The sequence below is a fragment of the Mustela erminea genome, chromosome 5 (genome assembly GCF_009829155.1).
Source record: "Mustela erminea isolate mMusErm1 chromosome 5, mMusErm1.Pri, whole genome shotgun sequence".
Lineage (NCBI taxonomy): Eukaryota > Metazoa > Chordata > Mammalia > Carnivora > Mustelidae > Mustela > Mustela erminea.
Window position 1 is genome coordinate 147,571,994 of NC_045618.1, and position 72,089 is coordinate 147,644,082.

Genomic DNA, 72,089 nt, shown 5'->3' on the forward strand with positions numbered 1-72,089 from the left:
ATTGAAATCTGCAAGGTGAGGCGATTCTTGAGGGCATCCAAGTGAAAACTGATAGGAGCCCAGTCCAGGGTGGCAGCAGTGAAGGGGTGAGAAATGGTTGGATTCTGAGTGCGTCTTGAACTTGTCACCGGCAAGACTTGCTGACTAATTGGCCATGAGTGAGAGAAAGAGACAGTTAAGGGGAGCACCCAGCTATCAGCCCCAGAGTTTGAGGTCTCCATCCTTCATCCTGTGAGAAGGCCAGTTCCACCCCAGTCCTCGTATCTCTTGTGGATTCCTGGAGGGTTTGTTCACTGTGTCTCATTATCTCTGGCTTTTCTGTTTCTCCTTTTGTCCATGTTATGGTCCTTTCTGTCTGTCTATCCTCTCTAGCATGCTCGTCCCCACCCTGCACCTTGTATTAACAGTTCTCTGATGCGTCACTATCATTCATGTATTTCTATCTGGCTTAATTTTTGCAACATAATTTGCTCACTTTTTATTTTGCTTCATTCAGGTAGGAGAATAAATGCAGCCCTTATGTTGAGGTTTCTGGAAATAGTGTCCTTGAGAAGTACAAATAGGAAGGATACTTCTACCCCATTTTCTCCATTCCAAACTACCCCCTCCAGACACAACCATGATGAAATGGTCATGTGAGACAGTGCAGAGGGTTTACAGTACTTCAGTGTAAATAGCTTATAATTGAGACACGAGTATTCACTGCCTCTTGCTTCCCAGAGACCCTCTGCTTCTTAGTGACCATCTATGTCTCCTCATCATGGTCTGCCTAGAATTGGGTTCTCTCTCTCAGGACCATGTTGATTGCCTTAATTTATGGTGCAGCCTCCCCTTCATTCTGAAGCTCAAAATCTGCACTTTTATCCACCAGAGAATGTCAGAGTCTTCTTCTTTTAGGCCATATCCTAGAGGGAGCTTGTCCTGGCACACTCAGAGGTATTCTGAAAATTTCCTGAACAATGAACACATCCTCTGACAGAAATTTACTGACTTTTCCTGAGAAATACATCTGTTACTCTAGCTTATCTATTTTGCAAAGCTCCTAGTTCATGCACATATATAGATTGTCAGAATTCCCACAATTTCTGGGAAGGACCCTCTGTTGTTGCAAACTTGACTGCTGTTTTGTTCTATCCAGAGGTTCTCTACAGTGTGTCCCTGCAAACTGGTGTTTTGCTTGATAAACAGGTCTCCACGGGAGCTGCTCCAGTGTTTAATGGAGAGGAAGGAGACCTGAACACCTCATTGGAACACAAGATAAGATGTGACTGATTAACGTGAGACAGGAAGAGTACTGTGGGAGTGCAGAGATTCCTGTTGGAGGTGAGATTTCAGTTATTAAAGATGTTTCTTTCTTTTTTAAGTAAAAACTACCAAGATACAATGTGTTTGAAACAATTAATATAATATAAGCCTTAAAAAAGAATCACTGGTTTTAATGATTAGCACCTGTCCTAAGAATGGACATAGCAGGATTTTATTTTTTTAAGAAATAATGAATACTGTTTTTCTGAAAATAAACAAATTAATTTAATTAAAATAAAATAAAATAAAATAAAAAGATAAAAAAGAAGTTGTTTGGGGGTCTAATTGTTTCCAGTGTCTGATATTACAATAAATTCGCTTCTCCCCCTAGATATATAGCTGAGGAACTCAGAAAATGTATTATTTATATGCTTTTTACAACAACTATGAACCTGAAGAAGATTCAGAGGAATAATTTTGCATCATATGCGAGTTTCTCTGCCCTGTTCAGTCTACTTTACATAGGTGTTTTTGAAAGCTCATTGTCAATCATGGAAATATAGATAAAACATAATTAAAATTAGGAAGTTCCTGTGAAGATGCTAGAAGGACATGTGCAATATGTTTATGTCATAAGTTTAAGGCATTTTTGGAAAAGCCTGATGCCCAAAACTATACTAGGGGCTAACCATGGAGCAGAAATCCAGGGTATCTTTTGTAACAATGGATTAAAGAATCAGCATATAATTCAAATCTCTGTCCACTAAGGGAGTTGGTGAGTAATTTTATGTGGCAATGGTATCAGCCTGTGGACACAATCTTATGTCTGATGTGGGATCTGTGTCTCTGTGGCAATGAGAGATTCTGGTCAGGGAGACAGGAAAAGGTCTGTTGGGACATACCTTCTTCTCCCAAAGTTACTTTCAAAGGAATCTCTCCCTTCTCCCAGTCCCTTTGGTTCTTCCTGTCACCTTTGGGAATGCTGCCACTATGTCCACCCATGATGGGGGTTACCTGACATCTGGAAATGCAGTAAAATTGATTTTACATCAAGGTACTGGAGGAAGTCTGGCTGTCACTTCCCACAGATCTTCTGCAGTCTCTCACCTCCTTGGTGTCACCAGGTGATATCAAAGCCTTTAGTTAAATGTTCTGTTGTAGCATGGTGCAAGGTAGAGACAAATTAGTTACAACTTTGATTCAGTACTTGGAAGGAAACTCAGAAATAAAGTCAGAGTATTTCCTTCCTATGGGTCATCATCAGCAACAAAGTCCTGGGGAACCTGGGAGGTGGGACATTGCAAGAAACCAGTCTTTAGGGGCCCATAGAACACAGGTAGATGGACTTAATCCCATGTCCACCCTTCATGGCATGTGCATATGTTTTATTTCTTGTATGTCCACTTTCCCACGTTGTGAAGTCATTCCTGAAGCAAAGCCTCCATTCCTTCCTGCAGATGAAAGTCTTCTTGATTTGTCTTTCTATCCTGGGTGATACCACCTTTATATCCAATGGCTGAGGTTCACATCTGACAGTTGTCAAGATGGGAAAATGGTTCACCGTTTGGTACGGAGTCCAATACCACATGATCATCATATCCACAGTCTCCTGGAAAGCCTGAGAAAACAGCATCTTTAAATTTACACAATATCTCAGAGATGCATGGACTCTGTTGTCCACAGATACTCCCACTGGCACTGATGGTTAGTGGTAAAAGGACTCAAGAGCACATGCCTAATCTCCCTGTGACATGGGACCTGGTGAGGCCACACATTTAGGAATATTTCCTCCAATTCTAGCCTCTGCATTTGGCTGTGGGACATTTAAAAAGGATTCATGCTTCATATCCCTCCTAAACTAACAAATCTGCCTGTCCACTGTGAGTTTTTGATGGATTCTTTGACTTTATTTTAAAAAATAAAAATTTAAAAAGTTTTTTAAACATTTAAAAAATGTTTTATTGTTTTCAGTATTCCAAGTCGTCTGACTTTTAATTAGTAAATTCAACCTAATGGGAGAGCAGTAAATAAATAAAAATAAAAAAATAAAAAAATAAATGCTACCCTTCAACCTCTTTGAAGGATTTACAGGGGCTATTGTTTTTAAAAGATTTTTTAAAAATTTATTGAGGGAGAGATCACAAGTAGGCACGGACGCAGGCAGAGAGGGTGAAGCAGGCTCCCTGCTGAGCAGAGAGCCCGATGTGGGGCTCGATCCCAGAACCCTAAGATCATGACCTGAGGCTTTAACCCACTGAGCCACCCAGGCTCCCCTGCAGGGACATTTTTTTTTTTTTTAAGATGATAGTTTTTTGTTTTCCTTTTTTTTTTTTTATATTAACGTGTAAAGTATTAATTTCTCAGGGGTACAGGTCTCTGAATCATCAGTCTTACACAATTCACAGGACTCACCACAGCACATACCCTCCCCAATGTCCATAACCCAACCATCCTCTCCCTCCCCCCACACCCCTCAGCAGCCCTCACTTTGTTTCCCGAGATTAAGAGTCTCTTATGGTGTGTCTCCTTTCCTCCAGGGACTTTGGACAACAAACGCAACAGGGAAATTCAATTCCAATTCAAGTTCAGGTTGCAGCTCTGATCTATCTGTTTTGGTTTTCTCAGCTCAATCCCTTTGACCTTGCTGGATGAGTACAGGACTTCTGCTCTGTCTCCACATCCTGCAGTTTCCATCCCTGAGTGGATTTTGTGCATCAGGAAGACTGCAAACTGGCCATGCCATCCAAAATGCACCTGTGTTCACTGCATGGACACATGGAGTGGTGCTAGCAATGTTCCTGCAATTCTTGTCTTTGGGGAGCCCCCTCACTACTTACTCATAGCCCCGGGCTCACTGCCAGGAGGTGCATTCCTCTCTGAGTTGCCTAGTGAGTGAGGTTATGTACGTGGACAACATATGTCAGCCATTACTGCAAAATAATACAATAATTGCATAATATTTAATGGGGTTGCACATTGGAAGAGCAATTGAATCATAAGACAACTGGATCAGAGCAAATAGAGAAATAAATTAGGATATTCTGAAATAAAACACTGGGTTTCAAGTTTGGGCTTTAGCATATACAGAAGAAGGAATTTATCACCCCCTCATTGCTACAAGAAAATGTGGGACAGAGTAGTTAGGATGGCAGAGGAAAAGGGGTCTTAGGTTGGATTTCTGGAACACAGCTAGGTAGTCATCAAGTCATTCTGAGCAGCCAAGAAGTCAATCAGAGGTCTGAGAGAACAAAACCCACAAGTCTTCAAATAGAAAATCGACCTCCTTTTGTTATGTAGCAGGTGCAGAGAGTTGTCTTGGGACAGATAAAGCTGTGGGGGAGACATCAGGGATGGAACCTGCATCTGGAAGCTACGACGGTGTATTGTAGCAGCAGAGCACAAAATCTGAACTTTTAGAAGTGTGCTACTGTGGGGATGTGGCTGGCATAAAGGTGCTGAAGTGGCAAACTGGGGCAGAATTCCAGGGTCTGAGATCTGCTGAGGCACAAGAAGGATGTGTGGCAACATTGTGATGCACAGATGCTAGGCGAAGAGCCTGGAACCCGGTTGAACAGTGAGTCTAAGTGCAGGCTTTCTGGTCTGATTTGCCATAAAGAGTGAACCACAATCTGGTCATGTGATCTCTTTCCTGAGACCTGTGGGCAAATGAAAAAAGGTATTAGACTCTTCCCTGGAGGAATAGCATGGGTCCACACCATAGGAGTCCCTACTTTTGAAGATTTGAAACTCAATCATGTGCCTGGGGTGCAACAGCTCAGACACAAGTAGGGTGAACATGGATTTCAGATGGAAACATTGGAGAGAAAGGGGTTGATTGCCCTTCTGTGAGGGCTCACTGAAGAGTGGGGTGTATGTGAAACTTCAACCCCTGCCTAGAGAGCAGATGGCATATTCACCCTACCCATCAGTGCCATCAGGAAACAAAACAGTGGCACCTGGTGGAGGGCACAACTGCTTACACCAAGCCCTGTCACCTGCTTCCAAAATGTGTCTTTCCTGAGGACAAAACCCCTGAGAATAATCATAGCAAGCACCTCCCCCAGAAGATCCACAGAACAATTCCATCTCACCAAGTGTAATGATCATAAAATGTGGCACACTTTCCGTTCCCATGGAAGTAGGCTTAGCTTTCTTTCTTTTGATTATTAAGTTTTTTATTTTTATTTTTGATTTATTTTCTGAATTCATCTTTCTTTGCTTTTTATATGCTTGCTCCTTACACTTTTTTAGGTTTGATTTTTATAAATACACATAATTATTTTTTCTATATTTACTTTTTTCATTTATATATATTTTGTTTATTTGTGATCTATGTTCTATTTAAGAAGCATTCATTATGACAAATCCTTAATTTATATGTCTTAATTTTCCCCTCTTCTTATTTTATTTTTCAGAAAAAAATGAAAGGATGAACAGACACTTCTCCAGTGAAGACATACAAATGGCTATCAGACACATGAAAAAAATGTTCATCATCACTAGCCATCAAAGAGATTCAAATTAAAACCACATTGAGATAACACCTTACACAAGTTAGAATGGTCAAAACTAGCAAGACAGGAAACAACATGTGTTGGAGAGGATGAGGAGAAAGGGGAACCCTCTTCCACTGTTGATGGGAATGCAAGTTGGTGCAGCCTCTTTGGAGAACAGTGTGGAGGTTCCTCAAGAAATTAAAAATAGAATTTCCCTATGACCCTGTAATTGCACTACTGGGTATTTACCCCAAAGATACAGATGTAGTGAAAAAAAGAACCATCTGTACCCCAGTGTTCATAGAAACAATGGCCACAGTCACCAAACTGTGGAAAGAGCCAAGATGCCTTTCAATGGACAAATGGATAAAGAAGATATAGTCCATAATATACAATGGAATATTATGCCTCCATCATAAAGGATAAATATCCAACTTATGCATCAACATGGATGGGACTGGAGGAGATTATGCTGAGTGAAATAAGTCAAGCAGAGAGAGTCAATTATCATATGGTTTCACTTACTGGTGGAGCATGAGGAATAACATTGAGGATGTTGAGAGAAGGAGAGGAGAAGAGAATTGGGGAAAATCTTAGGAGGAGATGAATCCTGAGAAACTGTGGACTCTGAGAAACAAACTGAGGGTTTTGGAATGGGTGGGGAGTAGGGGGTTAGGTGAGCCTGATGGTGGGTATTCTGGAGGGCACGTATTTCATGGAGCACTGGGTGTGGTGCATAAATGATAATTGGAACACTGAAAAAATAAAATAAAATTTGAAAAAAAGAAAATATTGAAAAGAAATGAAAGGATGGAAAAATTCACCCTAGAAGAATGAATAAGATTTAGATTTTATTCCCAGGTTTTTAATCAATACAAATATAAATATGATGTCTGACCTGAATTTAAAGCAATGATTTTAAGTATACTAGCTGGATTGAAAAAGGACAGAAGACACTAAGACTTTCTTACTGCATTGATATATGAACTAAAATACAATCAGGCCCAAAATAAACAAAGAAGACAAAGACACAATCCCAAGTGGTGACAATAAAAATAAGGATGGATGGAGAGGAGCCAATCGGCGGTATTCAAGATAAAATTAAAGAAAATAATGACTGAGAAGATGATGGAATCCAAGATAATGGACTGCAAAGGTAGACTTAGGGAACTCAGGGTCTTATTAAAACATAATAATATTTGTATCATAAGAGTCTCTGGTGATGAACAGAGAAAAAGAGGGGGATTAGGTTTATTCTGTAAGATAGTAGCTGAAAAGTTCTGTAATATGCCGAAGGACACAGACATCAAAATCCAGGATTACAGGGAACTCTTCATAAATTCAACAAATGCTGGTGATCTCTAAAGCATATCATAGTCAAACTCATAAAATACAACACAGAGAAGGAAAGAATCCTGAAAGGAACTAGGGAACAAAAAAGCGTAACCTTTAAGGCTTTCAGTACAGCACAACTCTGTTATGTGATGATCAGAATCAAATCCCACAGAGTCATCACATCCACATCTTCTGGAAAGTTTGAAAAATCGTCACCCTTAAGTGAAAGTTCCAGAAATTCTAGGAAACCCTGACTCCCTTGTACCAAGGTCCTCCTTGTGCGTGTCCACTGCATCCTTTCACAGAGCCCTGGGATAGTCAACTGGTTAGTCCTGTCTGTGGGAGGGAACATGTGACAAGCCCACTCTGAATCTCACTGAAGGAACTTATCAGGTACTTTTCACAACAAAAGCAGCAGAGAAACTACAGAGCATCAGTGCTTGGGTTCCTGTGTCACTAATGTCTTCATCTGTTCCAGCTGCTGTAACAAGGTACAAAGACTGAGTGACTTTAAACAACACACACTTACTTCCCACATTCTCTTCTGTAGTCTTGGAAGTTGCATGTCAAAGTGTAGACATATCTGGAGACTGGAGAGCCTACACATCTTAGAGTGTCCTTTCCTGTCACCTCACGTGGGGCCAGGAGGCAAGGATCTTTCCCAGTCCTGGTGTGTAAAGGCCCTAATACCATCATGAGATTGCTGTCTCCTGACCTAAGTGCTTCCCTGAGAGCCCTCCTCCTCCTCCTCCTTATCCCATTACATTGTCGTTAGGATTCCCTGTGATGGTAGAGGTCACACACATTGAGCTGACAGCAACAACTAAAGGATCAGTTAGTTATTCCCTGCACGCGGAAGGCCCCTCCAATCCAGCATCTCAACCTGAGGATTCTCATGGATATAGTAGAAGCTTCTGGTCTCTGTGTGCACACAGGGAACACAAGACCTTCAGAACCACCTGGTGACCTTGGGGAGTGGACACCTCCCCCTGCAGACACTGGGTAGAAAAAAGTCTACTTCTATCATTATCTTTTTACTGTGGTGCTTCTATGGATTGTTCTAATTTTCCAAGGATTCATACTATTTTCTACTTAGAATGGTTAGTTTCCTCTTTTCTTCTTTCAGTTTCACACATGTTTAGTGGAATTAGTGCCTTCTAGGTCCTTGACGTTCATTCCTCTCTCTTTTCTTTCTGCCTCACAGATGAACCTAATCCCTCCTTTTCTCTTTGCCTGCTACATTTTTCCATTATGTCCCCTACTACAGAGAGTAATTGCAGTTAATCAAACAATCCTTTTCTTTGTACTTGGTCACTAAAGGTCATGCATTATTTGACCAGACATATTTCTCCTTTTTTCTGACTTATCTACAAGACTTATGGTCAATGTGTAACCGACTCCATCTTCTTTGTTGGTTGTTACCTACTTTCTAATAAATATGAGACTGAGGAGTTGCTCAGGGTGACAGTCATTTCGACTGTTGCCTGGTGGTACCATTCTCTTGCAGCTGACTTGCTTGTGGCTCATTCTTCTCCTATGCACCATCAGGAAGCTGCAATAAACTATCCTTTTAATGATGGGCAACATTTCAAAGATAACATAGAGCACAGTGTGTCCATTTTTAAGCTGATTATTGGGCTTGGGATCGTTCCCAGGTTTTTTTTTTTTTTTTCATTTATTTTCAGCATAACAGTATCATTATTTTTTCACCACACCCAGTGCTCCATGCAATCCGTGCCCTCTATAATACCCACCACCCGGTACCCCAACCTCCCACCCCCCGCCACTTCAAACCCCTCAGATTGTTTTTCAGAGTCCATAGTCTCTCGTGATTCACCTCCTCTTCCAATTTACCCCAACCCCCTTCTCTCTAACTCCCCTTGTCCTCCATGCTATTTGTTATGCTCCACAAATAAGTGAAACCATATGATAATTGACTCTCTCTGCTTGGCTTATTTCTCTCAGCATAATCTCTTCCATCCCGTCCATGTTGCTACAAAAGTTGGGTATTCGTCCTTTCTGATGGAGGCATAATACTCCATAGTGTATAGGTTTTTGTATTATGATAAAGTCATGCCTCAGATTGGAGCTGCAAGAGCTAAGAAAATAAATAGGACAACTGTAGATCACCAAATTTAAATAAGTCTATCCAATAATTGTGGTCATGAGACAACTAATGAACTTAAACTCTGGGGAGAGACAAGTGCTTAGGGGGGATCGTGAACCACCATCTTAGCGTATTGTGGACACAGACTGCTGATGGCAAATAAACTGTCACAAGATTTAGCTAGACTATGTAATGGGTTTCTTGACATTGAGTGTGCTATAGTGAGATATATTGTGAAGTTCTCAAGGACCACATCACTAAACCAATCCTGTCCTCATGTATGCTTTTTTGTGTGAGATGGGGACAAATCCTGAAACAGCTCCCAGTGGTTGTGGCAGAATTGGAGGAAGATGACTCAGAGCAGGAATGCATGGAGACCCATGACCCCTGTGTCCACCACAGAAATAAAGACTTTATCTGTAGAGGAAAACCCTCAGAAGCGGCATACTGGGGTCACAGGTGGAACCTTGTAGGGTCCTGGAGAGGAACGGATGTCACCACTGGTTCTCAGTTGAGGACCAAACATGTTTTTTACCTGCAATGAAAGCCCTAGTCTTCAGGGGAGGGTAGGAAAACAAAGCTGAGGGCACCCAGGGACACGTGGAGCTGTGGGAGGGAACCAAGGGGAAGAACAGAAATGACTGTGTACCCGGAGACAGGCAGGAATACACGGACTTGGATCTCTAGCAGAGGAGCAGGGCATGTTCAAGCCTTTCCCAGACCTGGATTCCTAGTGAACACCGGAAGCTAAGGTGGGGTCATCAAGTCAGAGCATCCTTGTGGTCCCACCCCTTCCCCCACATTAACGATTGTCACCTGGAAAGAGCAGAAGTAGATTCTATATGGGAGAGCTCAAAGGGATCACAGTGCCAGTCAGGGAACAGAAACGGGATTTCTGGAGGGATCTGGACTCTCGCTTGGCCACAGCAGAGACACATTTCACCGCTACTACCCTGACAACGCCAGCTTGGCAATGGAGCCAGGAAGAGAGTCACACCCAATACAGCAAAGGCCTTTCAAAGAGAGGACATGATCATCTACAGGTGGAAACAAAACCATAAAACATAATAACAATCTAATACCAAGTGCCCTATGTAACTTCAGCATTTATGAAACCCCAGCACAAACTGGGAGCTCCACACTGCTGGGGAGCCTCTTTGTACTACTCCTTCCTCCATCCTTTCATGGTTCAAGTCCTGCATGTACAAGTTTGGGGAGAGCAGCTACGTGTACAAATCCTGTTGAAATTTGTCAATGCTGGTTATTCCATTGCATCTGGTAAGTCAGAGCTGCTCCACTGCTCCACTGACTCACGTATCATGAATGGACTTCACCCCTCTGAAGCAGCTTCACCACCAGGTGCGTTCATGTGTAGAGTAGCTAGTAGGATGGCAGGGCTGTTACATTTGTCATTGCTGCAATCAGTGTCACCTCCCTGTAGTTTTCTGGGTGAACCCTTGTCTCTGAGTGCCACATTTACACATTAACACCTTCTCTGGTTCTGCAATGACACTTCACACCTCTGTAACTGGGGTGGGTCACACCCTTTAACCTGTGTACTCATGACTGCACTGAGTGATTTAAACCACTCCTCTGTGAAAGCCCTTATCACTGTGTCTTCATGAACAGAAACATGGTTACAGCATCTTGTCTCCTGGCTCCCTGTAGGTTGTTAGTGTATATTTAATAATAAACTACCACATGATGAGTGGATTGGAGACCGTGAAATGTTGGAATTTCCAATTATGATGACACATCTAGACGCTGTGCTAGGTCCTGGAAGACTGGGCTTACCTGCTGTGGGACTACAGAGGGGAGGAGACCATCTTGACCTCCAGGTCCACAGGGGAGTCTCATACTCTCTAGGTGTTCTCTGGGACCTTAATCTGCACAGACAGAGGTGAGTGTCCACTCTGACTCCAGGGTGTGTGTGAACCTGCATGGAGAGCAGCTGACATCACGGCTCACAGAGAAGGAAATGTAACAGGCATGCTTATGTTTATGTCGGTGTGGGTGGTTTTCTAGGGGTGCTCATCCCCAGGAACCAAACAACACGTATGTGTGGCTAATGGGAGTCTGTGATTTTTGTGCACATTGCCACAATGTCTGGTTTGAGCCTAGGACATATTCCATGGTTAGTGCAGGAACCCATTAAAAAAAGGATTCCACACTAATAAAACGAGTAAATTTCAACAGGTAGTTGATGGTTTCCAGTAACGAACATGGCCAGTGGAATCTACCCTCTCAGTCTGAGGGAGAATCACAGTACAACACCACTCTGTAAGGAGATGCTCAGACTCAAATCCCATAGACTTATCATGTCCACATCTTCTGGAAAGTGTGGAAAAATCACATCCTTCAATGAAGTTTCACACTCTCTTCAAAACTGTGATTCCCCTGTGTAAAGGTTCTTCTTCCGTGTGTGCACTGTGTCTTTTTCACAGAGTCCTAGGATAGTCAACTGGTTAGTTCTACATTCAGGAGGGAATATGTGAGAAATCTACCCTTGTCCCTATTGGAGGACCTTATCATGTACTTTTCAGAACAAACACAGCAGAGAGACTCTAGAGCATCCGTGCTTAGGTTTACGTGTCATTTTTGTCTTTGTTCCAGCTGCTATAACAATGTACATGAACTGGTTGGTTTTAAACAACAGAGACTGATTTTCTACAGTTCTGGATTCTGGGAAGTCTCACGTCAGGGACAGACAGATTTGGTGTCTGGAGAGCACCCACATCCTAAGCTGTCCTTTCAGGGTCACCTCACATGGGTTCAGAATGCAGGGAGGATTCCCAGTACCGGTGTATAAGGACATCAATCTCATAATGAGTCTGCACCCTCCTGATCTAAGGTCTCACCTAGTTTCCCCATCATATTGGCATCTAGGTTTCTACCTAGAGATAGTAAGGTCAAACACAATGAGCTGATGTCAGCAATTGAAGGATCAATTAGCTATTTCCTGCATGTGGAAGGTCCCTTCCATCCTGTAGGTCTACTTAAAGATTCTCATGGATCCAGCAGAATCTGGTGTTTACATGCACATAGTGAACACATAATCTTCAGAACCATATGGTGACCTTATGGAGTGGACAGCTTCCACCTGGGACACTGGATAAGACCTCTGTCCACTTCTACTTTGATTGTATAACTTGGGCTGCTTCCCTATGAAATTCTTCTCATTTTCCAAGGATTTGGCCCATTGTCTACTTAGAACAGCAATCTCTCTAGTTTATTCTCCTAGTTTTCATCCTCTTTTAGTGGAGTCAGTCATCACGAAGTATCCTTGGATTATTGCTTGCAAGTTCCTTGACCTTCATTCCTCACTCTTCTCCTCCCACCTCACATATGGGAAATCCAACAAAAACCCCTGAGTTCTCCCTCCTTTGATGAAGGTGGGAGATTGGCTCTACAGAAGGGCCTCCAATGAGCATGACCCCATCCCTGCCACTGACCCACATCACACACAGTGAAACAGTGTCCTTCCCTGACTCATGAAGAATTTATGGCTTGCTGATAGACCTTCTGTGTTTTCAGAAGACATAATGGTGAAGGTGGTGAAGGTTTTATGTTCTCGTGCCTGTGTCGTCTGTGTGTGTCTCTTTGTGGTCTTTAGACTCCACATCCACACCATGTCCTGGTGGGTTTCTCTCTGCTTTGCCAGTGTGTCAATAATATTGATGCTGTGAGAATGATTCTAGGCAATGACACACAGGGCTCTTACTTCCCTTCTTTGGATTGTTGATGCCTCTGTAGCCTCATGTCCTGCATGCACTTTAGGCTGTTACTAGCAAGCTTGAATGTTTAGCTGGGTGCTTCCTTGATGCATAGTGATTGTACCTGGGAATCCTGAAAATAGTCAGATGATGTGCATGGAGATGTTTGAAAATCATTGATATTTAGGGGGACAGGAACAAGCAAGTACAAGTGACACAGACTTTTTTCTTGTTAATACAGTTGTTCTCCAACTTTTATTTATTTTTTTTAATTCATTTTTTATTTTCAGCATAACAATATTCATTATTTTTGCACCCCACCCAGGCTCCATGCAATCCATGCCCTTATAATACCCACCACTTGGTACCATGACCTCCCACCCCCTGTCCCTTCAAAACCCTCAGATTGTTTTTCAGAGTCCATAGTCTCTCATGGTTCACCTCCTCTTCCAATTTACCTCAACTCCCTTCTCCTATCTCCCCATGTCCTCCATGCTATTTGTTATGCTCCACAAATAAGTGAAACCATATGATAATTGACTCTCTCTGCTTGACTTATTTCACTCAGCATCATCTCTTCCAGTCCCATCTATGTTGCTACAAAAGTTGGGTATTTGTCCTTTCTGATGGAGGCATGATACTCCATAGTGAATATGGACCACATCTTCCTTATCCATTTGTCCGTTGAAGGGCATCTTGACTCTTTCCATAGTTTGGCGACCATGGCCATTGCTGCTATGAACTCGGGTACAGATGGTTCTTCTTTTCACGACATCTGTATCTTTGGGGTAAATACCCAAGAGTGCAATTGCAGGGTCATAGGGAAGTTCTATTTTTAATTTCTTGAGGAATCTCCACACTGTTCTCCAAAGAGGCTGCACCAACTTGCATTCCCACCAACAGTGGAAGAGGATTCCCCTTTCTCCACATCCTCTCCAACACATGTTGCTTCCTGTTTTGTTAATTGTTGCCATTCTAACTGATGTAAGGTGATATCTCAATGTGGTTTTAATTTGAATCCCCCTGATGGCTAGTGATAATGAACATTTTTTCAAGTGTCTGATAGCCATTTGTATGTCTTTATTGGAGAAGTGTCTGTTCATATCTTCTGCCAATTTTTTGATATGTTTGCCTGTTCCATGTGTGTTGAGTTTGAGGAGTTCATTATAGATCTTGGATATCAACCTTTTGTCTGTACTGTCATTTGCAAATATCTTCTCCCTTTCCATGGGTTGCCTCTTTGTTTTCTTGACTGTTTCCTTGGCTGTGCAGAAGCTTTTGATTTTGATGAAGCCCCAAAAGTTTATTTCGCTTTTGTTTCCTTTGCCTTTGGAGACATATATTGAAAGAAGTTGCTGTGGCTGATATCGAAGAGATTACTGCCTATGTTCTCCTCTAGGATTCTGATGGATTCCTGTCTCACGCTGAGGTCTTTTATCCATTTTGAGTTTATCTTTGTGTACGGTGTAAGAGAATGGTCGCGATTCATTCTTCTACATATAGCTGTCCAGTTTTCCCAGCACCATTTATTGAAGAGACTGCCTTTTTTCCACTCTCTATTTTTTCCTGTTTTGTCGAAGATTATTTGAGCATAGTGTTGAGGGTCCATATCTGGGCTCTCTACTCTGTTCCACTGGTCTATGTGTCTCTTTTTATGCCAGTACCATGCTGTCTTGGTGATCACAGATTCATGCTAATGCTTGAAATCAGGTAACGTGATGCCCCCAGTTTTATATTTGTTTTTCAACATTTCCTTAGCGATTTGGGGTATCTTCTGATTCCATACAAATTTTAGGATTATTTGCTCCAGCTCTTTGAAGAATACCAGTAGAATTTTGATCAGAATGGCATTTAAATTATAGATGGCTCTAGGCAGTATAGACATTTTAACAATGTTTATTCTTCCAATCCAAGAGCATGGAATGGTCTCCCATCTTTTTGTGTCTTCTTCAATTTCTTTCATGAGTGTTCTGTAGTTTCAGATCCTTTGCCTCTTTGGTTAGGTTTATTCCAAGGTATCTTAAGGTTCTTGGTGCTGTAGTAAATGGAATCGATTCTCTAATTTCCCTTTCTGTAATTTCATTGTTAGTGTATAAGAAAGCCACTGATATATGTACATTGCTTTTGTATCCTGCCACATTCCTGAATTGCTGTATGAGTTATAGCACTTTGGGGGTGGAGTCTTTTGGGTTTTCCATATAAAGAATCATGTCATCTGCAAAGAGAGAGAGTTTGACTTCTTTATTGCCAATTTGGAAACCTTTCATTTCACTTTGTTGTCTGATTGCTGTTGCTAGGACTTCTAATACTGTGTTGAACAAGAATGGTGAGAGTGGGCTTCCTTGTCGTGTTCCTGATCTCATTAGGGAGGCTTCAAGCTTTTTCCCATTGAAGATATTTGCTGTGGGTTTTTCATGGATAGATTTTATGGAGTTGAAGAATGTTCCCTCTATCCCTATATTTTGAAGTGTTTTAATCAGGAACGGATGCTGGATTTTGTCAAATGCTTTTTCTGCATCACTTGAGAGGACCATGTGGTTCTTCTGTCTTCTCTTATTGATTTGTTCTCTCACATTGATTGATTTGTGAATGTTGAACCATCCTTGTAGCCCAGTGATGAATCGCACCTGGTCATTGTGGATAATCTTTTTAATGTGCCGTTAGATCCTATATGCTAGGATATTGTTGAGAATCTGCATCTATATTCATCAGTGATATTGGTCTGAAATTCTCCTTTTTGGTGGGGTCTTTGCCTGGTTTGCAGATCAGGGTAATGCTGGATTCATAAAGTGTCTGGTAGTTTTCCTTCTGCTTCAATATTTTGAAGCAGCTTCATAAGAATAGGCATTATTTCTCCTTTGAAAATTTGGTAGAATCCCCAAAGAAATCCATCAGGTCCTGGGCTCTTGTTTTTTTGGGAGGTTTTTGATCACTGCTTCAATCTCATTACTAGATATCAGTCTATTCAGGTTGTTGATTTCTTCCTGGTTCAATATTGGTTTATAGTTGTCCAGGAATGCATCTATTTCAACTAGGTTGCTAAACTTATTGGTGTATACCTGTTGATAAAAATTTCTGATGATTGTTTCTATTTCCTTGGTGTTAGTTGTGGTCTAACCCTTTTTATTCATAATTTTATTAATATGGGTCTTCTCTCTTTTCTTTTGGATTAGTTTGGCCAATGGTTTATCGATCTTATTGATTCTTTCAAAAAACCAACTTCTAGTTTCATTGATACATTCTACTGTATCTTTAGTTTCTATTTCATTGATCTCTGCCCTAAACTTGACTATTTCCCTTCTTGTGTGTGGAGTTGGTTTAATTTGTGGTTTATTGTCCAGTTCTTTAAGGAACAATGACAGCTGGTGTATTCTGGATTTTTCAAATTTATTAAGGGAGGCTTGCATGGCTATGTCTTTCCTCTTTAGGAACACCTTTGCTGTATCCCATAGGTTTTGTACCAATATGTCTGCATTCTCATCGGTTTCCATGAATTGTTTAAGTTCTTTGATTCCTTGGTTGATCCAAGCACTCTTAAGCAAGGTGGTCTTTAGCTTCCAGGTGTTGAGTTCCTTCCAAACTTTCTCTTGTAGTTGAGCTCAAGTTTCAAAGCATTGTGATCTGAGAATATACACGGAATTTTTCTCAATCTATTGTTATCAGTTGAGTCATTATTTGTGACCCAATATGTGGTCTATTCTGGAGAAGGTTCCATGTGCACTCGAGAAGAATGAGTATTCTGTTGTTTTAGGGAAGAATGATCTGAATATATCTATGAGGTCTGTCTTGTCCAATGTGTCATTCAATGCTCTTATTTCTTTATTGCTTTTCTGCTTTGACAATCTATTACTGAGAGTTTTAAGATGCCTTACTATTAATGTATTCATATCAATATGACTCTTTCTCTTCATTAACAGTTCTCTTATCTTGTCGGCTATTCCCAATATTGGGACATAAATATTTAAAATTGTTAGATCTTCTTGGTGAATAGACCCTTTAAGAATCATGTAGTGTCCTTCTGTATCTCTGACTACAGTCTTTAGTTTAAAATCTATTTATCTCATATGGGAATTGTTACCTCAGTTCTTTTGAGGCCAATTGGCATGAAAGATGCTTCTCCATCCCTTTACTTTCAGTCTCTCCTTAGGTTCAAAATGGGTCTCTTGTAGACAACATATGGATGTGTCCTGCCGTTTTATCCAATCTTCAACCCTGTGCTGTTTTATGGGTACATTTAAGCCATTCACATTGAGAGTGATAATTGAGAGATACATTTTTACTGATATCATGTTATCTTTGAAGTCTTTGTTTCTGTACATTGTCTCCATATATTTCTGTTCAATAATATTCCTTGAATTTTTCCTCTTTTATAGAATACCCCTTAATACTTTCTGCAGTGTCAACTTGGTGGTCACATACTCATTTAAGATTTTCCTATACTTTTAATGCCATTCCAATCAAAATTCCACTGTTATTCCTCAAAGAGCTGGAGCAAATAATCTTAAAATTTGTATGGAATCAGAGGAGACCCCTAATCATTAAGGAAATGTTGGAAAACAAAAATAAAACTGGGGGCATCACGTTACCTGATTTCAAGCTTTACTACAAAGTTGTGGTCACCAAGACAGCATGGTACTGGCATAAAAACAGACACATGGACCATTGGAACAGGGTAGAGAGCCCAGATATGGACCATCAACTCTATGGTCAATTAATCTTCGACAAAACAGGAAAAATATACAGTGGATAAAAGACAGTCTCTTCAATAAATGGTGCTGGGAAAACTGGGCAGCTATATGTAGAAGAATGAAACTCGACCATTCTCTTACACCATACACAAAGATAAACTCATAATAGATAAAATACCTCAATGCGATATGGAATCCATCAGAATCCTAGAGGAGAACATAGGCAGTAATCTCTTCGATATCAGCCACAGCAACTTCTATCAAGATATGTCTCCAAAGGCAAAGGAAACAAAAGCGAAGATAAACTTTTGGGGCTTCATCAAAATCAAAAGCTTCTGCACAGCAAAGGAAACAGTCAAAAAAGCAAAGAGGCCATTTGTGTGTCTTGATTGGAGAAGTGTCTGTTCATATCTTCTGCCCATTTTTTGATATGTTTGCTTGTTTCGTGTGTGTTGAGTTTGAGGAGTTCATTATAGAACCTGGATATCAACCTTTTGTCTGTACTGTCATTGGCAAATATCTTCTCCCATTCCGTGGGTTGCCTCTTTGTTTTTTTGACTGTTTCCTTTGCTGTGCAGAAGCTTTTGATTTTGATGAAGTCCCAAAAATTTCTTTCTGCTTTTGTTTCCTTTGCCTTTGGAGAAATATCTTGAAAAAAGTTGCAGTGGCTGATATCGAAGAGATTACTGACTATGTTCTCCTCTAGGATTCACATAAAAAAATGTTCATTATGACTAGCCATCAGGGAGATTTAGATTAAAACCACATTGAGATATCACCTTACACCAGTTAGAATGGCCAAAATTAGCAAGACAGGAAACAGCATGTGTTGGAGAGGATGTGGATAAAGGGGAACCCTTTTCCACTGTTGGTGGGAATGCAAGTTGGTGCAGCCTTTTTGGAGAACAGTGTGAAGATTCCTCAAGGAATTAAAAATAGAACTTCCCCATGACCTTGCCATTGCACTCCTGGGTATTTGCCACAAAGATACAGATGTCGTGAAAATAAGGGCCATCTGTACCCCAATGTTTATAGCAGCAATGGCCACAGTCGCCAAACTGTGGAAAGAACCAAGATGCCCATCAACGGATGGATGGATAAGGAAGATGTGATCCATATACACTATGGAGTATTATGCCTCCATCAGAAAGGATGAATACCCAACTTTTGTAGCAACATGGACGGGACTGGAAGAGATTATGCTGAGTGAAATAAGTCAAGCAGAGAGAGTCAATTATCATATGGTTTCACTTATTTGTGAAGCATAACAAATAACATGGAGGACAAGGGGTGTTAGAGAGGAGAAGGGATTTGGGGTAAAGTGGAAGGGGAGGTGAACCATGAGAGACTATGGACTCTGAAAAACAATCTGAGGGGTTTGAATTGGTAGGGGGTGGGAGGTTGGGGTATCAGGTGGTGGGTATTAGAGAGGGCACGGATTGCATGGAGCACTGAGCATGGTACAAAAATAATGAATACTGTTATTCTGAAAATAAAAATAAATTAAAAAAAAACACATTGAGATATCACCTTACACCAGTTGGAATGACCAAAATTAGCAAGACAGGAAATAACATGTGTTGGAGGGGATGTGGAGAAAGGGGAACCCTTTTCCACTGTTGGTGGGAATGCAAGTTGGTGCAGCCTCTTTGGAGAACAGTGTGGAGATTCCTCAAGAAATTAAAAATAGAGCCTCACTATGACCCTCCAATTGTACTACTGGGTATTTACCCCAAAGATACAGATGTAGTGAAAAGAAGGGCCATATGTACCCCAATGTTTATAGCAGCAATGGCCACGGTCACCAAACTGTGGAAAGAACTAAGATGCCCTTCTACTGATGAATGGTTAAGGAAGATGTGGTCCATATACACTATGGAGTATTATGCCTCCATCAGAAAGGATGAATACCCAACTTTGGAGCAACATGGACGGGATTGGAAGAGATTATGCTGAGTGAAATAACTCTAGCAGAGATAGTCAATCATCAATTATTTTCTTAATTCTGTTTTCGTGGCTTCTAAGCTGTTTGTTCCAGGCTTCCTCCTGATTTTTTATCTCTATCTGTTTTTCCTCCAGATCACTACTTCTATCTTCTGCCTCAGTTACCCTAGTTTTTAGAGAATTTAGATTAGATTGGAACTCATTGAGAATTTTGTTAACATCAACTCTGGTGGCTTTCACTTCTTCCCTAATCAATTCCATTTTGTCATCCATGGCTTTCTCCAACCTAGCTATTGCCTGGATAACTGTTATCCTGTGTTCCCTTTCTGACATACTGTCTGTGTCCATATCCAATAGCTCTGATGCAGTAGGCCCAGCCTCTGAATTTTTCTTCTGTTGGACATTGCACATTGAAAGAGCAACTGAACCATAAGACAACTGGATCAGAGCAGAGAAAGAAATAATTTAGGATATTCTCAAATAAAACACCAGATTTCAAGTTTGAGCTTCAGCATATACAGAGGAAGGAATTTATCACACCTTCTTTGCTACAAGAAAACGTGGGATGCAGGATTTAGGATGGCAGAGGAGAAGGGGTCTCTAGGCTTGGATTCCTGGAACACAGGTAGGTAGTCTTCAAGTCATTCAGAGTAGCTGAGAAGTCAATCAGAGGTCTGAGAGAACAAAACCTGCAGGTCTTCAAATAGAAAATCGACCTCCTTTTGGAATGTAGGAGGTACATAGAGTTATCTTGGGACAGATTGAGCTGTGGGGGTGACATCAGGGATGGAGCCTGCTTCTGGAAGCTTCCACAATGTATTGTAGCAGCAGAACACAAAATCTGAACTTTTAGAAGTGTGCTACTGTGGGGATGTGGCTGGCATAAAGATGCTGATGTGGCAAAGTGGGGTGGAATTCCAGAGTCTGAGGTCTGCTGAGTCACAAGAAGGATGTGTGGCAACATCGTGATGCACAGATGCTAGGCAAAGAGCCTGGAAACTGGTTGAACAGTGAGTCTAAGTGCAGGCTTTCTGGTCTGATTTGCCATAAACAGTGAACCACAATATGGTCATGTGATCTCTTTCCTGACACCTCTGGGCAAATGGAATAAGGTATGATACTCTCCCCTGGAGGAATAGCATGGGTCCACATCATGGGAGTTCTGAATTCTGAAGTTTTGAAACTCTATCATTTGCCTGAGATGCAACAGCTCAGACACAGGTAGGGTGAACATCGGTTTCAGATGGAAACATTGGAGAGAAAGGGGTTAATTGCTCCTCTGTGAGGGCTCACTGAAGAGTGGGGTGTATGTGAAATTTCAACCTCTGCCTAGAGAGAAGATGCCATATTCAACCTACCCATCAGTGCCATCAGGAAGCAAATCAGTGGCACCTAGTGGAGGGCACAACTGCTTACACTAAGCCCTGTCCTCTGATCCCAAGATGTGCATTTCCATGAGGGCAAAATCCCTGAGAATAACCACAACAGGCACCTGGGCCACAGAACAATTCCATCTCAGCAAGTTTAATGATCATAGAGTGCGACCCACTTTCAGTTTCTGGGGAAGTAGGCTTAGCTTTCTTTCTTTTTATTCTTAAGTTTTTTAATTTTTATTTTCAATAATTTTCTGATTCATCTTTCTTTATTTTTATATTACTTCCTCCCTATATTTATTTATTTTTTTAGCATTTCTATTTTATTTATTTATTTATTTATTTATTTTTAATTTATTTTCAGAAAAACAGTATTCATTATTTTTTCATCACACCCAGTGCTCCATTGAATCCATGCCCTCTATAATACCCACCACCTGGTACCCTGACCTCCCACCCCCCCTGCCACTTCAAACCCCTCAGACTGTTTTTCAGAACCCTATATTTTTTAGGTTTAAGTTTTATAAATACACATACTTATTTTTTCTATTTTTACATTTTCATTTATATATATTTTATTTATTTGTGACCTATATTCGATTTAAGAAGCATTCATTATGACAAATCCTCAATTTATATGGCTTAATTTTCCCCTCATCTTATTTAATTTTCAGACAAAAAAATGAAAGTATGAACAGACACTTCTCTAAAGAAGATATACAAATGGCTAAGACACATGAAAAAATGTTCATCATCACTGGCTATCAGGGAGGTTCAAATCAAAACCACATTGAGATACCACCTTACACCAGGTAGAATGTCCAAAAATCCACATTGAGATACCACCTTACACTAGGTAGAATGGCCAAAATTAACAAGACAATAAACAATATGTGTTGGAGAAGATGTGGAGAAAGGGGAACCCTCTTACACTCTTGGTGGGAATGCAAGGTTGTGCAGCCAAGGTTGTGCAGTTTGGAAAACTGTCATAGAGTGTCTTTAGCTTTCTTGTCCCTGTCACCTCCTCAGCCCAGCACAGATGAGCCTTCCACAGCATTTCTGACATGAGCAGGATGTGGGTTCTCACATCGTGTCTCTTGCACAGTAATACACGGCCGTGTCCTCAGAGTTCAGGCTGTTCATCTGTAGGTAGGCTGTGCTGACAGAGGTGTCCATGGAGAAAACAAATCGACCAGAGAAGCCCTGGGCATACGTTGGATTCCCAGTGTTCATGTTGGATCATCCCAGGTACTGCAGGCTCTTTCCTGGTGCCTGTTGCACCCAGTTTATTGCATAGCTGGTGAAGATGTACCCAGATGCCTTGCAGGAGACCTTCACGGATTCCCCGGGCTTCCTTACCTCAGCCTCAGACTGCACCAGCTGCACCTGGGAGTGGACACCTGTGGAGAGGGAATAGGAGGTGATGAAGTCATGCTGACTGACCCTGGTCCCCTCCTCTGCCAAAGGAATGGGGGAATCCCCTACCTGTAGCCAACACCACCAGGAAGAGGATTCTCCAACTCCAGTCCATGGTGAAGTGCTGTGCTCTCATGGCTTCTATAAAGGATACTGTGCAGCTGTTGGGTGATTTTCTCAGGGCACAGACGTGTATATTTAACCTAGTATACCTTCTCTCATTTGCATATTCACAAAGCAGAATATTTCATATCAGGAAATGGCTCATTCAAAGACACATCAGAAGGGAAACACATTCCTGGGATGCTGCGGTCCTACATCTGAACTTCTGTCTGAGGATATACACCCTTATCACATCTCTGATTCTGTTACCAGAGCTCTTTCTCCTGAGAATGAGCCCATGTACAGAGCTGTGGAGGCCACTGGGTAAGGCAGTTTCCTTAGGAGAATAAGCGAGTACTGATCTTGGAACAGGGGACCAGGAAGGGCAAGCCTGGTGTGTCAGTCCCTGTGGACCAGTGTCTTTGATGCCCTGTTCACCTCCTTTCTCAGGTGGAGAAGTGGGGTCTGGGTAGAGAAACACCTGAACCTGAGTCAGGTCACCGGGATGATGTGTCTAATAGACTCAAATGCACATATTATAATGAAATGTTAGTAAACCTAACATAACCATGTGTGTAAAAATTACATATTCCTACAGAGTCTCTTCTAATCAGGTAATGTGTTCAAATGCAAACCTCAAGAAATCATCCCCCTATTTAAGATAAAGTCATGATCATCAAACTAAAAATTCTTTAATTAATAAGCAATGTCTCATTTAACAGTGAATGATTAAAACATTTCCTTGGAAGCCATGAACAAGGCTGACAAGGCTCCATGATACCTTGTATCAAAATTTTCATGGATAAAGAAGATGTGGTATATATACACAATGGAATTTACTTCATAAAAAATGCAGAGATGTGGATGGAACTAGAAGGTATTATACTAGATTGAAATAAGCCGACCAGGGGGAGACAATTATCATATAATTTCACTCATATGTGGAATTTAAGAAACAATACAGGATCATAGGGGAAGGGAGGGAAAATAAAATAAGATGAAATCAGAAAGTGAGACAAACCATGAGAGACCCTTAAGTCTAGGAAACAAACTGAGGATAGCTAGAGGGGAGGGGCTGGTGTGTGGGGTAAGAGGGTGATGGACATGAAGCATGATTTGTGATGTAATGAGCTTTAGGTGTTATATTCAACCAATGCATAACTGAACTTTTCTCCAAAACTAATGATACACTGTATGCTAATTAAGTGAATTTAAATTAAATTGAAAAAAACCCTTTTCATTTGGAGGAGCAAAGTAACAAGTACTAAATATGTAACAACAAACCAAATCCCCATTATGCATGTGTAACATGAGGAATCTGGTTTCTGGTCAGATCTGTCAAAGTCTGGAAGTCTTTGCCCATACACTGAACAACTGAAAGTCACCAGCTCCTCTCATACCCACCAGAGATGTTGTGATAGGATATCTTTATCTGGTCAAGTGGCTATGACAAATACCACTTCCTGGGTAGGGTATAAACTATAATAATGAATTCCATCAGAGTTATGAAAGATGGAAGTCCAAGGTCAAGTCATGCAGCACATCCAGGCCCCCTCACTCAGTCTGTGCTGGGAGGGGGGTCAGTCCCAGTGATCTCCAGAATGTTGTGGACAGTAGGTCCAGGCTTCTCTTTAGAGGCTCATTATGCTCTCAGGGTCTTGAAGAGCAGTTCCTGGGTTATGCTGAGATGGTCAACCCATAACCACCCCCTCATCAAGTATTTCCACATCCTTCCTGATTTCTCTGGAACAAGATCTCTCCTTCCTTCCAGTAGGAGCAGGCTGGGAATTTTCCAAAATTTTCAGTTCTGCTTCATACTGATTAATGATTATGTCTTCATATCATTTGTTCTTCCCAAACTTTACCATAAGAATTCAAGAGAAGCCTTCTGATGCTTTAAGACTTTGCTTAGAAATTCCCTCAGCCTCTTATCAAGTGGGACGTTTCCCAAGTTCTTCCTTTCAGATCTCAATGCAAGCAAGCTCACTACCCGACTACAGCATAGGTCACCTCCTCTCCATTTCACAAAGGGTCATTCCTCACCTTGGGTGTGACATCATCAGAGTGGCCTGTACTGTTCAGGTCTTACCAGATACAGTTCACAAATATTTAGATATTCTCTAGGAATCTTGGGGCTTTCACTATAGGTCTCTTCTTTCCTTCTGGGGTCTACCATAAATCATCCTTTATGACCACTTCCTGACTATGTAGGCTTCTTCTTCACACATCACAGAAGGCTAACAGCCTTACCCATTCCTCAGATACAAACCTCTTCTATGATTTAGGTCTTTGTTACAGCAGTACCACACTTCTAAGGATGGTATAACTGCATAAACCAGGTAGCTTAGAAATCAATTTATCGGAGTCTGAAAAACAATCTGAGGGTTTTGAAGGGGTGGGGGGTGGGAGGTTGGGGTACCAGGTGGTGGGCATTATGGAGGGCACGTATTGCATGGAGCACTGGGTGTGATGCATAAACAATGAATTCTGTTACACTGAAAAGAAATAAATGAAAAAATTAACACAAACACAAAGAAATCAATTTCTCACATTTCTGGAGCCTTCAAAGTGCAAGATCGAGGAATTGGCATATTTATTGTGTAGCGAGTGCCTCCATCTGGATCGTAGGTCATGTCTTTAAACTTCATCATCATATGGTAAATAGAAGTTTCATTATGTGAAACTTAAGGTTCACATTATGAATATTCCATTTATAAATGTGGGATAAATGTGGGCCATAACAGCTCTGATTCCATTCATAACCTAACACTCTCCCAGAAGCCCTTACTCCTTTGCCATCTAATTGGACATTACATTACAACACTTGAATTTGCAGGAGACACATATATTTAGATCATAGTGCAGGGAAAACTGTGACCCCAAAATTGAGTTTACAAATGCGCATGTGCAGGGAATCACAACTTACAAGGGAAGAAGCCACCCACAGATATATCCCCAGGACCCACGAGAAAGTAGGAAAATTGAATTGTAGATGGTGAACTGAAGAAGGCTCAGTGTGGAGATGTCTGAGTTGAGGCTCCTGTGGAATTGGTGATAACCTTGGGGGTGTCCTACAAGTTAGTGTTTTAGTTCCAGAATCCCCAACTCATTCCCCCAGGAAAGAATAAATGAACATTTGTTGTGCTTCTGAGGTAGGGAAACATCCTCTTGAGAAACTTGGCAGATAAATCAAGACCTGGGGGGCAGTAAATGTCAAAATCCAGTCCATTCTAGATTTCTGGGTGGGGTAAGGGAAGCACAGCCTTCTCTCCCCTCCCCTTCCCTTAGGCTTTTCCTTGTCACCTCAGTGAGGCCTAATGTGAGTTACTCTTGTGAGTATGACATCAAAACTCTCAGGTCAGAGATAGAAAAACCAACCATAGAGTACAAACACCTGCCTATACCCACAGATTATTCCCCTACCATTGGACTCTTCTATAATAATAACAGAAGAAAATGCAAAGAGAGCTAGAAAACTAGAAGTCATTTTTGAATTCTATATGAAAATCCAGGTCCAAATGAGACAAAAGCTGGAACATAAGAGGAAATGCCAGTGTTTTCTCATTAGTAGTTGATATTTTGTTTTTCTTCTGAATCAGATTTTATGCTATAAGTCCCATTTCAGCCCCATTTTAGGGGTCTGTCATCATGGTAGACATTCATTATTGAGCCTCACTCTACAACTGGCACCTGGTGGGGATCAGGAAAGTGTCACAGGCCTCCAGCCCCATTGGGCTCAGGGTCCAGGACCAGTTGAGGGAGAAGTTACAGCAGGGTGGAGTGAGGTCATCGTGACTTTCTGTGGGATACTTGAAGGATAGCACCAGATGGGCAAGAAAGCAGGCTCTGTCATCCAGATCCGAGGATTCATGTGGGTTTCCTGTGTGGAAGCCAGGAAAAATGTTTCAGACACAGCCCCCAAGGCTGCTCTCATAGACTCCCCCCAGAGCAGGACTCAACAGGACTCTGATGGCTTTTTCTCTCTGGCTTGACATCCTGCCTGTTTCACTGTGGAAATCATAGAGTGTATCCCATGAGGTGGGCTGTTTTTACCCAAGAGATGGATCGGTGCCTAAAGAGGGGCATTTCCTGATCACCAGTGCCCACCCACATGGATAATGAGCCAGAGGATAAACTGTAGGTAGGAGGACAAGGACTCAGTTCAGGCAGATGTCCTGGGGGTATTTTCTAATGATGTGGAGGCAGTGTGGGCCAGCCGAGGACAGAGAATAGGCATGAAGCTTTCAGAAAGCCTGGGCTGTGAGGGTGCTTCTCAGGGATGATGAGAATTCCTGCAGGTCCTTTTGTGGAGAAAGAAAAACAGGATATGGATGAGGTTAATTAAGGAAATTTCCCGAGGGACTGGGGAGATCTAGTCTACACATAGACACTGTTATCTCATACTGGCTGACTACAAGGAGAATATGAGAAATTAGAGATCATATATATATATATATGATCTCTAATTACAGTTATATATATAATTATCTCTAATTATATATCTATGATCTCTCTCTCTCTCTCTCTCTCTCTCTCTCTCTATATATATATATATATATATATATATATATATATATATATATTTATAACCCTGAGTGAATATAGAGAGGCTAGAAGGGAAACCCCCTATCTCAAAAGAATGCCCCCCCCACTGCACCTTCTCCTGGGTCTGACTTGTGTCTGTGTATCTTGAGTGCATCTTGCTGATGTGAGCATAACCTGGTGTCCTGAGCACCTCAAGAGCACTGAACTATCTGATCTTTCTGTCCTAAGCACTCCCTGGTGCTCCAAGAGCTCCCTAGTTCCCTGAGAGCTCCCTAGTTCCCTGAGAGCTCCCTAGTGTTTTGAATAACTCCTGGTGACTTGAGCACCTGATGGGAACCTGAGCTCCCTCTGATGTCCAGAGGGCCTCCTGGTGCCTCAAGCACCCCTGCAGCCCAGATACTCCTGTGTCCCTACAGGATAGTTCGTGTCTGGACTCACCCCAAGAGTGTACACACTGGGTACACACATTACAGTAACACACAGTGGTGTCCTCAGCTCTCAGGCTGTTCACCTGCAGAATCAGCATGTTCTTGCCATTGTCTCAGAAGATGGTGAATTGGTCTTCACAGTGTCTTCATGGTATATGTAACTACCACCACTCATAATGGCTGAGACCCACTGCAGCCCATTCCCTAGAGCCTGGCAGACCCAACTCGTGCCATAGCCCCTGAAAGTTAATACAGAGGCTTTTCAGGATAGTCTCAGGGACCCCCCAGGCTTCACCAGGTCTCCACTAGACTCCACCAGCTACATCTCACACTGGACACCTGTAGACACAAGACATCTCAGGAAACTGTTCTTCACTCACTTTTTTTCTTACTCATATCCACTTTCTTCATCAAAGTCTCTTGTTCTCTGTAAATTACCTTTTAGAAGAGTAACAAGGAAAATACAGTAAAGAATAACCTCCATCATGAGCTGTCTGTGTTCTGTCCTGAATACTGAATGGAAAACCCGGGAATCCCAAGACTGGGGTTCCCATCCCAGCTGAGTCTTGGGGCTGGGATGGTTTAATAAGCAGATGGTGAACCCTATTAGCATGTCCCTTGACTATATAGCCAGCATGATATCCATACTGACAGAGAGGACAGTAACCAGAGCAGGTGTGACTGCCTTTGATTTGTTGATACTGACAGGATTTGGGAAAAGATGAAGTTTAATTATATGATCTTTATGGTATACACTTGTTTTCCATTTACTAGTTTGTTTTCACATAGTCACACATATTGAGGTGTAGGTGTCGTATTTCCCATTAAAGTGACATGATCCTACTCCCAGAATTGTGGAAGGTTTGTGAGGTCCAAGAACACTTTGGGGTGAGAATGAGCCCCGGGATTTGGACCTGTGCTCCTCCCATAGGATGTACTACCCTCCCTGAGGCCCCTGCATGAAAGAATGCACAGGCTCATGGGGAACTGGGATCCTGCCTGTAGTGAGGACAAGATGACTTTGTTATAGTCATTTATTTGAAATACAGAATCAGGGTGCATTCAGGTGGTCCTTCAAGTCCCTAAGGTTTCACTGTCACTGGGTTCATCCCAAAGCATCTCTGGAATTATTTGTAATAGCTTCAATGACTGTAATTAATCAGGATGAACTGCCCAGAGGCAAGGAGTGTGAGATGAGAAACACAGGTGTCAGAATCAACACTATCCAGAGCAAGCAAATCCATTTTCCACAAAATTTCCTGTATTTTCTTTGCAATTCTTCCTTCCTCATTCCTTTCTCACTCTGTCCCCACTCTGATCCTCATGTTACCTTACACTAGCTTTAATTTTCTAGATTATATCATTTTGTAATTGTATGAAATGTACCTTTATTTTTATGGCTTCTATTGCTGAGACAAATACTTGACAATACCCCCATATTTATTATAATTTTTAAATGATGGGCAGCTTTCCAAAGATGGCATAGAGCACAATATGGCCACTTTTAAGCTGCTGACTGGGTTTGGAATTGTTCCCATGATCCTGTATTTTATTTTTATGTATGTATGTATGTGTGTATGTGTATGTATTTATTTATTTATCTATTTATTTTAGTTACCATACAGTACATCATTAGTTTTGATGTAGTGTTTCTGTATTTCAATAAACTCACTACTCAGATTGGAGTTGCAAGAGCTAAAGAAATAAACAGAACAAACTTTAAATCAACAAATTTGTGTCAATTTATGTTCTAATTGTTGTCATGAGACAAACAATAAACTTAAACTCTCAGGAGTGACAAGTAGTCACAGGGGCTAAGTACCAGCATCTTGGCATATTGTGAATGCAGATCCCTGATGACAAATAAACTATCACAAGGTTTACATAGAATATTTAATGGATTTCTTATCATCATGTGAGCTAAAGATGTTATAGTGTGAGTTTCTCCAGGACCATATCATTAAATCAATCCTGTCCTCATGCATTCCTATCCTGCAGAATGGTGACAAATCATAAAAATCCTCCCCACACCCCAGTCCTGGCAGGATGGGAGGAAGATGACTCAGAGCAGGAATGCATGGAGATCCACGCATCCTGTGTCCACCACAGAAATAAAGAATTTATCTGTAGAGGAAGCCCTCAGAAGCAGCCCCATAGGATCTGGGAGAGGAAGAGATGTCACAGTCTCAGTTCTGTTGAGGAACACACACACTTTTCACATGGAATGAAAGACTTAGTCTTTAAGGAAATGTAGGGAAACAGGAAGCTGAGGACACCCAGGGACCACTGGAGCTGTGGGAGGAGTTAACTGGGAAGAACAGAGTGACTGTGTACCCAGATACTGGCAAAAATGCATGGACTTGGTCCACTGGTGGAGAAGGGGCAGTGACATGTGCAGGTCTCCCCCAACCCGGTTACCTGGGAACACTTGAAGCTAAGGCTACGTCATCAAGTCGAGTCCTTGTAGTCTGAAGCCTTCCACCACACTAAAGACTGTCACCTGAGCAAAGCAGAGGAGTGTACTAGAGAGTGGAAGTAGCTTCTACATGGGGGAGCTCAAGGCGATCACAGTGTTGATCCAGGAACAGAAACAGGAGATCTCCGGAGGAATCTGAACTCTTGTGTGGCTACAGCATTTCATTGCTGCTACCCAAGCAGCCTGTATTCCAGTGGATCCAGGAGGAGAGTCCCATGCTCCACAGCATAGGACTCACAAAGAGAGGGTGTGATCATCTACAGGAAGCATAAAACATAACAACATAATACCAAGTGCCCTGTGCGTGGTAGACCTTCATGAAACCCCACCATAATTCCAGGGGCTCCGTACTGTTAGGGAACCTCTCTGTTCCACCAGCCCCTCTATTCTCTTGTGGTTTAAGTACTGGATGTGCAAGTTTGGCGACAGCAGCTCCATGTACAAATCATGTGGACATTTGTCAAAGCTGGGTCACTCCACTGTATTTGGGTAATTCGGAGCTGCTCCACTCATCATGAGTGGATTTAACTTCCCTGAATCACCTTCACTACCAGGTATGTTCACGTGTACAGGACATAATAGGATGGCAGAGCTGTCAGATTTTGTCATCGCTCCAATCAGTGTCACCTCCCCGGGAACTTCCTTGTTGAACCCTGACCTCTCAGTGACACATTTACACAAGTAACACCTTCTCTAGTCCTGCAATGACACTTCACACCTGTGTGACAGGGGCGGGTCACCCCCTTTATAACCTGTGTCCTCAACAGTGCACTCAGTGATTTATATCAGTGCTCTGTGAAGGCTCTTCTCTTGTATTCATGAACAGAGCTGTGGATGCAGGATCTTGTCCCCTGACTCCCTTGTAGGTTGTTAATATGAATTAAATAATAAATACACTACCTGCCTGATAGAGGGATTTAAGGCCATGAGAAATTGGCAGATCTAGTTATGAAGACACATCTGGACCCTGTCTTAGGGCCTGGTAGATTGGGCTGACCAGCCTGGGGAATGCAGAGGGAAGAGACACCCACAGCATCCTCTTCCATGAGAGTCTCAAACTCACAAGGTGTTCTCTGGGCCCGTAATCTGCACAGACAGAGGTGAGTGTCCACCCTGGCTCCAGGGTGTGTGTGGTCCTGGATAGAGAGCAGCTGACATGATTTCTCAGAGGGAAGGCAATAAACAGGAGTGTTTATATTTATGTGGATGTGGGTGGGTTGTTATGGGGTTATCATCCCCTGAAACAAAACAACGGGCAAGGGGGGTAACAGGTGTCTGTGATGTGGATATGGTCAATGACAACTTTGGCTGGATACTAGGGTGTGTTACCAAGTTAGTTCAAAGACCCATTAAGAAAAGGATTGCATCAAAATCTGAGAGCAGAACAAAGGCAGTAATCTCTTAGATCCTCAACTGCAACAACTTTTTTTTATTAAATTAATTTATTTATTTTCAGAAAAACAGTATTCATTATTTTTTCACCACACCCAGTGCTCCATGCAATCTGTGCCCTCTATACTACCCACCACCTGGTACCCCGACCTCCCACCCTCACCCCCGCCACTTCAAAGCCCTCAGATTGTTTTTCAGCATCCATAGTCTCTCATGGTTCACCTCCCCTTCCAATTTCCTCCAACTCCCTTCTCCTCTCTAACCCCCCATGTCCTCCATGCTATTTGTTATGCTCCACAAATAAGTGAAAACATATGATAATTGACTCTCTCTGCTTGACTGATTTCACTAAGCATAATCTCTTCCAGTCCCGTCCATGTTGCTACAAAATTTGGGTATTCCTCCTTTCTGATGGAGGCATCATACTCCATAGTGTATATGGACCACATCTTCCTCATCCATTCATCCATTGAAGGGCATCTTGGTTCATTCCACAGTTTGGTGACCATGGCCATTGCTGTTATAAACACACATTGGGGTACAGATGGCCCTTCTTTTCACGACATCTGTATCTTTGGGGTAAATACCCAGGAGTTCAATTGCAGGGTCATAGGAAAGTTCTATTTTTAATTTCTTGAGGAATCTCCACACTGTTCTCCAAAGAGGCTGCACCAACTTGCATTCCCAACAACAGTGGAAGAGGGTTCCCCATTCTCCACATCCTCTCCAACACATGTTGTTTCCTGTTTTGTTAATTTTGGCCATTCTAACTGGTGTAAGGTGATATCTCAATGTGGTTTTAACTTGAAAATCCCTGAGGGCTAATGATGATGAACATTTTTTCATGTTTCTGATAGCCAAAGCTGTGATCACCAAGAAAGCACGGTACTGGCATAAAAACAGACACATAGACCAGTGGAACAGAGTAGAGAGCCCAGATATGGACCCTCAACTCTATGGTCAATTAGTCTTGGACAAAACAGGAAAAAATACACAGTGGAAAAAAGACAGTCTCTTCAATAAATGGTGCTGGGAAAACTGGACAGCTATATGTAGAAGAATGAAACTCGACCATTCTCTTATACCATACACAAAGATAAACTCAAAATGGATAAAAGACCTCAACGTGAGACAGGAATCCATCAGAATCCTAGAGGAGAACATAGGCAGTAATCTCTTCGATATCAGCCACAGCAACTTCTTTCAAGATATGTCTCCAAAGGCAAAGGAAACAAAAGCGAAAATAAACTTTTGGGACTTCTTCAAAATCAAAAGCTTCTGCACAGCAAAGAAAACAGTCAAAAAAACAAAGAGGCAACCCACGGAATGGGAGAAGATATTTGCTAATGACAGTACAGACAAAAGGTTGATATCCAGGATCTATAATGAACTCCTCAAACTCAACACACACGAAACAAGCAAACATATGAAAAAATGGGCAAAAGATATGAACAGACACTTCTACAATGAAGACATACAAATGGCTATCAGACACATGAAAAAATGTTCATCATCACCGGAGTTTTCAATTTTTTTGAGGGAGGCTTGGATGGCTATGTATTTCCCCCTTTAGGACCGCCTTTGCTGTGTTCCATAGGTTTTGGACTGAAGTGTCTTCATTCTCATGGGTTTCCATGAATTGTTGCAGTCCTTCTTTGATCTCCTGGTTGATCCAAGCCTTCTTAAGCAAGGTGGTCTTTAGCTTCCAGGTGTTTGAGTTCCTTCTGAACTTTTCCTTGTGATTGATCTCCAGTGTCAAAGCATTGTGATCTGAGAATATGCAGGGAATAATCTCAGTCTTTTGGTATCATTTGAGCCCTGATTTGTGACCCAGTATGTAGTCTATTCTTGTGAAGGTTCCGTGTGCACTTGAGAAGAATAAGTATTCTGTTGTTTTAGGGTGGAATGTTCTGTATGTATCTATGAGGCCCATCTGTTCCAATGTGTCATTCAATGCTCTTGTTTCTTTATTGATTTTCTGATTTGATGATTTGTCTATTTTTGAGAGAAGTGTGTTAAGATCTCCTACTTTTAATGTATTCAAATCAATATGACTCTTTATCTTGATTAACAGTTTTCTTATGTAATTGTGTGCTCCCATATTGGGAGCACAGATATTTACAATTGTTAGATCATCTTGGTGGATTGTCGCTTTAAGGATTATGTAGTGTTCGTCTGTATCTCTGACTACAGTCTTTAGTTTAAAATCTAATTTATCTGGTATGAGAATTGCTACCCCGGCTTTCTTTTGAGGCCCATTGACATGAAAGATGCTTCTCCATCCCTTCACTTTCAGTCTGGGTGTATCTTTAGGTTCAAAATGGGTCTCTTGTAGACAACATATGGATGGGTCCTGTCGTTTTTTCCAGTCTGCAACCCTGTGCCGTTTTATGGACACATTTAGGCCATTCACATTGAGAGTGATTATTGATAGATACGTTTTTATTGACATCGTGTTACCTTTGAAGTCTTTTTTTGTACTTTGTCTCTATATTTCTGTTCAATGCTACTCTTAGGATTTTTCCTCTTTTATAGAACACTCCTTAATATTTCTTGCAATGCCAGCTTGGTGGTCTCATAGTCTTTTAAGCCTTGCCGGTCTTGAAAACCATTTTGAATGTCCGTCTTGCCTGGATAAAGTATTCTTGGCTGCATGTTCTTCTTATTTAGTTCCCTGAATATATCTTGCCAGCCCTTTCTGGCTTGTCAGGTCGTTGTGGACTGACCTGACGTTATTCTGATGGGCTTTCCTCTGTATATAAGGAGCTTCTTTGTCCTACTTGCCTTCAAGAGGGCCTGTCTACAATTATAATTCCTCGTGCTTCTATCTGGTGTCTCGAGGAATTTGGAGAATCTATAGTCTTGGGTGGAGACCTTTCTTCCTCTAGTACATGAACGCTGGTTCCATTCACGAGATTGGAAAAATTTTCATGGAGAACTTATTCCACTATATCTTTTACACTTATTTCTTTCTCCTCCCCTTCACGGATTCCAAAATTCTGATGTTGGAATGTTTCATGGCATCATTTATTTCCCTGATTCTGTTTTCATGGCTTGTAAGCTGTTTGTTATGGGCTTCCTCCTGATGCTTTCTTTCTATCTGTTTGTACTCCAGATCACTAATTCTATCTTCTGTCTCAGTTACCCTAGATTTTGGAGAATTTGGATTAGACTGGAACTCATTGAGAGCATTGTGTACATCATTCCCTGTGGCTTTCAGTTCTGCCCTAACATTGTGAACACCATCCCTGGTACCTTCAGTTCTGTCCTTATCAATTCCATTTGGTCAACCATGGATTTCTCCAACTTAGCTATTGCCTGGATAATTGTTATCCTGAGTTCCCTTTCTGACATATTGTTTATGTCTATAGCCATTAGCTCTTTTGCAGAAGGCCCCCCCTCTGAATTTTTCTTTTGTTGGGCATTCTTCCTCCTAGTCATTTTGGTGAGAGATGGCTGAACTGTTGTAGTTTGATTTATTGACCGTGGTGCTGTCAAGGTGCACCCTGGAATGCTTCTGAGCAATCAAGAGTTTCAACCCAAATGAATTAAAAAAATAAAGAGATTAAAAAAAGAAAAAAAAGATAGATAGATAGACAGATAGATAGAGAGACAGAGAGAAGGACAGGAAAAAAAAAGAAATATAAAAGGGAAGTGTAGGGAGGAGTCAAGATGGCGGAGAAGTAGCAGGCTGAGACTACTTCAGCCAGCAGGAGATCAGCTAGATAGCTTATCTAAAGATTGCAAACACCTGCAAATCCATCGGCAGATCGAAGAGAAGAAGAACAGCAATTCTGGAAACAGAAAAACAACCACTTTCTGAAAGGTAGGACTGGCGGAGAAGTGAATCCAAAGTGATGTGTAGATAGACCCGGGGGGGAGGGGCCGGCTCCCGGCAAGTGGCGGAGCAACGGAGCATAAAATCAGGACTTTTAAAAGTCTGTTCCACTGAGGGGCATCGCTCCAGAGGCTAAACTGGGGTGAAGCCCACGTGGGGTCAGCGTGGCCTCAGGTCCCGCAGGGTCACAGAAGGATCGGTGGTGTCTGAGTGTCACAGAGCTTGCGGGTATTGGAACGGGAAAACCGGCTACAGAGCTGACAGTAAGCTCGCAGCTCGGGGTTACCTTGAACCAGTCGCAGGCTCGGTGAGCTCGGAGCGCGGCTGGAGGTCAGGCAGACGGGAGTTACTGGGCACTGATCTCTGAGGGCGCACTGAGGAGTGGGGCCCTGGGCTCTCGGCTTCTCCAGGCCAGAGACCAGGAGGCCACCATTTGTTTTCCCGTCCTCCAGAACTCTACGGAATGCGCTCAGGAAACAAAAGCTCCCAAAAGCAAACCCGAGCGGATCCCTCAGCCCGGCCCCTGGTAAGGGCGCTGCAATTCTGCCTGGGGCAAAGACACTTGAGAATCACTACACCAGGCCCCTCTCCCAGAAGATTAACAAAAAATCCAGCCAAGACCAAGTTCACCTACCAAGGAGTGCGGTTTCATTACCAAGGAGAGCAGCAGAATTCCAGAGGAGGAGAAAGCAAAGCACAGAACTCATGGCTTTCTCCCTGTGATTTTCTTAGTCTTGCAGTTAATTTAATTTTTTTCTTATTCATTTTTTTTTCTCGCCTTCTGATAAAATTTTTTTTAACCTTTACCCTTTTCTTTTTCAACGTTTTTAACTAGTTTATCTAATATATATATTTTTTCTTTTTTATATTTTTCTTTATTCGGTTTCTTTTTTAAAAATTCTTTTCTTTTCTTTTTTTTCTTTCTTCCTTTTTGACCTCTTTTTATCCCCTTTCTCCCCCCTCACGATTTGGGATCTCTTCTGATTTGGTAAAGCATATTTTCCTGGGGTTGTTGCCACCCTTTTAGTATTTTACTTGCTCCTTCATATACTCTTGTCTGGACAAAATGACAAGAAGGAAAAATTCACCACAAAAAAAAAAAAAAAAAGAACAAGAGGCAGTACCAAAGGCTAGGGACCTAATCAATACAGACATTGGTAATATGTCAGATCTAGAGTTCAGAATGACAATTCTCAAGGTTCTAGCCGGGCTCGAAAAAGGCATGGAAGATATTAGAGAAACCCTCTCGGGAGATATAAAAGCCCTTTCTGGAGAAATAAAAGAAATAAAATCTAACCAAGTTGAAATAAAAAAAGCTATTAATGAGGTGCAATCAAAAATGGAGTCTCTCAGTGCTAGGATAAATGAGGCAGAAGAAAGAATTAGTGATATAGAAGACCAAATGACAGAGAATAAAGAAGCTGAGCAAAAGAGGGACAAACAGCTACTGGACCCTGATGGGAGAATTAGAGAGATAAGTGACACCATAAGATGAAATAACATTAGAATAATTGGGATTCCAGAAGAAGAAGAAAGAGAGAGGGGAGCAGAAGGTATACTGGAGAGAATTATTGGGGAGAATTTCCCCAATATGGCAAAGGGAACGAGCATCAAAATTCAGGAGGTTCAGAGAACGCCCCTCAAAATCAATAAGAATAGGCCCACACCCCGTCACCTAATAGTAAAATTTACAAGTCTCAGTGACAAAGAGAAAATCCTGAAAGCAGCCCGGGAAAAGAAGTCTGTAAAATACAATGGTAAAAATATTAGATTGGCAGAGGGCTTATCCACAGAGTCCTGGCAGGCCAGAAAGAGCTGGCATGATATTTTCAGAGCACTAAACGAGAAAAACATGCAGCCAAGAATACTATATCCAGCTAGGCTATCATTGAAAATAGTAGGAGAGATTAAAAGCTTCCAGGACAAACAAAAACTGAAAGAATTTGCAAACACCAAACCAGCTCTACAGGAAATATTGAAAGGGGTCCTCTAAGCAAAGAGAGAGCCTACAAGTGGTAGATCAGAAAGGAACAGAGACCATATACGGTAACAGTCACCTTACAGGCAATACAATGGCACTAAATTCATATCTCTCAATAGTTACCCTGAATGTTAATGGGCTGAATGCCCCAATCAAAAGACACAGGGTATCAGAATGGATAAAAAAACAAAACCCATCTATATGTTGCCTCCACAAAACTCATTTTAAGCCTGAAGACACCTCCAGATTTAAAGTGAGGGGGTGGAAAAGAATTTACCATGCTAATGGACATCAGAAGAAAGCAGGAGTGGCTATCCTTATATCAGATCAATTAGATTTTAAGCCAATGACTGTAATAAGAGATGAGGAAGGACACTATATCTTACTCAAAGGGTCTGTCCAACAAGAACATCTAACAATTTTAAATATCTATGCCCCCAACATGGGAGCAGCCAACTATATAAACCAATTAATAACAAAATCAAAGAAACACATCAACAATAATACAATAATAGTAGGGGACTTTAACACTCCCTCACTGAAATGGACAGATCATCCGAGCAAAAGATCAGCAAGGAAATAAAGGCCTTAAACGACACACTGGACCAGATGGACATCACAGATATATTCAGAACATTTCATCCCAAAGCAACAGAATACACATTCTTCTCTAGCGCACATGGAACATTCTCCAGAATAGATCATATCCTCGGTCCTAAATCAGGACTCAACCGGTATCAAAAGATTAGGATCATTCCCTGCATATTTTCAGACCACAATGCTCTAAAGCTAGAACTCAACCACAAAAGGAAGTTTGTAAAGAACCCAAATACATGGAGACTAAACAACATCCTTCTAAAGAATGAATGGGTCAACCGGGAAATTAAAGAAGAATTGAAAAAAAATCATGGAAACAAATGATAATGAAAATACAACGGTTCAAAATCTGTGGGACACAACAAAGGCAGTCCTGAGAGGAAAATATATAGTGGTACAAGCCTTTCTCAAGAAACAAGAAAGGTCTCAGGTATACAACCTAACAGTACACCTAAAGGAGCTGGAGAAAGAACAAGAAAGCAACCCTAAGCCCAGCAGGAGAAGAGAAATCATAAAGATCAGAGCAGAAATCAATGAAATAGAAACAAACAAACAAACAAAAAAAAAAAACAATAGAACAAATCCACGAAACTAGGAGCTGGTTCTTTGAAAGGATTAATAAAATTGATAAACCTCTGGCCCGACTTATCAAAAAGAAAAGAGAAAGGACTCAAATAAATAAAATCATTAATGAAAGAGGAGCAATCACAACTAACACCAAAGAAATACAAACTATTATAGGAACATACTATGAGCAACTCTACGCCAACAAATTTGACAATCTGGAAGAAATGGATGCATTCCTAGAAACATATAAACTACCACAACTGAACCAGGAAGAAATAGAAAGCCTGAACAGACCCATAACCAGTAAGGAGATTGAAACAGTCATTAAAAATCTCCAAACAAACAAAAACCAAGGCCAGACGGCTTCCCGGGGGAATTCTACCAAACATTTAAAGAAGAACTAATTCCTATTCTCCTGAAAGTGTACCAAAAAATAAAAATGGAAGGAAAACTTCCAAACTCATTTTATGAGGCCAGCATCACCTTGATCCCAAAACCAGACAAGGATCCCATAAAAAAAGAGAGCTATAGACCAATATCCTTGATGAACACAGATGTGAAAATTCTCACCAAAATACTAGCCAATAGGATTCAACAGCACATTAAAAGGATTATTCAGCACGACCAAGTGGGATTTATTCTAGGGCTGCAAGGTTGGTTCAACATCCGCAAATCAGTCAATGTGATACAACACATCAATAAAAGAAAGAACAAGAACCATATGATACTCTCAATAGATGCTGAAAAAGCATTTGACAAAGTACAGCATCCCTTCCTGATCAAAACTCTTCAAAGTGTAGGGATAGAGGGCACATACATCAATATCATCAAAGCCATCTATGAAAAACCCACCGCAAATATCATTCTCAATGGAGAAAAACTGAAAGCTTTTCCGCTAAGGTCAGGAACACGGCAGGGATATCCATTATCACCACTGCTATTCAACATAGTACTAGAGGTCCTAGCCTCAGCAATCAGACAACAAAAGGAAATTAAAGGCATCCAAATCGGCAAAGAAGAAGTCAAATTATCACTCTTCGCAGATGATATGATACTATATGTGGAAAACACAAAAGACTCCCCTCCAAAACTGCTAGAACTTGTACAGGAATTCAGTAAAGTGTCAGGTTATAAAATCAATGCACAGAAATCAGTTGCATTTCTCTACACCAACAACAAGACAGAAGAAAGAGAAATTAAGGAGTCAATCCCATTTACAATTGCACCCAAAACCATAAGATACCTAGGAATAAACCTAACCAAAGAGGCACAGAATCTATACTCAGAAAACCATAAAGTACTCATGAAAGAAATTGAGGAAGACAGAAAGAAATGGAAAAATGTTCCATGCTCCTGGATTGGAAGAATAAATATTGTGAAAATGTCTATGCTACCTAAAGCAATCTACACATTTAATGCAATTCCTATCAAAGTACCATCCATCTTTTTCAAGGAAATGGAACAAATAATTCTAAAATTTATATGGAACCAGAAAAGACCTCGAATAGCCAAAGGGATATTGAAAAATAAAGCCAAAGTTGGTGGCATCACAATTCCGGACTTCAAGCTCTATTACTAAGCTGTCATCATCAAGACAGCATGGCACTGGCACAGAAACAGACACATAGATCAATAGAACATAATAGAGAGCCCAGAAATAGACCCTCAACTCTATGGTCAACTCATCTTCGACAAAGCAGGAAAGAATGTCCAATGGAGAAAAGACAGCCTCTTCAATAAATGGTGTTGGGAAAATTGGACATCCACATGTAGAAAAGTTAAATTGGACCATTTCCTTACACCACACACAAAAATAGACTCAAAATGGATGAAGGACCTCAATGTGCGAAAGGTATCCATCAAAATCCTTGAGGAGAACACAGGCAGCAACCTCTTCGACCTCAGCCGCAGCAACATCTTCCTAGGAACATCTCCAAAGGCAAGGGAAGCAAGGGCAAAAATGAACTATTGGGATTTCATCAAGATCAAAAGCTTTTGCACAGCAAAGGAAAGAGTTAACAAAATCAAAAGACAATTGACAGAATGGGAGAAGATATTTGCAAACGACTTATCAGATAAAGGACTAGTGTCCAAAATCTATAAAGAACTTATCAAACTCAACAACCAAAGAACAAATAATCCAATCAAGAAATGGGCAGAGGACATGAACAGACATTTCTCCAAAGAAGATATCCAGATGGCCAAGACACACATGAAAAAGTGCTCCATATCACTCGGCATCAGGGAAATACAAATCAAAACCACAATGAGATATCACCTCACACCAGTCAGAATGGCTAAATTCAGCATGTCAGGAAATGACAGATGCTGGCGAGGATGCGGAGAAAGGGGAACCCTCCTACACTGTTGGTGGGAATGCAAGCTGGTGCAGCCACTCTGGAAAACAGCATGGAGGTTCCTCAAAATGTTGAAAATAGAACTGCCCTATGACCCAGCAATTGCACTACTGGGTATTTACCCTAAAGATACAAACGTAGTGATCCAAAGGGGCACGTGCACCCGAATGTTTATAGCAGCAATGTCCACAATAGCCAAACTATGGAAAGAACCTAGATGTCCATCAACAGATGAAAGGATCAAGAAGATGTGGTATATATACACAATGGAATACTATGCAGCCATCGAAAGAAGTTAAATCTTGCCATTTACGACTACATGGATGGAACTAGAGTGTATCATGTTTAGCGAAATAAGTCAAGCAGAGAAAGACAACTATCATATGATCTCCCTGATATGAGGAAGTGGTGATGCAACATGGGGGCTTAAGTGGGTAGGAGAAGAATCAGTGAACCAAGATGGGATTGGGAGGGAGACAAACCATAAGTGACTCTTAATCTCACAAAACAAACTGAGGGTTGCTGGGGGGAGGGAGGTTGGGAGAAGGGGGTGGGGTTATGGACATTGGGGAGAGTATGTGCTTTGGTGAGTGCTGTGAAGTGTGTAAACCTGGTGATTCACAGACCTGTACCCCTGGGGATAAAAATATATGTTTAAAAAAAAAAAAGGGAAGGCTAAGCCCAAATGGGCCCTCACCATCACAGTGAGATGTCCAGTACATCAAATTCCATAGTAATCTTTTAACCTGAACATATATGGTAAGATGTATGAAGTGTACAAAGAAAAACAGACAAACAAAAAGACTGACAAAATTATATGACCAAACAAAAAATATATATATAAAAGCAACATACAAAACAAAACAAAACAAAAAAACTCGTCAAAAAGAACCCCAAGCATAAGATTTATATACTATTAGGAAAACACAAATACACAGAAACACTGGCAGATGTAAAAGATGGGAGAGTAGTTAAAAGTTCTCAGTGTGGGTGAGAAAGGTTGTTTTGACTCTTCCTGGATGTATCTTGATATCTTTGTTAAAGTACTCAACGTTCCTTAGATAAGGGGGGATTAAAAATTGGTTGAGCTATAGGGTTAGCATTGATTAGCGGAAGGGGATTATCTTGAAGTTTAACTCTATATTAATATTAAAATCTAATAATAAAAAGAATAAACTAAGCTAAATAAAATAAATTAAAAAATTAAAAAGTAGAAAAGCAAAAGGAAAACACAGGTATATGTATCAAACACACATATATGTTCAGGTTAAAAGGTTACTATGGAATTTGATGTACTGGACATCTCACTGTGATGGTAAATAGATTAAAAAATTACCTAAAAATCTGAGGGGTTTGAAGTGGCAGGGGTTGGGAGGTTGGGGTACCAGGTGGTGGGTATTATAGAGGGCATGGATTGCATGGAGCATTGGGTGTGGTGAAAAAGTAATGATACTGCTATTCTGAAAATAAATAAATGAAAAAAAATTACCTGTATAAAAAAATGAACCAGAATAATGGGAACGAATTAAAAACAAAAGTTGTATCTATCAAGTAGCAGTGGTTGTTCTTTTGTCGTCTTTTCTATTTTACTGCCAGTTGGCTTTCTGGGGGAGGGCCCTGCTTCATGGGTTTTCAGGCAGTGTTCCCTGAGTTAAGTCCTCCTGCCCCCCTCAAGGGAGTGGGCTCTGAGGAAACGGGTTTTTCAGGCCTTTATTCTCTGGAGGCTTTTATGTTTGTTTGTTCATTTGTTTTCTCTTGCCTTGACAGCTTTGATAGTTTTTGGAGGTTTAGAGCAAAGCAATTGCATACAGACCTCCCTCTCAGAGAGAAGCCTCAGTCTGTTCCCCTCTGGGTGTTATAGAGCACATAAGATCCTCCTCGGCCGCTGGAAGAGCACATCCTGAGTTGTGGTCCCTGGGGACACAGGAACTCCTGTTTGTACCCAAAACCACAATAGTGGTGGCTGTCTGGGCAGCTCCAGACCACCAGAGAGGTTCCAAGCAGCGACTGCACACTGAGATTTTCCCACTGGTCTGGGCAGAGAGTACTCAGGCTTTCTGGGATGGAGAGTCATGGGCTGGCACCTGTGCACACCTCTCTCAGGGGAGGGTGTGGGGCGCGACTCAGGCTCTGATAGCACAGCATGCCGTGTGCGTGGGGACTGCAAAAAGTCTGTGCTTCTCCTGGCTGGCAAGGCTCCTAGCCCCTCATGGGAGCTGGGCCCCACACACTCTCAGACGTGCTTGTGGCTCTGGGACCAAGGCCTGGTTTCTTCATTGCACTTTCTCTGGCTCAGCACGAGGGGTGGCTCTCCTGGGTCCAGGGACTTAAGCCTCTGTCCCTAAATGCCCTGATTTTCACAATTTTTCCCCTCGATCCTTTGCTTTTTTTGAGTGCTTTCAGCCAGACTCCAAGTTAATGCTGGTCCACAGACGCAGGGCACTATTGTATTTCCAGTGGGTTGCTTCTGGTGACTCCCTCCCCCTTTTATGTTCCGATATCAGTCCGACATTCCCACTCTGCTTTACCTGCCCACTGGCATCTTCTGCCCCCGTAGAAATCCAGACATGTATAATTCTAATCTCAGGCTGATTTCATGGGTAATTGGAGTTCTTTGGAAGGTAATCAGCTCACTTTAGGGTACAGGTTGAAAAGGCGCCTCCTCCTACTTCCCCGCCATCTTGTCTCCCCCTCACTATTATGTTTTAAATTTTATACTAAATAACTCTACAAATAATAAAATAATGGGAAGTGGGCATTATAACATCTTGAATGAAAATCCCAAGCAGATTGTGACTAGGTTGTTTTTTTTTTTAAATTTTTTATTTTTTCAGTGTAACAGTATTCATTATTTATGCACCACACCCAGTGCTCCATGCAATCTGTGCCCTCTCCAATACCCATGTAGGTTGTTTTTTATAAGTTATATTGCACAGTAAATTCATCTGTTAAATATAATTATGTGAACTCTTTTTGGTTGTAAAATATATTACCAGTTATGCAAGTAATTCCAATAATACTTCCAGGAGTAGCATAATCTAAAAATATACGGATTTATAGTGTAATAATTCATCAGAGGTTATCAGTAAATGAATCATACCAAGGATATTATGGAAAGGATATGACAATTAGGCAATGTACCCAGATATTTTCTGCCAATGTTTGTATATTAGAGCAGAAAGAAATGTATATATACCTCATAAGAAACACAGCTGAGGACAACCTGCTGATTATGCACAGAAAAAACCTGAGAGATGATATTTGGGGAACAATGGAGAATACTGAAAGTCCACAGTTGTTCAAGAGAACTTGGTGGTGACACAGGTAAGTGAGAGAGTCTGTGAGGTTCTTCACACCTGGGACTCCTTGTCCAGGTTCATCTGGATCAGTCAACACAACACAAGGAGACTCACAGGAGGCCAGTACACTAGATTGGTAACTATTCTTAGACATTCCTGTAATGTATTAAATACACATACAGGACAGCTGCCAACACACAGAAGACCCGCTAATGAGTTTCCCAATTCTTGGAAACGACCATTCCAAGGAGCTTCATGCTGAGATGAGGAGTGGGCCTGACCATCCTCCAGCTACAGGCAAATAGATTCACCTCAGACACAGAAGCTGCATTCCATGCAGACCCCCCTCGATGTTACAAGAATAGAAAGACTCTGAGTGGAAGGGCCATTCCTGTGACTCCTCTGATGTGTGGAGATCAGTACTGGTTTCATAGGAAATCAAGAGAGCAAACAGCCCAGAAGATATTTATGAATTCTCTAGGGGAAATCCTGGTCATTTCAATGGGACAAAAGCAGGGATATGAGAGGAAGTGACAGTATTGTCTCATATAGTACCTGCTATATTATTTTATTTCTGGATCGTGGTTTGAGCCATATATCCCCATTTCAGCCCCACTTCAGAGCCCTCCCATCATGGTAGACATTCATTATTGAGCCTTTCTCCATCTGGCACTTGGTGAAGATCTTGTCAGTGTAACAGGACCCCAGTCCCATGGGGCTCAGGATACAGGACAGGTTGAGGGAGAAGTCAGAAGAAGGAGAGAATGAGGTTGGGGGTGGTTTCTGATGGATATTCAATGGATAACACAGGGTGGGCAGGGATCTGGGATCTGCCAGCTGGACCTCAGGATTCACATGGATTCTCTGTGTGGAAGCCAGGAAACACGTCTCAAACACAGTCACCAAGGACGCTGTCATGGACTCTTCCTACCAGAACAGGACCCAGCAGGAAAGGGATGGGTTTTCCTCTCTGGATTGTTATCCCACCACTTTCTTGGGGAAATCTGAGCGCCCCTCATAGCAGGTGGGCTCCTTTTCCATCCAGGAAATGGAGAAGTGCCTACAGAAGTGCCTACAGAAGGGCAGTTCCTGATCACCTGTGTCCACCCACAGGTATAATGAGTCAGGAGCCAGGAGGACAAGAACTGACTTGTGCAGTTATCCTGGGAGAAGCTCATAAACATGTGGGGACAGTGTGTGCCCCCTGAGGGCAGAGAACAGGCACGCAGCATACAAAGAGCCTGGGCTGTGCAGGTGTTTCTCAAGGACAATGGGAATTTGCAGCATGTGCTTCTGTGGAGAATGGAAATGGAACATAGAAGAGGTTGATTAAGGGAAGTTCCCCAGAGACTGGTGAGATCTCTGCTGTGTGGAGGCAAAGTTATATTCTTGTGGTTGGCTGCACGGAGAACACGAGGTATGAGAGATGAAAGAAAAAAAAATATCTCTGTGGACAGCTGAGAGTCTGGAGAGGAAATCCCTGATTTCAAAAGGAAGCCCTACCCCACTGCACCTGCTCCTGGGTCTGATCTCTGCCCTGTCGATCCTGAGCACTCTCTGCTGCCCTGAGTGTCCCTGCAGCTCAGCGCATCCTGTGCCAACAAGGAGGTTTCTGTCCTGGTTCACGCTGAGGGCCCCTCACTGTGTCTCTTGCACAGTAATACATGGCCGTGTCCTCAGTTCTCAGGCTGTTCATCTGCAGATACAGTGTGTTCTTGCTATTGTCTCTAGAGATGGTGAATCGGCCCTTCACAGAGTCTGCATAGCTTGTGCTACTTCCATCACTGCTAATACCTGCGACCCACTGCAGCCCCTTCCCTGGAGCCTGGCAGACCCATTCCATGTAGTAGTTGCTGAAAGTGAATCCAGAGGCTGCACAGGAGAGTCTCAGGGACCCCCCAGGCTTCACCAGGTCACCCCCAGACTCCACCAGCTGCACCTCACACTGGACACCTGCAGACGGAAGACATCTTGGTCAGGAAACTATCACATATCCTGTTTTTCCCTCACTCACATTCACTCACATACTCAATTTCTTTTTTTCTCCATAAGTTACCTTTTAAAAGAGCAAGAAGGAAAACCCAGCCCAGCACAAATTCCATGGTGAGCTGTTTGTATTCTGTCCTGATCACTGAGTGAACACCTGGGTATCCCGGGCCTGGGGCTCCTCTCCCAACTGCAGGATCTTGGCTGTGCTGGTTAAATCAGCAGAGGGGAGGCCCTATTTGCATGTCCTCTGGCTATATATTCAGATAGATTCTGAAAGAGAGGCAGTGACCCAAGACGTTGTGAATACCTTTAATTTAGTGCCAATGACAGATATTGGAAAAAAATGTTTTTTATTATATAACTTTCCAGTGTGTATACTTGTGTTTGTAGGGTGTCCATGAACATATATGGGGTGAGACTGACCCCAGGATCTAGGTCAGTGCTCCCTACACTGGAATTGCTGCCCTTCACCCCGAATCATCTGCAGGACAGAGTGTCAGGCTATGAGGCATATGGAACCCATCCTGTAATGTGGATGGATTGGTTTTGCTTATTTTATACTTTACCATAAATATAGAGAAAATCAGCATCGTGTAGGTGTATTTTCATGTCTTTAACATTCCGTTCTCTCTATGTATCTCCAAAATCACCTTTGTTATTACCTATAATAAGTTCGATTTGTATACTCGACACAAGATCAACAGCCCACATATGGAGTGTGTGATATGATAAACACAGGTGCTGCAATTAACATTGTTGACAGTGAGCGCACCAATTCTCCCTAAAATTTCCCAGCATTTCCCCCTGGAATTCCTCCTTCCATCTCCCTTGTTCACCCTGTTCCCACAAAACTACTGTTCTTCCTCATGTCACTTTATACTGGCTTTAATTCTGTAGAATTCATAAATGGGACATTGTATCTATGTACTTTCTCTGTAAGGCTTCTTTGCCCCAGAATCAATCCTTGTGGACACAGTCGTGTTGCTGTCTGCATCAGGAATCGCTGGCTTTAATGACTGACAGCTCTGAAGGCAGCAGTTGGAAGCACCAGCTGGAGGAAGATCTGAAAGAGCAGACAGAAGCCACTTGCTTCAGCCTCATCCACACACCCTCTTGACCCAGGAGTTCTTTGTTTCAAAAAATAGAAGAACTCCCTTGTTGTTCAGGAACTTTTCTGCTGTCTGTGGAGAAGAGAACTAAAGACAGCAAGAGGTGGACCAGAGAATTTGAGTTAGAAGCTCAGAAAGACCTGTCCATGGAAGATGTGAGGCACCAGGAGGAAGCACAGCATTGGGGAGCTGTCCTGCTGCAGAAGAAACCGGTGCCCGAACAAATCCGACACTCAGGCACCAGGCTGTGGGTGTCATGTCAAGTGGCCAGCCTCTGACGATGCCCATAACTCCCACATTCTCCACTCAGCTCCACTGCTAACCTCAGCTGTGAGCTTCAGTCACCACCTGGGAACAACAGCTACTCTTTGCCTCAAACCAGGAGCCTTCTTTCCTTGTCACCAGTGCATGGAGAGGACCCATTTCTGCAGCCACACGTGCCCACACCCCCAGAGAGTGTACCTGACACATGTGGAATCTCCTTTTGTAGAGAATTGTTTTCCTGCATTACTGAGGCTCATTAGGAGGCTTGACACATGTGTGTCTCCTTCTGTCCCAAGAACTTACTTACATTGAGCCATTGTGGATTTTGACTGTAGGTATTAACTGTGACTAGAATGTAGTCTCTGTCAAAATAATGCAAATTTAGGGGCACCTGGGTGGCTCAGTGGGTTAAGCCGCTGCCTTCAGCTCAGGTCATGGTCTCAGAGTCCTGGGATTGAGTCCCGCATCAGGCTCTCTGCTCAGCGGGGAGCCTGCTTCCTCCTCTCTCTCTGCTTGCCTCTCTGCCTCCTTGTGATCTCTCTCTGTCAAATAAATAAATAAAATCTTAAAAAAAAAACCCCAAATGCAAATTTATTGTTACTCTGCCACCCTCCTGGTTTTCTATTTTAATCAGAAAATAAGAACCATTATGCTTTCCTGAAAACATGATCTCTGTTTCAGATTTTGTCCGTTTCTTTGTACAAAGTGTATTTAGACCAAAGGAGCAGAACTCCAATGGGAACGCCTCAGGAACTGCACAACCAGGAAGAAGACCGTGTTGCCCCACATGGAGTCTCCCGGCAGCCTTTGGGACAGAGCTAGTGTGAACCCACATTGTTCCTTGTAAATGCTGACGATAACAGGGAACACCGTGCTCCTCACACATGCATCAGTCCTCCAATAAACTGGAGTGGAAGCTAGATAATTGATTCCCTTCTCTGATTTTTGTATCCCTGTGTTTTCAACTCTGTTAAGCCCCTTTATTGGTCACCTTTCTAGGGGGAAATGGTAGTTTCAGAGGAGGAGTGTCCATGATCATTGGAAAGCACAGGTTCTGTTCTTAGAGGAATGTATGCTATAAGGGTTTCCTGTCTTTCCCCGATTTGTTAACTTCCTCCCAGGATCCACTCGGATGTGTGCTGGGCCTTCACACAGTCTCTGCCTTTTTCTGTCATTGTGCTTTTTTCTCATCTGCTAGATATTGTCTTAAGCCCTGGTTTAGGTCAGGTAAAAACTTTCTCATAAGGCCTTCCTTGACCACGTGGCCTCTTCAGTTAAGATGATTACTTACTTCTTCGTGGCTCCCAATGTTCCCCTTGTGCATCTCCCTCAGAACACGTATACCATCATCATACTTTTTCACAAGCTAATAGAAACAGACGCCTACAATTTTCTTAGTCCTCAAATACAAGAGTTATCTTCGTCACCTCTGCACTGTGTGTCACTGGTACAGAATTCATTCAGCCCATGTTCAATAGTGGTTTTCATGCAGACTGGCCATTGCTTATGAACTCTACTCTTTACATGTACCTGCGCTTGTGTGTGGGGACAGAACAGCATCTGTATTCTGCCCAGGCCAGTTCTAGGCACCATGTAATGTAGCCAACCTATCGGACATTCTTTCCACTAGTTCATGCAGTGAACATTATGAAGAGGCCATTGTAGTCTCAGTGATGATGACCGAAAGAAAAGAGACATGAGGGATGCCTGGGTGTCTCAGTGGGTTAAGCCTCTGCCTTCAGCTCAGGTCATGATTCCAGGGTCCTGGGATAGAGCCCCACATTGGGCTTTCTGCTCAGCAGGGAGCCTGCTTCCCCTCTTCTCTCTCTGCCTGCATCTCTGCCTACCTGTGATCTCTGTCTGTCAAATAATAAAATTTAAAAAATCTTAAAAAAAGAGGCATGATTTCTAGACCCTGACCATTCTGAAGACCCACAAATGAATACAAAATGCAGATCCTTTCTTCTTTACCCAGAAGTCTAGTGTACTGTTCTATAACTGTTTGTGTAATTCATTAATGAATATTTATTTGGTTCTAACTTCACAAAGTATAGCCTTGCCTGGTCTCTGTGAATACAGCAATGAGCAGAAATAGAAGAACTTGCCTTCGTGGGGCTTACCTTTGAGGAGGGAAGACAAGCCACAAACCAGCAACAATCCTCTCTTTTTCCATATGATAAAGGATTCTCTGACTGACTCTGGTGTGGAGAGTAGTTAGGAGTGAGACAGGGACATGGGAGCTTGGAATCTGGAAGGTGAGGAGATTCTTGAGGGCATCCAAGTGAAAACTGATAGGAGCTTAGTCCAGGGTGGCAGCAGCGAAGGGGTGAGAAATGATTGATTTATGGGTGTGTCCTGAACTTGTCACCGGCAAGACTTTCTGACTAATTGGCCATGAGTTAGAGAAAGAGACAGTTAAGGATTTCACTCAGCTATCAGCCCCAGAATTCGAAGTTTCCATCCTTTATCCTGTGAGAAGGCCAGTTCCACCCCAGTCCTCATATCTCTTGTGGATTCCTGGAGGGTTTGTCTCTGTGTCTCATTATCTCTGGCTTTACTGTTTCTCCTTCTGTCCATGTTTTGGTCCCTTCTGTCTGTCTGTCCACTCTAGCATGCTCGTCCCCACCCTGCACCTTGCATTAACAGTTCTCTGTTTCATCATTATCATTCACGTATTTCCATCTGGTTTAACTTTTGTAATATATTTTGCCCACTTTTTTTTTGTTTGTTTGTTTTTGGTTGATTCAGATAGGAGAATAAATGCAGCCCTTATGTTGAGGGTGTTGGAAATAATGTCATTGAGAAGTATGGATGGGGAGGATGCTTCTACCCCATTCTCTCCATTCCAAACTACCCCCTCCAGACACAACCATGATGATATTGTCATGTGTGACAGTCCAGAGGGTTTACATTAGAGCAAACAACTTAGAATTGAGACACAGACATCCATTGCCTCTTGCATCCCAGAGTCCTTCTGCTTCTGAGTTGCCATCTATGTCTCCCCATCATGTCTTGCCTAGAATTGGGTTCTCTCTCTCAGGACCACCTCGGATTAACTTCACTTATGGTGCAACCTCCCCTTCATTCTGAATCTCAAAATCTGCATTTTTATCTACCAGAGACTGTCAGAGTCTTGTTCCTTCAGGCTGTATCCTAGAGGGAGCTTGTCTAGGAATACTCAGAGGTCATTCTGAAATTTTCCTGAGAAATAATCATGTCATTAATAGGAATTTACTGACTTTTCCTCAGAAATAATGTCTGTCACTCTATGCTCCATTTTTGCAAAGGTCCTAGTTTATGCACATATGTAGATTGTCAGAATTCCCACAATGCCTGGGAAGGACTCTCTGGTTTTCAATGTTGTTTTGACTTGGCCATGGTTTCCCCTTGCTAATGGTGTTGTGCTCATGGTGTTGTGCTTATTAACATCCTTGCAAGATGACAGTGCACTCTCATTGGTTGGTTCTTTTCTCTTATGTCAGGGATTCTCCAGAGTTTGTCCCTGCAAAGTGGAAATTTGCTTGATAGACAGGAGCTGCTCCAGTGTTTAATGGAGAGGAGACCTGGACACCCCACTGGAACACAAGATAAGATGTCAGTGACTAAAGTGAGACAGGAAAAGTACTGGGGGGAGTGTAGAGACTCCTGTTTGAGGGAGATTTCAGTCCTTACAGTTCTTTCTTTCTTTTCTAAGTAAAAACTACAGAAGTAAAATGTAGCTTTGACACTATTAATATAACGAAGACCATTAAAAAAGAATCACTGGTTTTAATGATTAGCACATTTCCAAAGAATGAACATAGCAGAATTTTAATTTTTTTTAATTAAATTTATTAATTTCCGGAATAACAGTATTCATTATTTTTTCAACACACCCAGTGCTCCATGCAATCTGTGCCCTCTATAATACCCACCACCTGGTACCCCAACCTCCCACACCCCCGGCACTTCAAACCCCTCAGACTGTGTTTCAGAGTCCATAGTCTCTCATGATTCACCTCCCCTTCCAATTTACCCCAATTCCCTTCTACTCTCTAACTCCCCATGTCCTCCATGATATTTGTTATGCTCCACAAATAAGTGAAACTATATGATAATTGACTCTCTCTGCTTGACTTATTTCATGCAGCATAATCTCTTCCAGTCCCGTCCATGTTGCTACAAAAGTTGGGTATTTATCCTTTCTGATGGAGGCATAATACTCCATAGTGTATATGGACCACATCTTCCTTATCCATTTGTCCGTTGAAGGGCATCTTGGTTCTTTCCATAGTTTGGCGACCGTGGCCATTGCTGCTATAAACATTGGGCTACAGGTGGCCCTTCTTTTCATGACATCTGTATCTTTGGGGTAAATACCCAGGAGTTTAACTGCAAGGTCATAGGGAAGATCTATTTTTAATTTCTTGAGTAATCTCCACACTGTTCTCCAAAGTGGCTGCACCAACTTGCATTCCCACCAACAGTGTAAGAGGGTTCCCCTTTCTCCACATCCTCTCCGACACATGTTGTTTCCTGTCTTGCTAATTTTGGTCATTCTAACTGGTGTAAGGTGGTATCTCAATGTAGTTTTAATTTTAATCTCCCTGAGGGCTAGTGACAATGAACATTTTTTTCATGTCTGATAGCCATTTGTATGTCTTTATTGGAGAAGTGTCTGTCCATATCTTCTGCCCATTTTTTTACATGATTGCCTGTTTTGTGTGTGTTGAGTTTGAGGAGTTCATTATAGATCCTGGATATTAACCTTTTGTCTGTACTGTCATTTGCAAATATCTTCTCCATTCCGTGCCTCTTTGTTTTGTTGACTGTTTCCTTTGCTGTGCAGAAGCTTTTGATTTTGATGAAGTCCCAAAAGTTAATTTTCGCTTTTGTTTCCTTGCCTTTGGAAACATATCTTGAAAGAAGTTGTTGTGGCTGATATTAAAGAGATTACTACCTATGTTCTCCACTAGGATTCGGATGGATTTCTCTATCACGTTGAGGTTTTTATCCATTTTGAGTTTATCTTTGTGTATGGTGTAAGAGAATGGTCGAGTCTCATTCTTCTACATATAGCTGTCCAGTTTTCCCAGCAGCATTTATTGAAGAGACTGTCTTTTTTCCACTATATATTTTTTCCTGTTTTGTCGAAGATTAATTGACCATAGAGTTGAGGGGCCATATCTGGACTCTCTACTCTGTTCCACTGGTCTATGTGTCTGTTTTTATGCCAGTACCATGCTATCTTGGTGATCACAGCTTTGTAATAAAGCTTGAAATCAGGTAACGTGATGCCCCCAGCTTTATTTTTATTTTTCAACATTTCCTTAGCGATTCAGGGTCTCTTCTGATTCCATACAAATTTTAGGATTAGTTGCTCCAGCTCTTTGAAGAATACTGGTGGAGTTTGATTGGAATTAAAAGTATATATTGCTCTAGGCAGTATAGACATTTTAACAATATTTATTCTTCCAATCCAAGAGCATGGAATGGTCTTCCATCTTTTTGTGTCTTCTTCAATTTCTTTCATGATTGTTCTGTGGTTCCTCGAGTACAGATCCTTTACCTCTCTGGTTAGGTTTATTCTCAGGTATCTTATGGTTCTTGGTGCTGTAGTGAATGGAATCGATTCTCTAATTTCCCTTTCTGTATTTTCATTGTTACTGTATAAGAAAGCCACTGATTTCTGCACATTGACTTTGTATCCTGCCACGTTGCTGAATTGCTGTATGAGTTCTAGTAGTTTGGGGGTGGAGTCTTTTGGGTTTTCCATATAAAGAATCATGTTGTCTGTGAAGAGAGAGAGTTTGACTTCTTCATTGCCTATTTGGATACCTTTTATTCCTCTTTGTTGTCTGATTGCTGTTTCTAGGACTTCTAATACTATGTTGAACAAGAGTGGTGAGAGTGGGCATCCTTGTCGTGTTCTTGATCTCAAAGGGAAGGATGCAAGCTTTTTCCCATTAAGGTTGATATTTGCTGTGGGGTCTTTCATAGATAGATTTGATGAGGTTCAGGAATGTTCCCTCTATCCCTATACTTTGAAGCGTTTTAATCGGGAACGGATGCTGGATTTTGTCAAATGCGTTTTATGCATCGATTGAGAGGACCATGTGTTCTTCTCTCTTTTCATATTAATCTGTTGTATCACATTGATTGATTTGCGAATGTTGAACCATCCTTGTAGCCCAGGGTTGAATCCCACCTGATCATGGTGGATACTCTTTTTAATATGCTGTTTGATCCTGTTGGCTAGGATCTTGTTGAGAATCTTAGCATCCATATTCATCAGTGATATTGGTCTAAAATTCTCCTTTTTGGTAGGGTCTTTGCCTGGTTTGTGGATCAGAGTAATGCTGGCTTCATAGAAAGAGTCTGGAAGTTTTCCTTCTGCCTCAATTTTTTGAAACATCTTCAGGGGAATAGGTGTTATTTTCTTTGAAAGTTTGGTAGAATTCCCCAGGGAATCTGTCAGGTCCTGGGCTCCTGTTTTTTGGGAGGTTTTTGATCACTGCTTCAATCTTGTTATTAGATATCGGTCTATTCAGGTTGTCGATTTCTTCCTGGTTCAATTTTGGTAGTTTATATTTTTCCAGGAATGCATCCATTTCATCTAGGTTGCTAAGCTTATTGGCATATAACTGTTGGTAACTTCTGATGATGTTTCTACTTCCTTGGTGTTCATTGTGAGCTCTCCCTTTTCATTCATAATTTTATGAATTTGGGCTTTCTCTCTTTTCTTTTGGATTAGTGTGGCCAATGGTTTATCGATCTATTGATTCTTTCAAAAAAACAGCTTCTAGTTTCATTGATACGTTCTACTGTATCTCTGGTTTCTACCTCATTGATCTCAGCTCTAATCTTGATGATTTCCCTTCTTATGTGTGGAGTTGTTTTGATTTGTTGTTGATTATCCAGTTCTTTAAGGTGTAGAGACAGCTGGTGTATTCTGGATTTTTCAATGTTTTTGAGGGAGGCTTGGATGGCTATGTATTTCCCCCTTAGGACCGCCTTTGCTCTATCCCATAGGTTTTGGACTGAAGTGTCTTCATTCTCATTGGTTTCCATGAATTGTTTCAGCTCTTCTTTGATCTCTTGGTTTTTCCAAGCATTCTTAAGCAAGGTGGTCTTTAGCTTCCAGGTGTTGGAGTTTCTTCTGAACTTTTCCTTGTGATTGAGCTCTAGTTTCAAAGCACTGTGATCTGAGAATATGCAGGGAATAATCTCAGTCTTTTGGTATCTGTTGAGTCCTGATTTGTGACCCAGTATGTGGTCTCTTCTGGAGAAGGTTCCATGTGCACTTGAGAAGAATGAGTGTTCTGTTGTTTTAGGGTGTAACGTTCTGTCTATATCTATGAGGTCCATCTGGTCCAATGTGTCATTCAATGCTCTTGTTTCTTTATTGATTTTCTGCTTCGATGATCTTTCTATTTCTGAGAGAGGCGTGTTAAGATCCCCTATGATTAGTGTATTCATATCAATATGACTCTTTATCTTGATTAACAGTTTTCTTAAGTAATTGGCTGCTCCCATATTGGGAGCATAGATATTTACAATTCTTAGATCATCTTGGTGCTAGTCCCTTTAAGGATTATATAGTGTTCTTCTGTATCTCTGACTACAGTCTTTAGTTTAAAATCTAATTTATCTGATATGAGATTCGCTACCCCAGCCTTCTTTTGAGGCCCATTGGCATGAGAAATTCTCCTCCATCCCTTTATTTTCAGTCTGGGTGTATCTTTAGGTTCAAAATGGGTCTCTTGTTGACAACATATGGATGGGTCCTGTCATTCTATCCAATCTGCAACCCTGTGCTGTTTTATGGGCACATTTAGGACATTCACATTGAGAGTGATTATTACAGATACGTTTTTATTGACATCGAATTACCTTTGAAGTCTTTCTTTCTGTAGATTGTCTCTATATTTCTGTTCAATGCTATTCTTAGGATTTTCCACTTATATACAACCCCCCTTAATATTTCCTGCAGTTTCGGCTTGGTGGTTGCATAGTCTTTTAAGCCTTGCCGGTCTTGGAAACTCTTTATCTCTCCATCCATTTTGAATGTTAGTCTTGCTGGATAAAGTATTCTTGGCTGCATGTTCTTCTCATTCAGTGCCCTGAATATATCTTGTCAGCCTTTTCTTGCTTGCCAGGTCTCTGTGGACAGGTCTGACGTTATTCTGATGGGCTTCCCTCTGTAAGTAAGGAGCCTCTTTGCCCTGGCATCTTTCAAGAGATTATACCTACGATTATGATTCCTCTATTTGACTCTCAGTTGTCCTGATGTTTTTTTGGAATGTATAATCTTGGGTGGAGACCGTTCAGCCTCTGGTACATGAACGCTGGTTCCATTCGCGAGATTGGGAAAATTTTCATGAAGGACTTGTTCTACTATATCTTCTAGACTTCTTTCTTTCTCCTCCCCTTCAGGGATTCCAATAATTCTGACGTTGGAACGCTTTATGGCATCATTTATTTCCCTGATCCTGTTTTTGTGGCTTCTAAGCTGTTTGTTCTAGGTTTCCTCCTGATCCTTTCTTTCTATCTGTTTGTCTTCCAGATCACTAATTCTATCTTCTGTCTCAGTTACCCTAGCTTTGAGAGAGTTCAGATTAGATTGGAACTCATTGAGAGCATTGTGAACCTCAGCCCTGGTAGCTTTAAGCTCCGCCCTAACATTGTGAACATCCTGTCTGGACGCTTTCAGTTCGGCCCTAATCAATTCCATTTGGTCATCCATGGCTTTCTCCATCCTAGCTATTGCCTGGATAATTGTAGCCTGAATTCTCTTTCCAACATATTGTCTATGTTGATAGCCATTAGGTCTGTTGCAGAAGGTCCATCCTCTGTATTTTTCTTCTGTTGGGCATTCCTCCTCCTAGTCATTTTGGTGGGAGATGACTGAACAGATGTAGCTGGATGTATCAACTGTGGTGCAGTCAGCGTGCACCCTGGAACACTTCTGATCAATCAGGATTCCCCACCCAAACGAGAGAGAAGAGAAAAGAAAAAGAAAAAGAAAAAGAAGGAAAAAAAGAGAGAGAGAGAGAGAGACAGGAAAGGGAAGATGAAAAAGAAGGTTCAGCCCAGATGTGCCCCAAGGTAAGATTTATGAAGTAGAGAAACAGAAAGAGCCACAAAGTCTGATACAAGTATATGAGAAGAGAAAAAAATATATATATACAAATAAAGGAAGAACCTCGTCAAAAAGAACCCCAAGTGTAAGATTTATATGCTATCAGGACAAACACAGAAACACATCAACACTGGGAGAAGATGGGAGAGTTCTTATAAATTCTCAGTGTGTGCAAGGAAGGTTGTTTTGATTCTTCCTGGATGTATCTGGATATCTTTGTTAAAGGACTCAAATTTCCTAAGAGAAAGGTGATTAAAAATTGGTTTACCTATAGGGGTAGTATTGATTGGGGAAAGTGGATTACTTTGAAGTTTAACTCTATATAAATATTAGAGGATAAAAATAAAAAGGAATAAACTAGACTAAACCAAACTAAAATTAAAATAAAAGGAATTCAAAAAATAAAAATGCAAAAGAAAAACATAGGTGTATGTATCAAAAAGTTCAGGTTAGAAAGTTATTATGGAAATTGATGTACTGTACAGCTCGCTTTGATGGTAAATAGGTTAAAAAAATTACCTATGTGTAAAAAAAAAAAAAAAAGAAAAAGAAAAAAGAACCAGAATAGTGGGAACGAGTGAACAATACAAGTTTTCCTATGAAATAGTGGTTGTTCTCTTGTAGTCCTTTTTTTTTTTTTTCTTTTTGGTTTGTTTTCTGGGGAAGGGGGCCTGCCACGTGGGTTGTCAGTCAATGATGTTTCCTGAGTTAAGTCCTCCCGCTCCCCTCAAGGGGTGGGCTCTGAGGAAACTGTTTTTTTTCAGGCCTTTGTTCTCTGGCGGTTTTTATGTTTGTTCACTTTTTTTTCTCTCACCTTGACCGCCTTTGATGGTTTTTGTAGTTTTAGAGGTAAACAAACCGCACCCTGATCTCCCTCTCAGAGAGAAGCCTCAGTCTGGCTGCAGAGCCGAAATAAGTTCCCCCTTGGCCGCTGGCAAAGCAGGTTCCAAGTTGCAGACCCTGGGGGTGCAGGATCTTTTGCTTGTACCCAAAGCCAAGGCAGTGGCGGCTGTCTGGGAGCTCCGGACCACCAGAGAGGTTCCAAGCAGCAATCGCACACTGAGATTTTGCCACTGGCCCGGGCTGGGAGTGCCTGGTCTTGCTGGGTCTAAGAGTGTCCGGCTTGCGTGCACCTCTTTCAGGAGCGGCTATGGGTCTCGCGTGCCTCTCAGGCACTGAGAACGGGGCGCAGGTCCCAGAGCACCAGGCTGGGCTTTTGCGCACCTCTGTCAGGGGAGAGTTTGGGGCGCGCGGCTTAGGCTTTGAAACAATGGTGCGGGTCAAAGCGCGCTGGCGGGCCTTTGTAACTCTCTCAGGGGAGCATGAGGGACATGCGCGCGACTCTCAGGCTTTGTAGCAGGGCTCGCGCATTCTGCCCACTGGCATGGCTCCCATCCCCTCACAGGAGCTAGAACCCACGCATTCCCAGGCGCGCTGGTGGCTTAGGGACCAAGACCTGGTTTCTCCGCCGCACTATCTCTGCCTCAGCGCTGGGGAGGCTGTCCTGGGACCAGGGACTTAAGTCCCTGTCCCTAGCCACCCCGATTCCCACAATTTCTCCCTGCAATCCTTTGCTTTTTTGGAGTGCTTTCAACCAGTCTCCAAGTTAATGCTGGTCCCCAGACGCAGGGCACTCTCTCTCTTATTGGGGTATTACTTTCCAACTGGTCACCTCTGGTGGCTCCCTCCCCCTTTTGTTTATCTTCTGATATCAGTCTGCCTTCCCACTCCGCTTTACCTGCCCACCGGCGTCTTCTGTCCCTGTAGAGATCCAGACGTGTATAATTCTGATCTCAGGCTGATTTCATGGGTGAATGGAGTTCTTTGGTAGGTAATCAGCTCACATTGGGGTACCGGCTGAAAAGGCGCCGCCTCCTACTCCCCCGCCATCTTGTCCCCCTATTCCTGCAATTCTTGTCCTTTAGGAGCACCCCTCACTACTTGCTCATAGCCCCGGGCTCACTGCCAGGAGATGCATTCCTCTCTAAGTCTCCCAGGGAGTGAGGTTATGTAGGTGGAAATCATATGTCAACCATTAATGCAAAATAATATAATAATTGCACAATATTTAATTGAATTGCTCATTCAAAGAGCAATTGAACTGTAAGACAACCGGATCAGCACAGAGAGAAATAAATTAGGATATTCTGAAATAAAACACTGGATTTCAACTTTGAGCTTCAGCATATACGGAAGAAGGAATTTATCACACCCTCTTGGCTACAAGAAAATGTGGGACACAGTAGGTAGGATGGTGGAGAAGGCGTCGCTAGGCTTGGATTTCTGGAACACAGCTAGGTAGTTATCAAGTCATTCTGAGGAGCCAAGAAGTCAATCAGAGGTCTGAGAGAACAAAACCTGCAGGTCTTCAAATAGAAAATCGATCTCCTTTTGTTATGTAGAGGTTCAGAGAGTTGTCTTGGGACAGATAGAGCTGTGGTGGTGACATCAGGGATGGAGCCTGCTTTTTGAAGCTACCACGATATATTGTAGCAGCAGAGCACAAAATCTGAACTTTTAGAAGTGTGCTACTGTGAGGATGTGGCTGGCATAAAGGTGCTGAAGTGGCAAAGTGGGGCAGAATTCTAGGGTCTGAGGTCTGCTGTGTCACAAGAAGGATGTGTGGCACCATTGTGATGCACGGATGCTAGGCAAAGAGCCTGGAAACTGGTTGAAGAGTGAGTAAGTGCGGGCTTTCTGGTCTGATTTGCCATAAACAGTGAACCACAATCTGGTCATGTGATCTCTTTCCTGAGACCTGTGGGCAAATGGCAAAAGGTATGAATGAGACTCTCCCCTGGAGGAATAGCATGGGTCCACACCATAGGAGTCCCTAATTTTGACGTTTTGAAACTCAGTCATGTGCCTGGGGTGCAACAGCTCAGACACAGGTAGGGTGAACATGGGTTTCAGATGGAAACGTTGGAGAACAAGGGGTTGATTGCTCTTCTGTGAGGGTTCACTGAAGAGTGGGGTGTATGTGAAATTTCAACCTCTGCCTAGGTGATGCCATATTCAACCTACCCATGAGTGCCATCAGGAAGCAAAACAGTGGCACCTAGTGGAGGGCAGACCTGCTTATACCAAGCCATATCCCCTGCTTCCAAGAGTTGCATTTCCCTGAGAGCAGAACCCCTGAGAATAGTCATAGCAGGCAGCTCCCCAGAAGATCCACAGGACAATTCCATCTCATCAAGTTTAATGGTCATAAAATGTGGCACACTTCTAGTTCCTGGGGAAGTGGGCTTAGCTTTCTTTTTTTGATTTTTAAAGTTTTAAAGTTTTTTTTTTTTTTTTTACTTTTGATTTATTTTCTGATTCATTTTTCTTTACTTTATATATTATTTTCTCCTTAAATCTTTTTTGGTTTAATTTTTATAAATACACATACGTATTTTTTCTATTTTTACTTTTTCATTTATACATATTTTATTTATTTGTGATCTCTATTTTATTTAAGAAGTATTCGTTATGACAAATCCTCAATTTATATGCCTTAATTCTCCCCTCATCTTATTTTATTTTTCAGAAAAAAAAAGCTTTTTCTTGTGGTTGAGCTCCAGTTTCAAGGCATTGTGGTCTGAGAATATGCAGGGAATATTCTCAGTCTTTTGGGATCAGTTGAGCCCTGATATGTGACACAGTATGTGGTGTATTCTGGAGAAAGTTCCATGTGCACATGAGAAGAATGAGTATTCTGTTGTTTCAGGGTGGAAAGTTCTGTATATATCTATGAGGTCGATGTGGTCCAATGTGTCATTCAATGCTCTTGTATCTTATTGATTTTCTGCTTGGATGATCTGTCTATTACTGAGAGTGATATATATGGACCACATCTTCTTAGCCATTCATCTGTTGAAGGGCATCTTGGCTCTTTCCACAGTTTTGTTATTGTGAACAAATCCTGCTATGAACATTAGAATTCATTAGCCCTTCTTTTTCACTACATCTGTATCTTTGGGGTAAATATCCAGTAGTGCAATTGCTGGATCATAGGGTTACTCTATTTTTTTTATATTTATGTTTTTATTTATTTATTTTGTTATTGTTGTTGTTGTTTTTATTTTTTTAACTTTTTAATTTCTTTTCAGCATAATAGTATTCATTGTTTTTGCACCACACCCAGTGCTCCATGAAATCCGTGCCCTCTCTAATACCCACCACCTGGTTTTTAATATTTTTTATTGTGTTATGTTTGTTTTATTTTATTCACCATGGAGGGTAGCTCTATTTTTATTTTTTTGAGGAAACTTCACACTGATTTCCAAACTGGTTTCACCAATGTTCATTCCCACCTACAGTGTAAGAGGGCTCCCTTTTCTCCATAACTTCTTCAACATTTACTGTTTCTTGCCTTTTCGATTTTTGCCACAGAGTTGTCTTATCATTTCTGTGTGCATTTTTAAAAGTCCTTCATTAATGTAGGTCATTTATAATATATACTATTTTACCCTTTTAATGAAGTTTAGTCCTAATTATTTTATTTATGGTACCAGTATAAATGAAATTATTTCGTTAATTTCTTTTTTAGATAATTTTTTGTTAGCATATGGAAGCATTGCTTTATTTTGTATGTTGAATGTTGATTTTGTATCCTGAAGTTTCCTTGAAATCATTAAGTAGTTCTAAGATTTTTTTAATGGAGTTTGTGGGGTTTGACTATGTATAAGACCATGTCATATGGAAACAAATATTTTTTCTTCTTGTCTGTTGATTTTAATATCTTTTATTTATTTATTGCCAATCTTTTTGCCAAGGCTTTCCAGGTGAGACCCAGAAAGTTTTCCCTTCTTTTCTTCTAATAACTCATAGACATAGGCCAGGTCTAAAAGGAAAATGAATTTCCGTTTGCATGTGCATGAGCTCCTGAAAATATGCCACCTAGAGAATGACCAAAGGAGGCAGCACTTGTGCCTCTTGGACAACAAAACATTGGATTTGATGTAAAGAATTGGGTTTGGGTTAGCAAATAACAAGATTTGTTTGCACAGTGTACTGGGCCTTACTTTCCCTATTCTGTGGCTGAGGGTGGTTCTCCCCTCCTGGTACAGGGAAGTGAACTTTCCCACAGATTTGTTTCTTGCTGTTATGGATAAAGGAGGCTCAGTCTGTCTGTCCACTCGCAGGTTCTCATGTGACTTTCATTCACAATAACCCAGGGACCAGATGACATACTGGGATTGCACATTTTATTCTCCTTCATGATGTCATGTTGAATCCTTGTGGTAAGAATGAACATCCTTGTTTGGTTTCTCAAGTGACAGGTAAGGCTTCTTGTTTTCACTGTTGAATATGGTGTCAGGTGTATTAGGCTTTTCATATATGACCATGATTATGTGGAAGTATTTTCCTTCTGTTCTTCAAGTGTTGAGATTTTTAAGTGATAAACGTGTTGATTTTTTCAAAAGGTTTTAGGCATCAGTGGAGAGGATGATGTAGATTCAATCCTTCACTCTGTTGAAGGATTGATTTGTGTATGTTTATTGATCTGTGTATGTTGAAGGAACCTGGCCTTTGAGAGATTATTCACACTAGGTCATCATGTACGACCATTTCAGTGTGTATTTGCATTCAGTCCACCAGGATTTTTGCAGGTATGTTCAAGGGAGATATTAACCTGAATTTTACCTTCTTGTGTGGTCCCTGTCGGGCTTTGGTGTTGGAGTAATGCTGATGTCATACAATGAAATGGGGCATATTTCTTTCTCATCAGTTTTTTGGGAAAAGATTGTGATGTATTAATCTTCATTTAGCTTTCACAGAGAAAGCCATCTGATGTTCGTAATCTTTTTCATTTTGTTGTTCTTTGTTTTTCTTGTTTGTTTTCTTTCTGAGATTGAAGGTTTTATTTTATTTTATTTCTTTATTTTAAATTCAATTAAAGGAGGCGGAGAAGATGGTGGAGAAGTAGGAGACACTGTTTCAACTGGTCCCCTAAAGTGAGCTGATTATCTGCCAGAACACTCTGAACCCCATGAAATCAGTCTGAGATGTAGGATTATACACTTCTAGATCTCTACAGGGAAGAAGACATCAGTGGACAGGTAAAAGAGTAGGACATCAGACAGATATCAGAAGATAAATAGAAGGGGGAGGGAACCACCAGAAGGGTCCCATTGGAAAATAATAACCCAATATGAGAGTGCCCTATGATTGGGGAACAGCATTAACTTGGAGACTGATTAAAGGCACTCAAAAAAAGCAAAAGATCTTAAGGGGCAACTGGTGGAATTGGGCGGTCTGAGGCATGGGCTTAAGATCATGGACCCAAGACGGACACTGCTGGTGCCATGCCAGAGAGAGTGCAGTGAAGAATAGCAAGCCATGGTCCCTGAGCCACTGGCGCCCATGTGAGAGAGTCTGGGTGGATGAAATCCTGTGCTCTTTAGAACCACAGCCTTTTGCACTCTACACATGCCCTGCACAACTGGGGCCTGAGCCATGCTCCACACCCTCCCCAAAGAAAGGTCCATGCTGGTGCTAGCTGGTGGGTGCTAGAACCATCATAGAGTCTGAACACTCCCAACCTGGGCTGACGTGAAAATCTCAGTGTCCTGTCTCTGGTTGGGATCTGTAGGGTGGTCTGGACCTGCCCAGACATCAGCCTGGCAAAGGCAGCCACTGGAAACAAGCTCCCTGGATCAATATCATGGTTTTACTAGCACCAGGGTGCATAGACAATCCAGAGCTCCTGTGAACCCTGAGAAGGTGGCTGAGAATATGTTCTGATGGTGGGAGTTGGCGGAGGGGTAGTCTGTGTGCTCTGGACCACCCAGAGGGGAACAGACTGAGGCTTCTTTCTGAAACAGAGGTCTGGGCGCACTTTGCTTTCCCCTAAACCTCTGAAGAACTGCCAAAAGCCACGGGGGGGGGGGAAGCCTCTAGATACCAAAAGCCTAAAAAACGTATCCTCAGAGTCCAGCCCCATGATAGGGTGCAGGAAGACTCAACCTAAGTAATACAGGCTGAAAAACAACACATAAGTCCCCTCCTCCAGAAAGCCAGCTCCCCCCCCTACAAACAAAAGAAGCAGAAAACCACCAGTGTCTCCATAAAACTGTAGAAACCCAATATGAGGGGGAAAAGAAGATGTTAAACTCCCAGGATTGCCCTAAAACCTGTATACTTCATAGATACAACTTTTATTTTTAATTCATTCCCACTATTCTCATTCATTTTAAATTTTTAAAAATCTTTTGACCTATCAAAACAAGAGGTTGAATACAACAAATTCCATAGTAACCTATTAACTTGAACTTTTTTGATACATATAAGCGTGTTTTACTTTTGCTTTTCTGTTTTTAAAAGTATTCATATAGAGATAAGCTTCAGGTAATCCTCTTTCCCCAATCACTACTACCCCTACATATAAACCAGTTTTAATCCCCTCTCATCTCAGAAAAGTTGAGTCCTTTAACAAAGATATCAAGGTACACCCAGGAAGGATGAAAATAACCTTTCTGGCACATACCGAGGATTTATAACCACCCTCTCATCTCTTTCTTCTGTCAGTGTTTCTGTGTATTTGTTTCTGTTCTGGTATTATATAAATCTTACATTTGAGGTTTTTTTTTTTTTTTTTTTTTGGTCTGGGTTCTTTTTTTCTTGTCATTTATTTTGTCAGTCTTTTTGTTTGTATGCCTTATAAATCTTACCTTGGGACCCATTCTAGCTGGATCTTCTCTTTTTTTCTCTTTCATTTTTTCGCCTGTCTCTTTCTCTTTTTTTTTTTTTTTCTTTTTTCTTTCTTTTTGGTGAGGACTCCTGATTGCTCAGAAGTGTTCCAGGGTATACCTTGTCTGGGTCAGAGTTGACACATTCAGCCACACATCAGTTCAACTATCTCTCACCAAAATGACTAGGAGGAGGAATGCCCAACAGAGGAAAAATTCAGACTGTGCCCTCACCATCAGAGCTATTCGGTATAGACATCAACAGTATGTCGGAAAGGGAATTCAGGCTAACAATTTTCCAGGCAATGGCTAGGTTAGAGAAAACCATTAATGACAACATGGAATAGATTAGGGTAGAAGTGAAAGCCACCAGGGTTGATGTTAACAATGCCCTCAATGAGTTCTAATCTAATCTAAATTCTCTAACAGCTAGGGTAACTGAGGTGGATGATAGACTTAGTGACTAGAGGACTTAGTGACTAGAGGACTTAGTGACTAGACTAGAGGACAAACTGATAGAGAAAAAAGATCAGGAGGAGAACTGGAACAAAAAGTTTAAAAGCCATGAAAACAGAATTAAGGGAAATAAATGATGCCATGAAATGTTCCAATGTCAGAATTATTGGAATCCCTGAGGGGGACTAGAAAGAAAGAAGACTAGAGGATATAGTTGAACAAATTTTCCATGAAAATTTTCCCAATCTGGTGAATGGAACCTGGATTCGTGTCACAGAGGAGAAAGGTTTGCCCCCAAGATCACAGAATCTAGAAATACCTCAAGACACCGGATTGTGAAAGTGAGGAATTATAATTTTAGACAGAAGCTCTTGAAAGCAGCCAGGGGAAAGATATTCCTTATGTACAGAGGAAGGTCCATCAGAATAACTTCAGAGCTTTACGTAGAAACATGGCAAGCCAGAAAGGGCTGCCAAGATGTATTCAGGGCACTAAATGAACAGAGCATGCAGCCAAGAATACTTTATCCAGCAAGGCTGACATTCAAAATGGATGGACCACCAAGCCAGTACTACAATAAATATTAAGAAGGGTTCTATAAAAGAAGAAAGAACCCAAGAGTGTTATACAGCAGGAGCTTATGCAGAAATCTATAGAAAAAAGGACTTCATGGGCAACACAATGCCAATAAAAATATATCTCTCAATAATCACTCTCAATGTGAATGGCCTAAATGTTTCAATGAAATGGAACAGGGTTGTAGACTGGATAAAAAGACAGGACCTTTCCATATGTTGTCTACAAGAGACCCATTTTGAACTTACAGATGCATCCAGACTGAAAGTGAAGGGATAGAGAAGCATCTTTCATGCCAGTGGGCCTCAAATGAAGGTTGGGTAGCAATTCTCATATCAGATAAATTAAATTATAAATGAAAGAATGTAGTCAAAGATACAGAAGGAAACTACATCATTCTTTTTTTAAAATTTATTTTTTATTTATTTTCAGCATAACAGTATTCATTATTTTTGCACCACACCCAGTGCTCCATGCAATCCGTGCCCTCTCCAATACCCAACACCTGGTACCCCAACCTCCCACCCCCCACTCCTTCAAAACCTTCAGATTGTTTTACTGAGTCCATAGTCTCTCATGGTTCACCTCCCCTTCCAATTTCCCCAAATCCCTTCTCCTCTCTAACTCCCCATGTCCTCCATGCTATTTGTTATGCTCCACAAATAAGTGAAACCATATGATAATTGCCTCTTTCTGCTTGACTTATTTCACTCAGCATCATCTCTTCCAGTCCCGCCCATGTTGCTACACAAGTTGGGTATTAGTCCTTTCAGATGGAGGCATAATACTCCATAGTATATATGGACCACATTTTGCTTATCCATTTGTCTGTTGAAGGGCATCTTGGTTCTTTCCACAGTTTGGCGACCGTGGCCATTGCTGCTATAAACATTCGGGTACAGATGGCCCTTCTTTTCACGACATCTGTATCTTTGGGGTAAATACCCAGGAGTGCAATGGCAGGGTCATAGGGAAGTTCTATTTTTAATTTCTTGAGGAATCTCCACACTGTTCTCCAAAGAGGTTGCACCAACTTGCATTCCCACCAACAGTGGAAGACGGTTCCCCTTTCTCCACATCCTCTCCAACACATTTTGTTTACTGTCTTGCTAATTTTGGATATTATAACTGGTGTAAGGTGACATCTCAAGGACACATAAAGATGGAAGACCATTCCATGCTCTTGAATAGGAAGAATAAACATTGTTAAAATGTCTATACTGCCTAGAGCAATGTATACTTTTAATGCCATTCTGATCAAAATTCCACCGGTATTCTTCAAAAAACTGGAGCAAATAATCCTAAAATTTGTATGGAATCAGAAGAGACCCCGAATCGCTAAGGAAATGTTGAAAAAAAAAATAAAATGGGGGGCATCACGTTACCAGAGTTCAAGCTTTACTACAAAGCTGTGATCACCAAGACAGCATGGTACTGGCATAAAAACAGACACATAGACCAGTGGTACAGAATAGACAGCCCAGATATGGACCCTCAACTCTATGGTAAATAATTTTTGACAAAACAGGAAAAAATATACGGTGGAAAAAAGATAGTATCTTCAATAAATGGTGTGGAAAACTGGGCAGCTGTATGTAGAAGAATGAAACTCGACCATTCTCTTACACCGTACACAAAGATAAACCCAAAATGCATAAAAGACCTCAACATGAGACAGGAATCCATCAGAATCCTAGAGGAGAACATAGGCAGTAATCTCTTCGTTATCAGCCACAGCAACTTCTTTCAAGATATGTCTCCAAAGGCAAAGGAAACAAAAGTGAAGATGAACTTTTGGGACTTCATCAAAATCAAAAGCTTCTGCACAGCAAAGAAAACAGTCAAGAAAACAAAGAGGCAACCCGTGGAATGGGAGATGATATTTGCAAATGACAGTACAGACAAAAGGTTGATATCCAGGATCTATAATGAATTCCTCAAACTCAACACACACAAAACAGACAATCATATAAAAAACTGGACAGAAGATATAGACAGACACTTCTCCAATCAAGACATACAAATGGCTATCAGACACATAAAAAAAAAAAATGTTCATCATCACTAGCCATCAGGGAGATTCAAATTCCTGGTTCAATTTTGGGAGTTTATAGTTTTCCAGGAATGCATCCATTTCATCTAAGTTGCTAAGCTTACTGGAATATAACTGTTGATAATAACTGCTGATGATTGTTACTACTTCCTTGGTGTTGGTTGTGATCTCTCCCTTTTCATTCATAATTTTATGAATTTGGGCTTTCTCTGTTTTCTTTTGGATTTGTGTGGCCAATGGTTTATCAATCTTATTGGTTCTTTCAAAAAACCAACTTCTAGTTTCATTAATACTTTCTACTGTATCTCTGCTTTCTACCTCATTCATCTCAGTTCTTATCTTGATTATTTCCCTTCTTATGTGTGGAGTTGGTTTGATTTGTTGTTGATTCTCCAGTTCTTTAAGGTGTAGAGACAGCTGCTTTGTTCTGGATTTTTCAATTTTTTGGAGGGAGACTTGGATGGCTATGTATTTCCCCGTTAGGACTGCCTTTGCTGTATCCCATAGGCTTTGGACCAAAGTGTCTTCATTCTCATTGGTTTTCATGAATTGTTTCAGTTTTTCTTTGATCTCCTGGTGGATCCAAGCATTCTTAAGCATGGTGGTCCTTAGCTTCCAGGTATTTGAGTTCCTTCGGAACTTTTCCTTGTGATTGAGCTCCAGTTTCAAAGCATTGAGATCTGAGAATGTGCAGCGAATAATCTCAGTCTTTTGGTATCCGTTGAGTCCTGATTTGTGACCCAGTAGGTGGTCTCTTCTGGAGAAGGTTCCATGTGCACTTGAGAAGAATGAATATTCTGTTGTTTTAGGGTGGAATGTCCTATATATATCTATGAGGTCCATCTGTTCCAATGTGTCATTCAATGCTCTTGTTTCTTTATTGATTTTCTGTTTCGATGATCTGTCTATTTCTGAGAGAGGCGTGTTACGATCTCCTACTATTAGTGTATTCATATCAATATGACTCTTTCTTGATTAACAGTTGTCTTATGTAATTGGCTGCTCCCATATTGGGGGCACAGATATTTATAACTGTTAGATCATCTTGGTGGATAGTCCCTTTAAGAACTATGTAGTGTCCTTCTGTATCTCTAACTACAGTCTTTGGTTTAAAATCTAATGTATCTGATATGAGAATTGCTACCCCAGGCTTCTTTTGAGGCCCATGGCATGAAAGATGCTTCTCCATCCCTTTGCTTTCAGTCTTGATGTATCTTTAGGTTCAAAATGGATCTCATGTAGACAACATATGGATGGGTTCTATCTTTTATCCAATCTGCAACCCTGTGTCATTTTATTGGCACATTTAGGCCATTCACATTGAGAGTGATTATTGAGAGATAGGTTTCTATTGACATCGTGTTACCTGTGAAGTCATTGTTTCTATAGATTTTCTCCATATATTTCTCTTCAGCGATATTCTTGGGTTTTTTCCTCTTTTATAGAGCCTCTTGTAATATTTCTTGGAATGCCAGCTTGATGGTCACATCCTCTTAAAGCTTGCTGGTTTGGAAGCTCTTTATCTCTCCATCCATTTGAATGTCAGTCTTGCTGGATAAAGTATTCTTGGATTCATGTTTTTCTTATTTAGTGTCCTGAATACATCTTGCCAGCACTTTCTGGCTTGCCAGTTTTCTGTGGACAGGTCTGATGTTATTCGGATGGGCTTTCCTCTGTACGTAAGGAATCTCTTCCCCTACCTGCTTTCAAGATCTCCTGTCTAAAATTGTGATTCATCCTTTTCAAAGTCAGGTGTCTTGAGGTCTTTCTAGATTCTATGATCTTGGGGGTACCCTTTATGCCTCTAAAACACGAATGATGCTTCCATTCACCAGACTGGGAAAAGATTCATGGAGAATCTGTTCAGCTATATCTTCTGCTCTTATTTCTTTCTCCTCCCTCTCAGGGACTCCAATAATTCTGACGTTGGAATATTCCATAGCATCATTTATTTCCCTATTTATTTCTGTTTTTTTCCCCCATTTATTTCTGTTTTCATTGCTTCTAAGCTGTTTGTTCCAGTCTTTCTCCTGATTCTTTTTCTCTCTCTGTTGTCCTCAAGATCACTAATTCTATCTTCCGCCTTGGTTACCCTATCTTTTAGAGAATTTAGATTAAATTAGAACTCATTGAGAGCATTGTTAACATCATCCCTGGTGGCTGTCACTTCTGCCCTAAGCAATTACATCTTTTCATTAAAGGTTTTCTCCAACCTAGCTATTGCCTGGATAATTGTTAGCCTGGATTTCCTTTCTGACATAATGTCTATGTCCATATCCAATAGCTCTGAGAGAGAGGGCCCAGTCTCTAAATTTTTCTTCTCTTGGGCATTCCTCCTTTTAGTCATTTTTGTGAGATGGCTGAATGGATGTGTTGCTGACTGTATCGACCATGATGCAGGCAAGGTGCATTCTGGAATGCTTCTGAGTGATAGGGCGTCCTCACCAATAAGAAAGAAAAAGGCAAATAAAGAGAAAGAGAGAGCCAGAAAAAAAAGAAGAATAAAGAAAAGAGAATAACCAAACCAAATGTGCCCTAAAGGTAAGATTTATAAAGTATCCAAACAGAAACAGACAAAAAGATGGGCAAATGTAAATGAGAAGAAAAGAAAAAATGAAAATAAGCACTGAGCTAAAATGATTCCCAAGTATAAGATTATATACTACTAGAACAAAAACAAATACACAGAAACACTGACAGAAGAAAAATTTGGGAGAGTTGTTATAAATTCTCAGTGTGGGAAAAGATGGTTATTTTGATTCTTCCTGGATGTATGTTGCTATCTTTGTTAAAGGACTCAACTTTCCTGAGCTAAAGGGGGGATAAAACTGGTTTACATATAGGGGTAGCATTGTTTGGGGGAAAGAGGATTACCTTATCTCTATATGGCTTATCTCTATATTAATATTAAAAAATAATAAAATAAATAAGAAGTAAAAAAAAAAAAGAAAAGTGAAAGAAAAATACAGGTATATGAACCAAAGAATTTCAGGTTAAAAGGGTATTATGAGTTTCCCTATGATGCTGACATTGCACTACTGGGTATTTACCCCAAAGATATAGATGTAGTGAAAAGAAGGGCCATCTGTACCCCAATGTTTATAGCAGCAATGGCCATGGTCACCAAACTGTGGAAAGAACCAAGATGCCCTTCAACGGACGAATGGATAAGGAAGATGTGGTCCATACACACTATGGAGTATGATGCCTCCATCAGAAAGGATGAATACCCAACATTTGTAGCAACATGGATGGGACTGGAAGAGATTATGCTGAGTGAAATAAGTCAAGCAGAGAGAGTCAATTATCATATGGTTTCACTTATTTGTGGAGAATAACAAATAGCATGGAGGACATGGGGAGTTAGAGAGGAGAAGGGAGTTGAAGGAAATTGGAAGGGGAGGTGAACCATGAGAGACTACGGACTCTGAAAAACAATCTGAGAGTTTTGAAGTGGCGGGGGGTCGGAGGCTGGGGGAACCAGGTGGTGGGTATTAGAGAGTGCATGAATTGCATGGAGTACTGGGTGTGGTGCAAAAATAATGAATACTGTTATGCTGAAAATAAATAAAAGAAAAAAAAAACTAATGATGTACTATACAGTGGCTAACTGAAATTAAATAGATAAATAAGTCAATAAACAAACAAAAATAAATTAAAAAAAAGAAACTCAGATTCACACATAGGAATTAGTATTTACTTATTTACTCATTTCCTTCAGTGTTATGCTTAAGGTTAGTATTAGTGTTAGAGGTAGAGTTATATTTAAGGGTTAAAGATTAGGGGCTAAGAGTTAGGGCTTAGAGCATGTGCCAGTATCCCGAAGTTCAGAGAGTCCCCAGAAAATAAATCTCAACATTGGCTAGGATGAGACTAGACCTCACAGCCATCTACTGCACTGAGGTAATAATGGGATTTGGGGCTCTACCTATTTGTTTTTAAAAATGATCATTCTAGAGGATGGGAATATGGTTAAAGAGTAGGGGACCACATTTAAACTGATTCCTGAATTGAGCTGGATACATACCAGAATACTCTGAACTCCCATGAAATCAACCTGAGATGTAAGAAGATATGTCAGGATCAATATCAACAGAAGATCTCTGGCGGCTATTTTCGAGGTATGAAGTGGGATGTCATGATTCTGCAGGGAGATATTGGAAGATAAATGGAAGGGGGAGGGAGACTCCAGGACCGTGCATCCCCAGAGTGCAGAAGTCTCCCAGGCTGGAAACAGGGCACAGAGTCACAGACCAGTAGCCTTGGAGAAAGCTAGAGCAACCCCATCTCTGAAACATGGAGTTGCAGTGGCACATGTGTGAACTGGGGAAAGCTGGTGGTTTTGGAAGCACAAAGTGCAGAGACATGCCTGGGCCATGTAGCAAAGGCTGGGAGTGTTGCTGTTGGGTGCACAACCCAGGACCTTGTGGTTTTTAGCAGCACAGACAAAATGGAGTCAGTGTGTACTGGAGGGCATTCTGGAGAACAGACTGTGATCTCTCTGTTCTGATACAGAAGTCTGAATATGGTCATTTCTGCTCAGACTCTCAGAAGAGACACAGAAAGCCACCATCAAAAACTTTCAGAGAACAAATCATGACAAAACCTGAAGAAATTAAAAATAGAACTTCCCTATGATCCTGCAATTGCACTCCTGGGTATTTACCCCAAAGATACAGATGTCATGAAAAGAAGGGCCATCTGTACCCCAATGTTTATAGCAGCAATGGCCACGGTCGCCAAACTGTGGAAAGAACCAAGATACCCTTCAGTGGACGAATGGATAAGGAAGATTTGGTCCATATACACTATGGAGTATTATGCCTCCATCTGAAAGGACAAATACCCAACTTTTGTAGCAACGTGGACAGGACTGGAAGAGATGATGCTGAGTGAAATAAGTCAAGCAGAGAGAGTCAATTATCATATGGTTTCATTTATTTGTGGGG

The 72,089-nt window shown here is 41.4% G+C and overlaps 1 pseudogene and 1 gene segment (V, D, J or C); both read right to left on the bottom strand.

Moving 5' to 3' along the window:
* Positions 1-21,915: 21,915 nt before the first annotated feature.
* LOC116591962 lies at positions 21,916-22,473 on the bottom strand (annotated as a pseudogene).
* Positions 22,474-30,038: 7,565 nt separating this feature from the next.
* Positions 30,039-46,135, bottom strand: LOC116590250. The segment is given in 4 exon segments: positions 30,039-30,125; positions 37,057-37,061; positions 45,526-45,852; positions 45,956-46,135. Coding segments are annotated over 4 exon segments (465 nt in total).
* Positions 46,136-72,089: the final 25,954 nt, after the last annotated feature.